Raw genomic sequence first — 60,948 nt, 5'->3', positions numbered from 1 at the left:
TTCCCAAAACTGTTTCTTCTCGAGAGAGACGAGCCAGGTGCCAAGAGCTGCCAAGATGCCAAGTCTCAGGACTGTCCAGTCTTCCACATTGGATCTGCAGCCGGGCCTTCTAAATATTCTCGCGGTTAGAAAATCTATCCCCCCAGACTCACAGATGCTGTTCTCCCCCCACTGGCTCTGCACAGAACATCATTATCTTTGCCGAGCTTCTGTCTCTATGGCAATAACAGATGGGAAGTGCTGCGGAATTATTCATGTTCAGCAAAGGAGGCAGTCAAGAAGCAGGGGAAGATGGGGGGTGGGCGAGGGGGCACGACCCGGGAGCACGACGTTGGGGGCGTAAGGAAGGGAACGTCGGAGTGGGGCGAATGAGAGGTTTGTGAGCCTTTGGTAGGCCTCCTGGGAGGAAAAGTGGGGGGGGAAAGATCTATGAGCATAGGACTATTCCCAGCCGGCTAGCTCCAAATGCGGACCACGTAGGGGCGACCTCGAAGCAGTAAAACCAGGAGATACTGGACAAAAATGGGCGAAAAGGGGGAAAAAAAAACCCAACCCTGAGACGAAGCTCGAGTCCTCTAATTCTGTGCAGTGCAACTCGGTGGACTATTTCGGTTCCTGATCTTGCGGTGGGGTGGAGAAAAGGGGATTTCTTGGTGTTTCGAAATACGACGGAGCAACTCAGCAGAGTTTAATATGCTAATTGGCTATCCTGGGAACACTGATCACGGAGACCACTCCGCTCCCTGAGGGTCAAAGCCGAAAGCTCCTAGGTCGTACCTTTCCTCATCTCATTTCGTGTTCCTCTCTAAAACAAAAACCAAATAATAAAAAGCCCTGAGTAAACTCAGGAAACCTGTAATTTCTAGCTCCCTTTTGGAACCGAGGGAGAAGCCTAGTGGGGGAGAAGGGGGGGGGAGGCTGAGAAGTAGAGACAAAAATGTTCTCTCTCGCTTTTGCCGGAACTTTGGCCAGCCCTCCAGCCTGGCCGGATGGCGGATGGAGGTCAGCCCGGGGAAGGCGTCTGGGCGGAGGCCGCCCGAGCAAGGCGGGGGCCGCCGAGGTGGGGGCCGCCGAGGTGGGGCGGAGCGCAAGCAGCTGGCAGGGCGGCCCGCGGGCGGGAGGCCCCGCGGGGGCGGGGGGCAGCCCCGGCGCGCCCCGGGGAGCAGGGCCCACACCGGGGGCGCTGCAGGGCGGCCGCCACCCGGCTGCCTCCGGGGCGGGGCGGCCCAGCTGCGGCCTCGCGGGGGGAGGGTCGCCCGTGCCTGACCTCGGGCGGCGGCGCTCTGCCGGGCGGGCCCTTCCTCCGCCCTGCCGGCTGCTGGGGTCGCGCACAGTGCACCGCGCGGCCGCCCTGCCCCCTCTCTCCCTGTCGCGCGGCAGCCGAGCGGCCAGGGCGCCCCCGGGTCTGGCCCGTCACCACAGAGCAGCGGGTGGGGCGGGGGCGGGGCGGTGGCGGCCCCAGACAGCCGGCTGGGCGACTCGAGGAAGGAAGGAGGGAGGGCGGCGGTGGGGGTGGGGCGGGGAGGGAACATCCTGTCTGCGCCGGGTGCACCGCAGACAGCGCCGCGCGCCAGCCGCCCAGACGGCGCGCGAGGCCAGGAGAGCCGGGCGCGCGCCTGGGGGGAGGGGCGCGCGCGAGGCGACCGGGCGTGGGGGGAGCCCTAAGGAGCCACAATAGGCCAGACGGCGCGCGCGTCCCCGAGGGGCTGGGAGCCAAGAGGCGGCGGCGAAGGCGACGCCGGCAGGGCCGCGCGCGCGGTGCCGCCGCTGGCTCCGTTCCCCACCCCTCCCCCTCCCCGCCGCCCTCGCTCTCCCCCGGGCGGCCGGAGACGGCGGCGGCGTCTGCGGGAAGCCGTGTGTCTCCGCAGTGACGTGGGCGGGCCGAGGGCTCGGTGACGTCAGAGGGCTGTGTGTAGCGATGTGTGTGGGGTTCGGAGCGGCGCCGGCACAGCCGAAGGGAGCGGGCGAGCGGCGGCGGCTGGCACAGGTGCGGCCCCGGCTCGCGGTGAGGACGCGGCGGGCTCGGCGGGAGGCAAGGGGCGCGCGGCCTCTGGGGAGCTCGACGGCGGTGCTGGGGGTAGTGGGGAGTTAACAAAGCTCGTGGAGCTACTCCGGGCGCGGAGGCCGGAGTCAGGGGTCCGGATGCGCGGGTCCCGGGTGGGGTCGGGGCCACAGGGGGCGCGGGGCGGGTGTTCCACGGCGGATCATGCCTCGAAGACCCCAGGCGGTGGGTGCGGACACGGGAAGGGCGCTGCACTTGACCGGAGCCGTCGGGACCCCGGAGACCCGGACGCCCGTCACTCCCCCCACCCTCCCCCAGCCGCCCGTCTGCACTCCTCGGGGATGCCCCGGGCGTCTGTCGGCGCCCAGCGGCGCGGGGATCCCGACTCCGCGCCCCACCCGCCGGCAGACCCTTCTCGCTTTTGGCCCCGGGCAGGCGGGGGAGGTGCAGTCTTAGGGTGCTGGGGTAACACCCAAGAACTTCCCGGGGAGAGGGTACGCGGGGGATTTCCACAGTCCTCCCCGCGGCCCCCGCAGTGGGGCAGTGTTGGGAGGGCACTTGGGGTTGTCCCGAGGCTGTGGGTGGGGGCTGGGGGACTCCTCTTCCACTCTCCCCCCTTGCACAGCCCAAGGCGTCCCGGGTCCCTTGTCCACCGCTCCGCCCTCTCTCTCGGGTTTGTGATGGGTGGGTGGATTTGCGTGGGCCGAGGATTTCAGGGATTGGGGGCTCCCCCATTGTAGGTCGTGCCTCCTGCCCTCTTTCTCGGCCTGCGTTGGCTGAGGTGTTCCTGTGGTGGGCGAAAGTCAGAACATTGGCTAGTGGCCTTGGTCCGTAACCCTTTGAGTATATTTTAAGGTAAATTGCTGGGAGTTTGGGAGGCAAAAATTTCTATTTATTGGATTTCTTTCGGAAGAGAAGGAAGGAAGTGGAAGATGAATCTTTTCTTTTTCCCTCTTCCTCCATTTGCATTCTTTGTGAGGTCTGTCTGCCTTGTGTTTTTTGTCCGGAATTAGTCTTGTTAAGGATGGAGATTCCCAGGAGTGGAGTCTATAGCTTTTGGCTTCCATTAAACAAATTCACTAACCTTTTAGAGGGAAAGTTAATTTTTGCCTACAGTCATTCCAGAAAAAATAGCGTACACTGACTAGGTGAATTAATGCACTTAAAATTGTAACTTAGTTACATATGGTAGATTTGTTAACTCATATCTGATTTTTTTTTTGGATGAAACTGGTATATTTTTTTAAGTTAAGAGATGAGATAATGGATTATTATCGTTAAAATGGCATAACTGAGAAAGCCTCTGGTACTGAGTTTTGGCTGAGGTGATCTATTTGTTTAAGGTTCTTCCTATTCTGAGTTGGAGTAGCCCTCTCCCTTTTGAGGGATATTATTGCTCCCTTTACTCATTCTCCGAATTGCTTTCCTGTTTAAATGAAGTTCTAGTTAACTGGTGTTAGATTTAAAGAAATCGCTGAAGTGTCACCTTTGGTAAAGTGAACTCAGTATAAGATTAAGAAACTAGTTTCAAACTGACCCTTTGGCCTCTGGAGCAAATTCAAGTGTAACTTTCCCCACCCCTTTCTCTTCCAGATTAAGTAAAAGAAGAATGAACAGTAATCCATGAAGATAACTGGGCAGTTTTTCTTTAGGTATCATTTTTAATTATAGAAGTTCAAGTGGAGTCCGAAGCTCTTCTTGGTGTGAGGATTTATACAAGCCTTCAGTTTGTCAACACAGACCAACAGATCACCACTTTTAGAGAAGATACTTTTTTTTCCCTTTTTTGGTGTCCTTGGTGCCAAAAACTAAATTTGGGTGTGACATTTTGATTTGTGTTTGTGTCTAGGTTTTATGACACGAGTAATCATATAAACTTTTCACATGTTTTGCTTCAAACCAAACCAAACCATTGCATTGATTCTGGACTTCTTGAATTGAGGGAATTGATGTTTATTTTAATGCATATATTTGAAGAATTAAGAAAAAAGGCTTCCTCAGAGGTGTGCCTCACAATTATATTCTTTATTATTAGAGACAAAAGAAGAACATTTATAGCACTGGCAGTGAAATTATACTAGAGTAGAAGCAGAACCAAATAAAGTTGCAGAATCTATCAAGTAAGTTACGTAGATTTCTGTTCGAAAATTTAAATTTTCTATGAGAGTAAGTTACCGTAAGTATTGATATACATTGCTTTTCTCTCTTTGAGTGAGTGACTAAATAACAATGCAAATTTCAGACTTACTTATATAACACAACAGTTTTTAGCCATGGCAAACCTCCAGACAAATTTTTCCTTGGTTCAGGGCTCAAATAAAAAACTGAATGGGATGGGAGATGATGGCGGCCCTCCAGTGAAAAAAATGATGACAGACATTCACGCAAATGGAAAAATGATGATCAACAAGATGCCGACAGTAAAGAAGGAACACTTGGATGACTATGAAGTGCCAATGGAAGCTGACGGGGAACATGCCAAGCGAACCTGTGCCTCTGTGCCTGAACCTTTACATTTAAATCCCAGTTTGAAACACACTTTGGCGCAATTCCATTTAAGTAGTCAGAGCTCCCTGGGTGGACCAGCAGCATTTTCTGCTCGGTATTCCCAAGAAAGCATGTCACCTACTGTATTTCTGCCTCTTCCATCTCCTCAGGTTCTTCCTGGCCCACTGCTCATCCCTTCTGATAGCTCCACAGAACTTACCCAGACTGTGTTGGAAGGGGAGTCTATTTCTTGTTTTCAGGTTGGAGGAGAAAAGAGACTCTGTTTGCCCCAAGTCTTAAATTCTGTTCTTCGAGAATTTTCACTCCAGCAAATAAATACAGTGTGTGACGAATTATACATTTACTGTTCACGGTGCACTTCAGACCAGCTTCATATCTTAAAGGTCCTGGGAATACTTCCATTCAATGCCCCATCCTGTGGGCTGATCACATTAACTGATGCACAAAGACTATGTAATGCTTTATTGCGGCCACGCACTTTTCCTCAAAATGGTAGCGTACTTCCTGCTAAAAACTCATTGGCCCAGTTAAAGGAAACTGGCAGTGCCTTTGAAGTGGAACATGAATGCTTGGGCAAATGTCAGGGTCTATTTGCACCCCAGTTTTATGTTCAGCCTGATGCTCCATGTATTCAGTGTCTGGAGTGTTGTGGAATGTTTGCGCCCCAGACGTTTGTGATGCATTCTCACAGATCACCTGACAAAAGGACTTGCCACTGGGGCTTTGAGTCAGCCAAATGGCATTGCTATCTTCATGTGAACCAGAAATACTTAGGGACACCTGAAGAAAAGAAACTGAAGATAATTTTAGAAGAAATGAAGGAGAAATTCAGCATGAGAAATGGAAAGAGAACTCAATCCAAGGCAAGTTTGGTTCTTTGGGGTTTTTTTTAATAGTAATTTTGAATAATGGCAGTGGTTTACTTTGAAATCAAGTCTATGTTTAGACTATTCCTTAACCTGTGCGTTAAGAAACTGGTACTGCTCATGCAACAACAACAAATACTGATCTGTGTAATGTGTTACGTTTGTATTACACGTTGTAGGCTATAAAGTGCTTTCCTGTGTGTGTGCTCATTTGGAAGATCAAACAACCTAGTACAAGAAGTAGGATTATTCCCATTCTACAGATAAAGAGAATGAGGCTCAGAGAGATCAGGTGACTTTCCCAAGACTGTATAGCCAGGGAATGGAGGATTTGGGGCTTCTTTCTCAAGTCATGTTCTCTTTCACACATCCTGCTTTTTGATGACAAGATCTGTTGTCCTAGGACTCAAGACAATTTACACTTTGGTGTTATTTCCATTTGCATATGGCATAATAGCTAGCTGAAACAATTCTGGTGGTGGGCTTCAAACAGCATTTTTCAAAGGTAGATCTCGGATTTCTGACATTATTTCTGTATCTGGATATTCAGGCTTGATCAGTATTGGAAATAAATGGAAAAGGTGGATTTATCTGAAGAATTTGTGATTCTAGTAAGCAATGTTTTTTTTTAAAAGAAAAATAACTTTAAAAAATTGTGACAGCTAGAATAAAAAGATTACTTTAGACTAAATATTAATATAAAAACCTGTCAGCAAAGAGATCTTAAACATTATGTTTCCACCACATTATCTGGTATCTAAGATCTTTATTCTAAGAGTTTGAATGTCTGGGTAAAACAAGATTTGGGTTATTAAATATCCAGTTTGTTGATCTGGTTTTCATAGATATTTTTCTACTTGATTAAAACCAGCATACTAGCTAGCACTGGTTCCTGAGCGGTTTTACGTGTAGAGTTTTATTCGATTCATACAACAAAAGATTGGCCATGTTTCATCTTAAGAATCTTAATTTTTCCACTATTAGTTTTTATTTCTTGAAATAATCTCTGCCTTTTCTACTTCGAGAACAAATGAATGAGGCATAGTAAATGACTGAAGCTTATTCACAGCAACATTAGAACTTGGGCTAGAATCTAAGATCTGGTGTCGTGTGCTTTATTATTGTACCTTTAAGGTTTTGAGGGAAATTTAGTTACAGTTTAGTTTGGGATTTGCTTCTGAAGCTCAAGAAGTTAATTTTAGACTCTAATTCAGGATAGTTTGCTACTTGCTGCTTCCAGAGGGTCAGCACTTTGAAATTCCTTGCCTGTGGCGCCTAGATAAGTTTATACTGTTCATGTGCAGTTATTGACTGATTTCGAAGCAGGATTGACTTCAAGACAGTTCTCGAATTGCGGGACTTGCTTACAGCTGGATTGGTCCCACGCTGAACCTTGTGCCTGGAAATTATCTATATTCTCAAAATGTGGAATGCACCTTTTGGTTTTTATGATATCTTGCCCTAATTAAGGGCCCAACCCTTACGTGTCTGTAGGTGACCACATTATTTGCCAGATATTCTTGCTCCAATCGTCATTGCTCTGACGTAAGCATTTTTGGGATAAACTACTTTGCCTGATATTCCTGCTCTGTGTTGGTGAGAAAAAACATTTGAGAACCATGATAAAGGTTAAAAAGAAAAAGATGATGAATTTACTTAACTGAAACTGAATGCGCTAGGGTTTGGGTAAAATTGAAACCATTTTTCATCTGGATGTAGTCCTTTATTGTCTCAGAAATTATTAATTTGAATTCATTTTTTTATTTGGGGACGGTGTGAGATTTCCCCCCCACGTTTTGGCTATGTTATCTTTTTGCAGGATTTACTGTTTTGGTGTATTTTGATATTATTTCCAATTTTATGTGAATTTAATTTAAGGGAATTTAAGAAAATTTCTAGCAATCAAATCTTTAAGAAAGAAGACTTTTGGGTTCACATGTAATGCATACTTGAGTGGTTTATTATGCTTGCCACTTCATATTTTGAAAATTTACTCCTTAAAACTTTGTGAGGTAGTTCCTGCTTGAAGGTCTGTGAACAAGGTTTCTTATATGAGAAACCAGTCCCAGATGGGTCACATGTTCCTGGTTGTATAACTGTTGGGTGGTAGAATCAGGAGTCGAATGCAGTTCTTCTGACTTGTAGTCTAGTAATTTTCACTGCTTTTTCCTAAAGCAAACTTAGTAGTAGAAACTGAATTTTGAGAAACATTAACTTTTCTTATCAATTTCTCTTAACATATTGGTTCATAAACTCTATATATAAACTTGAATTATAGACTAAGGTATTTAACTGGGAGGGGGGTGCTAGGAGATATCCTTAACTGGGGAACATTTTTTATTGTCTTCTGTGAGTCAGTGAGTTGGTTGCCAAACAAACCAAATAGACCCAGAGGAAACTCATTGGAAAAAGTCAAGACAAGCTTTTTCTTTTTTCTTTCTTTTTTATTTAATAGAAGACTATACTAAATATATTAATCTCTTATATAAAGAACCTTATGTTTAGTGTGAATACTAATGTAATTCAGTATGTTTATATAGTTAATGTAGTCAAAGTATTGTTTTAGATTAAAAGAACAAAATTATGAAACTCAATAGGCAGTTGATTGAAATGTAGCAACTGTTAAATTATTTCCAATGATGGAAATTATATTAGTAATGACCACCAAACTATTTGCATGACTAATAGCTACATTTAATTTGCATAGTTAGTAGCTATATTTAGATGGGAGAAATAAGTGGTATAAGGTCAGTGTTCTAAGTGAGGAACTGGCTCTATGTAGAAACTAAAGGTATATTTTGAACTCTTTCTTACTCAGGTCACGACAAGAAACACATTTGATTTTAGATCTGCCTAGGTGGCTTTGCAAAATGTTGTTCTTAAACTATTTATTTCTTCTTATCACCAGAGCTTTTTGTTAGAAATATGTTTATTTAAAAAAAAGAAGATACGGTTATTGTGTTTTACGGTGTGTGAATGTATGCAAGAATGTCGTATTTCTTTTCCAAATCTTCAGTGGGTATTATTTATTTGATCTAATTCTGATTTTATTGTTTGTACATTTTTGTCTATGGAAAAAAGGTTGCTAAGCAAATTGCTCTTTTTTAAAAAAGATTTTATGTACTTGAGAGAGAGAATGAAAGAGAGCTCGTGTGAGTGGGGAGAGAGGCAGAGGGAATCTCAAGGGGAATCCCAAGCAGATTCCATGCTAACCCCTGAGCCCGATTCAGGGCTTGATTCCATGACCCCGAGACCATGGCCTGAGTGGAAATCATGAGTGGGATTCTTAGCCGACTGAGCCACCCAGGGGCCCTGCAAATTGGTTATTTATAAATAAAATTTGAAGGGTGGTATTTACTTAAGATTATTTTCAAGCACACTAGAAAAGTCCACTTGTAGTCTTAGGTGGTTCTTTACTGTCACAGAATGTGGCTGATAATCTTTAAGTTAAAGATGATGTATGCCTTTATATATTTTTTAAAAGATTTATTTATTTTAGGGAGAGTGCATGCGTGCACATGTGAGCACATGCACACCTGTGTGTGAGGGACGGGAAGGGTCAGAGGGAGAGAATCCCAAGCAGACTCCCTCCTGAGCATGGAGCCTGATTGCAGCTTCATCTCCTAATCCGTGAGGTCATGACCTGAGCAGAAATCACAAGTCAATCGGTTAACCAGTCACTTAACCGACTAACCCACTCAGGTGCCCCATGCCCTGATATGTTTTTTAAAAAAATTAAAATTTTGATTTCTAACATTTGGACTTGACTACTCTTAAGTAAGTAAAGTAATACGGTTTTTACTCTGCTTAGGAAAAAAACCCCCTACAGATTATCTATGATGCAAATAGATGATCTAAAGATATCAACTAAATCTTTTTTTTAAAAGCCCATTAAACATTTTGCTACTTTGAGTTTTGCATTTTCCTTTCAGTTCATCATTTCTGCAGAGGTTATTGGAATAATAATGATAGTGCAAAAGAATTTTCCCATCTTGTGAACTGTTTTTTTTGTGTTTAGGAATTGTGTTTTTAGTCCAAACCTAAATGAGGTAAGGAAATGCACTAGAGAGAATGGGCAACTCTACAAACAGTAGTGTTGAGACAAAATGTATTCCAGTAATAATTGGGGCAGATTTGGTGGTATTTTGTTATATCAGTGATATAGTGTGCATTTTGTGATTAGCATAAATTTTGATCAAGTGGGGGTAAGGTTAGAATCATATGAAGTGTTTGTGTTCATATGGGGAACCAGTATGAATATTTTTGTCTAACTTTCTGAAATTAATAACTAACTTCATGAATTTTAGAGACTTTTTCCTGTTTTCCCATAGTTTGTTTAGTGCTTAGCACGTCAAAGGCACTCAGCGAATTCCCTTTTTTAACTGAATAAAATTTTGAAAAGCAACATTGCATTATCTTTTAGAATATGTGGAATTTTTTGGAAAAATGGTGGTTTGATCTAGAAATAAACACGTATGTATTTTGCAGATAAACTATTGAATGAGATAACTGATCCACTAAGAGAATGGAAGTGAAAGCATTTTGGAAGTTAAGAGTCTAGGAATGTAGGGTGGTGCTTCAAACTATTACTGAAATATTTACTAATATGTATTTGGGGACTTTTCCTTTATTCAGACATCTTCTTGACTTAGAATTATGTGAAGATATTTCTAACACATATTAAATAACTGAGTATTGGGTTCAAATGTATCTCACTCTTAGTACTCAGTAATTATACTAGTTGGATATTTACTTACTAAAACAAAGTTATGCCAGGAAAAAAGTGTGAAACAGGTCTATTGTAAGAATTATGTTAAGGACAGTTCAAGAAAATCTTTAGAATGGCTTTGGGAATAGTGCCCCCTTCTGGTTTAGAAAATACAGATCCTGTATTTGTTATTACCACTAAAAAATGATAAAAGTTATAAATGTTAACATTTTTAAAAAGGCTTATGATAAGAAACTTAGAAGTTTATTCTTTTTGGTCTGAGAAATGGAAAACAATGAAGAAACTTCAAGGAGGAAGAGAAAGGATACACCTGAATCGATGTGTAGGCAGCCAATAGTGTTCTCATACATTATGATTTATGCCACTGGAAGAACAAGGAAGTAATCGAGAACTGGGTTGATTTCAGTCCCTTTGGAATTCTGGGAGAGGAAAGTGTGGAGCCAGAACTCAATTTGTTCAAGCAAAGAGGTAGAACTAGTTTGAGAATAGCTTTAGTAATGGCTGGAACCTGTATTTTGTCCACATGCGGAATTTTGGTCTAATGAAGGTTCATACATAAAATAACTTAATGATTTTATTAGACTACAAAAAGCAATTAAAATAAAATAAAATAAATATATATATATATAAAATTAAATTCTAAACCTTTTCTTAAGGTGCAGGTTGCCTCAATCACTAAATAAATTATAGCACCATGCTAGGCAGAAAAAGGAATGAGTAGGAAAAATATAAAATTACTTTTTTTTTTTTTTTAAGTTTTTAAAATTTATTTGACAGAGAGAGAGCAGGAGCAGGGGAAGTGGCAGGCGAGGGGGAGGGAGAAGCAGGCTCCCCGCTGAGCAGAGGGCCCAACTCAGGACTCATTCCCAGGACCCAAGATCATGACTTTACCCGAAGGCAGCCGCTTAAGCTGAACCGACTGAGCCACCTAGGCTCCCTATAAAACTCATTTTGATGTCTAGACTTAGAAGTGGGTCATGGAAGTATGTACATAAAGACTAAATGCAGGCCTCCTAGGGCAGGAATTTATCTTCTAGTTTCTGAATCTAGAATGTGGTATATAGTTAAGAAAGATTTGAATAACTGAACGAAAAGTCTACAAGCCCTATAAAGTTACCAGTGATTTTCGAGGAGAAAACCAGGTTTAGTTTTAAAGCAAAGCAGCATTTTGTTTTTATTTATGGTATTGAATTTATTTTGAGATTTCAAATAACACTAACAGTGCATGTTTTGTTTATGTTATGGGGACAAGAAATACAAAAGTTTAGGAAACTCAGTAAAAACCATTTTGGTAACACTAGGGCTTTTATTCCATGTTAAAAGTTGTTTGTTTGGGTTTTTTTTGGTGTGATTATGAAAGCAGTGTAGGCCCATCGTAGTAAATCCTAAACAAGTGCAAAGAAGAAAACTTTCATAATTCATAATTGCAACATAGTGATAATTCCTTTACATATGTAATGCTTCGTAAATCTGTGCAAAAGCACCGTCACAGTACACAGGTGTTGTTAATACAGGACCAGTTGTTGAAATAATATTTTTTGGACCAATTTTAAGACAGTTCACTTGGAGCAAGGTTTTTCAAATTGCAGTTTTTCACTCATGCAGACTTTTTCATCTGGGCTTCTATGAGAAGAGACTGAAGCCCTACAGAAAATGATCTGAATGATGGTTTCATCAGTTCTCCCAAAGATGGTATATAGTGCCATTCTAAATGCTTTGGAGTGAAGTTAATTCATTGCATGCAATGGATGCCTTGGGGCATGTGGGCTTGTCTCTGGAGAACCCCAGTTGAGAAGGGCCAGGAGGGTGATGAAATCAATTTAGTGGGTCACCAGCATTCAGATAAAATGAAATAGAGTAAAATAAAAAATAGACTACATTGCACATAATAAAATTAATCTACATTTTGATATTGTCAGTATACATTAATTGAAGACCAGAATAACCCAAGATCATAATTTTTTTGAAAGCATATATGCCGAAATGGGATAGAAAAGCAAAACCTAATGAGATTTATACAGATATTTTAGTGAAAAGATGTATATAACATGGAGAGTGGTAAGTTACTGTGATAGTAAATGGATTGGACACTGTAGAATTCCAATATAAAAATTTTTATTTTTAGGGGCACCCTGCTGGCTCAGTTGAAGGAGCATAGGCTCTTGATCTCGGGGTTGTGGGTTCCAGCCCCACATTTGGCGTAGAGATTACTTAAATAAATAAACTTAAAAAATTACTTTTAAAGTACCAGGAATTTAATAACAGGACTTTTTATCAATTTGCTCCTTTTCCTTCATATTGTAAAGGGAGTGATACCATACTACTGACTTCACATGGTTTTGTTTCCATAAAGGATTTAAGATAATAGTTGCACATTATAAAAATGTGAGTCTTTGCTTTTCCTGTGAGCAGTTTTAAGCACTTTAAACTTAAAAGTGACTTTGTGCGGTAGGTGGGAGCTTTCAGTGTGGGGGAGCAGCAGACATTGCTGTAACTCTGAAGATCTGTTTTGGGGGCACTTAGTGCCCATATTGTTTCAGTTTTTTGGGTTAGTTAATTTTAATAATTACAGGGAAGCAAGGCACAAGATTAAGCCTTAAAGTCTCTTTAAGTAGCTATTTGCTACCTTGTAATACTATTCCTGTTTCAGTTGTTGAAACACTCATTCACAGCATGTTGGAAGTATTGAGGAAACTTGATCCTTAGTGAGAGATTCAGTTTCTTTCAGTAAGAGTTGTTGGCAGCTGTGTGGTAGGGTGTCTTTGTGTCCTTCTGAAATCATTTATTGGCCACTTGAATGTCTTAGTATTATAATAACACAGTAAAAAGACCCTGACAGGTATATTCACTTTATACCTAAGGAGCTAGTGCCAAGTCATGTGTTTAGTAAGGTTGCTAATGATTTATGTTGGGCTTGTACAAAGTAATGATTATTTAATATGCATTATATTTTACTTATGTAAGCACATCATTAGGATAACCTGTTAAATTTACCAATCTGCTAGTTCTTTGTATGCTTACAGTCTCATGAACACCACAATGTAAAAATTAATCTGTATATTTTATAGCTCTTTCTAAATTCAGTTTTTAAAAATAATTTTTCCACATATTTAAAAAAATTTAATTCTGATTTTTGGTGAGATTTTGGAAGTCCCACCAATATGTTGAGCTATTGCCTTGATTTCTTTGGTTCATTAATATTTGTCACGCATTAAAGATAATATTAACCTGGTATCGTAGTTAAAAACTAGAGTGCCACCTAAAAGCAAAGTTTATTATTGGAGATAAGTCTAGGAATTGTAAAGGGTTTGATTTATTTATTTATTTACAAATTGGAATGTTTATATATGAACAGTGCTGAGTGGCTGGGATTGTTTTGTATCTAGAAAGTGGCAACTAAAATGTTTATTGGTTTTTTTTTTTTTTTTTTTGTAAATGAAATCAAGTTCTTTAAATTATTTGTTATTGTGAGACTAATAAGCATTGCACTACCAAAATACAATAGTTCTTTATTAGGAAATCTGATTTTCAAAGGATCATGGGTACATAACACAGTAAGTTGAAATTTAGAGAAACTTTCGTAAAACATTTCCTAATTTTTACTTAAGATGAATTCTTCTATACATTTTGGGATTGTTTAAATTTTGTTTTCATAGACATTATTTGTTGTTTTATGACTTAGAGAAAGAACCTTTGAAATGAAATAATATGTCTGAAAATTTTCCTGTGTGTTTCAGATGAGGATGCGATCTGTTCATTTTGTGATAGATAATGGTGGGGAAGTTGGGCAATAAAAGCCTTTTAAAATGTTTAAGACTCCAGCTTAAGATACTAAGTGATCTGTTTCTCCTCTTTGCCAAGTAATGTAATGTATTCTATTTTAATGTTTAAATACACAAAGTAAATAATTTTTTCTTACATTGAAAGGTGAGATAAGAGGCAATAGATGCTCATATCTTGGTATCTAATTTTTATTCCTGATCAGTAGTAGCATTACTGCTGTGCCATTTAATTATATTGTTCTTTTTTTGAAGACCTAATTTGTATGTTGACACAAATGCAGAATAGATGAGAAAATCTGGCATGCCTGTGAATGTTCTGTTGTATAATATGTGCTTTTCTTAATTGTTTTTAACACACAGTTAGGGTAAGTTGTTATAAATGTGTTTATGGCTTACCACATGTTGGATAAAATTAAATCCCAACATTTTATCATGGTTAGTGTTGTACATTTCCTCATCATTTATATTATTTAATTTGTAGATCTGATTTCTAAAAATACACCCCAGAGACTTTTGGGCTGCTTTGGTACTTCATGAATAGAAGGATATTGAGTGTGAAAGAGACTGTCTTCTCAGTTTCAGGGTAGCAGAGTAACCTGATAAAAGGTCACTGTGGGAATTAATGACCTAAGCTGTCATTCAGAATTCATTCAGCAAATATTTATTAGGTCCTACTGTATGCCAGGCATGGTGCTGGGTACTGAAAATACAAAAGTAAGGAAGTTGATCCTTGACCTCGAGCTGCTGTTGAAGCGGAGGCTCGATAGCCTCTTCTTAATGATCTTGAGTGGGGGATTCAGACATTGGCTAGGGGACTGCATAAGTGATCTGTAAGGAAGGTTTCTTTCAAATCTCTAGACTGTGATTTTGTTAGTAGGATGGTGTGAGATTAGAAAATAAAACAAAGGACAGAAATTAGAGAGGGATGGATGTTTAAAATGCTAGCAGTTATTTATGGTGGCATCTGAAGTTTAGAGACCTAGAAATAAAGATACACTGAGTTTGGATCGTGAATAAAAGTAAAACTTAACAAATCAAGCTGTAGAGTTTTGAAATGAATGTGATCAAAATTGAGTCAGATTTTTTTTTTTTTAAACTGAGATTTCAAGTCAAGATCTTTGGGTGAAGAAGTTTAGAACTTGCTGTTTTGAAGATTTGATATTCCAGATATAATAGAAAAAACTTCTGAATGTATAAGTCAATTTTAGTAATTAGAATTTTAAAAATCTGGAAACAGTTGATATCTTGGGCCGTACATCCAGAATTGTTTTGGATATAAAGCTTATTTAAAGTGGAGCTTTATTTTCTAAATAATGAGTTTAACAAATGACTTCTAGAAAAGAAATTCTCATTTAATTCAAGCTGATGTTATATTTCATTGATTTGTTAGAGTGAGCGTATCCATGCTTATTAACACCTCTTGTCATACAGTGTTGTGGTGAAAAATGTTCTGCCTAAGTGAGTTTTCTGGATGATGAAGCTACTCTTTTCAGCAGAGTGTTTTTTAAAACTTTAACCTTTTTCATGAATTCTAGAATGTCTCAGTTTTCAGTTTTTCTAAGTGGTAGGTATACAGTTATGGTATATATGTGTATACAGTCAGCTATTTATATATGGTATAAATATAGACTATAACTATATTATGTTAACTCAGGACTTCTTAAACATGAGTTATTGTACTGTGTTGTGATGAAGCTAGGGGACAGTGGAGATATAGTAAATTATTTGCACTGGCCTATGATAAAGCCCTCAGATTGTCTTGCTTTTGAATCAGATTTTGTGTTTGCATTTTGTAATTCTCCTGTCTTTGGGCTGGCAGCTGTCACCTGGCATCTATCATTTAGTATTGCTGTTGCCAGCAGTACCTTTTCTAATTTACTTGTAGAACTGAGCTATAGGTTAAGAAACTATGTGAACAAGCGATTGGCTTATTTTATGAATAAGCATTTGATTTTGCCTCAGATTCTGAACTTCTTTAGAATATTTGCTCTGGGGGCGCCTGGGTGGCACAGTGGTTGAGCCTCTGCCTTCGGCTCAGGGCGTGATCCCGGCATTGTGGGATTGAGCCCCACATCAGGCTCCTGCTATGAGCCTGCTTCTTCCTCTCCCACTCCCCCTTCTTGTGTTCCGTCTCTCGCTGGCTGTTTCTGTCTCTGTCTAATAAATAAATAAAATCTTAAAAAAAAAAAAAGAATATTTGCTCTGGATTGTGAGGTGTTTTTTTTTTTAAGATTGTATTTATTTGAGAGTGTGTGTGCACAAGTGGGGTTGGGGAGGGGCCTGGGGGGAGAGTTTGGGAAAGGGCAGAGGAGGGAGAAGCAGACTCCCCGCTGAGCAGGAAGCCCAATGTGAGGGGCATGATCCCATGACTCCCGGATCATGACCTGAGCTCAAGGCAGACGATGAACCAACTGAGCCACCCAGGCGCCCCAAGTTTGTTTGTTTATTTGTTTGTTTGTTTAATTGTATAGAGCCTAGAGGCCCTCACTGAAAACTCAACTCTTAAATCCTTTGAAAATATCATTATTTTCCCTAATCTTGTGGTCTCATTGTTAATTTTTCAAATTCCTTGTTCATGCTTAACTAAAATGTTGATTTCCCACCAATAGAGGTTACCATATTTTTATTTTTGGCTTTTCATTGGTCTTAAATCATCTCCTGATTGATCAAGTTGTGTAATGGTTGCTCCAGAAACGGTTTCCTTTCCGTTTTCAACCCATTTTGTTGGGGCCTTGGGTTGTCAGACTTCTTCTGAGTTTCTTCATCCAATTGTTTTCCCCCATTAGCGGGATCGCCCCAAACCATGGACAGTTTATGAATAGATGATGCTTTAATCACAACTGCTTAGCTTCTGGAAATCTGTTTCTATTCCATTTTGTGTAGTTTCTTGGTTCTGAGCTGGAATATTGGGACCTTAGGCAAAATAGTTTTCCTAACCTCTTAGTGTTTAGTGGCTGTCCCCTGAGCGTGATGTTTATGAATTATTGGGTGAGGATGTCATTTCCCGCACACCTTACCTAGTTGGAGAAGGGAGTGGAGATATTCAGAGGAATATCCAGCTCTCCTTTTTGTCTCATCCTTCTATCTCAATCTCAGTTCTATCCCCTCTTACTCCACTGGGGTTGTCCATTAACCTCCTGTCTTTATTGCTCACCCAAACCTTACCTCCTTTCACCTCCCTCCTCTACTACGTGAGTCTTGTTCCCCCTTTACGATACTCTTTTCCCAAAAGAGCAGGGTAATTAGTGTGATTTGAAACATGGTGTGTGTGCAAAATGGCGCTGGTGGTTGGTGGTAATGGAGAGGCCGTATAAAACCAAAATAAGAGAGAAGTTCATAGTCACAGGTTCTTCTTTTCTTTCTTAATTTTTGAACCTCAGTTTTCTAATCTGTAAAATGGAGGTCATGATACCTACTTACTGAAGTACTTGTTAGAGTTAAGTAGGGTTTATGAAGTTCTTATCAGGTAGATAGATGTTCATTAAGTAGCCAGTTACCTTCTCTTTTTCATTTATTCACATGTGTAGTTTATGAGGCAATTTGGTTTATTAATAAGTGTTAGCAAGCAAAGTAGTTTCAAGTTTAGCCTGACAAAGTTTTTGGTTTTTTTTTTGTGTGTGTATTTTTTTGGTGTGTAAGATATTTGTTCGGGATCAATTGCCTGTTAAAGGAAGGGAGTGGAGGCGAGACTGTGTAGAGGGAAGGTAAAAATGTGCAATGCAGTCCCATCAGTGTTTCAGCCAAGTTGGCAGGGAACTGTGGAGTGAATAATGCTCGTTTGAGTTGTACCATGTTAAGATAAAATGGCTGCTCCTTTGGACTCCTACCTCCCTCGTATCAGTCACCGTATCAGCTGCCCAGAGAAAGGCATGACTCAGCTTTGAGGAGTTTCCTCACGAGCCTGTGCCCCTCAGGTACTGTGCTGAATTCTTCAGGCGGATCCTCCGCAGATCTGTAGAGTTCTCTTTGGGCAGCTTTCTCTGCCGTGCAGACTTGATTTGCCTTGGTCTTTCTGGATGTACCCTGTCTCCTCCCCTTATGTTACTCTGTGAGGCTCTGGACAGCTTCCCTTGTCTTTCTAATTTTTGTTTTTTCTTTTTCTTTCTTTCTCTTTCTTTCTTCCTTTCCCTTTCTTTCTTTCTTTCTTTCTTTCTTTCTTTCTTTCTTTTTTCTTTCGCATTTCACCATACTTCTTTTATTATAAATCTGCCTATGCATCTGTCTATCCACCTTTTTTCCCCTCCAGTGTTATTGAGAAATAATCAGCATACCTCACTGTATAAGTGTAAGGCATACAGGATGGTGGTTTGATTTACATGTATTGTGAAGTGATTACCACAGTAGGTTCGGTGAACATCCATCCTTGTAATGCAGTCTGTCTTGGTTTCTGAGGCGCAGTGGGGTGCTTCAGCCTCACCACCTCCACCCTCCCATGTTACAGGGTTCTCTCAGTGGTGTCTTGTTCTTGAATAGATGTTAGTAGTTTTTCCTGTGAGGGGGCGTGAAGTCAAGAACAACCTATGTTGCCATCTTAGTGACATCTCTGCGCTGGCAAAGTATTTCTTGCTATAGAATGTTATCTGATCCTCTAACAAATACTGTAGGGAAGCTATGTATTCTAGCTCATGGTAGCGGCAAGAAGAATCCAAACGTACCAATGCTGTACGTTTGCAAGATATTATTTTATTTATTTATGGATTTTATTTTTTATTTATTTCTTAAAAAGATTTTATTTATTGAAGAGAGAGAACGAGCGAGAGCGAGTGCACAAGCAGGGGGGAGGGGCAGAGGGAGAGGGAGAAGCAGACTCCCAGCTGAGCAGGGAGCCTGATGTGGGGCTCCATCCCAGGACCCTGGGATCATGACCTGAGCCGAAAGCAGACGCTTAACCGACTGAGCCACCCAGGCGCCCTTAAAGTGGATTTTTAAAAAAGATTCCTTAGTATGAATTTTATGAAATCATTTCCAGCAGTCCATGTGAATATGCATTCTGAAACTGTTTCTGTGATAGGATAGTTCACTTGATTTTGAGTGATTAGATTGGTGCTTTCAGGGAAGGCTGCCTTGTTAGAAGGGGACTCTCAAGTAATGTAACTCTTATTAGTCAGGATTCTTCAGAGGTGTACACTGGCCTTGTCAAGTTGACACATAAAATTAACTGTCACATCTTCCCTCAATGAACTTTTTCCCTTCTACATTTTTCTACAGATAGATACACCATCAGGAATGGAATTACAGTCATGGTACCCTGTTATAAAGCAGGAAGGTGACCATGTTTCTCAGACACATTCATTTTTACACCCCAGGTGAGTGGGTATTGGCTCATTTGTTTGTTCATTCATTCATTTGTTCATTCATTGATTCATTCAACATCTGTATGTCAGGTACTGTTCTAGTTCCTGGGAATTCATTATTTAGTTTTAGGCTTGTTAGTGAAATGAATTGTAAATTGTTTTGAATATTTGAGATAACCTTTTCTTGGTGTTTTTATGTTCTTTCTAGGAATTCGTCATTCCTTTTCACCCTAAAATAAAAATTGGAAGTTTTCCTTTAATTTCCTTGCCTCCCTATAAGAGGTAAACCAACTTTTCAGGAGTTGGGTGTGCAACTTTGGTATTTTACAAAGAAATTTGTGAAACTTAGAAGCTTTCATAGACCCCTCAAAATCCAGTTTCATATTTCTAATAGAACTACACCTTAGATGATAAACGATCCAGTTTCATATTTTTAATAGAACTACACCTTAGATGATAAACGTGTTCTTTATCGATGCCTAGATTCTTATTGCTGTGGGTACATGTTCCTCCCAAACACGGTGATGAAGAACGTCAGTCTCATGTACATTTGCACAGTTCCTACCACTCCTGTTGTGTTTGAAGTCTTTGGGATTATTAAACCTGTCAGGTTTCTTAGCAGAATACTGAGTTTTTATCCTCGGAATTCATGTAATTAGTAAAGAGGAACAATATAAATTACTGTATAAAGAAAATAAGATGTAAGCGGAGATGATTTAGAGTTCAGGGAATGCAGTAGTACATCAGTTAAATGGTTGCATTTTTGACTAGAGGTTATGCAGATTATAGTTAATAATATGGTGCTTCAGTATCTAGCTCAAATTTGTTCCATGGGTTTCTCAGATAATCTGCTGAACAATTTTATGTGAGCTTTGAGCAAAATTGGTAGTTATCCCTTCAATCTTAGTTTTGTGCAACTTACTACTGAAGTTTTATCAAATGAGGAAGTACTAAAGTATTTCAGGAAGATTGCTCTGTGGGGTTTGGAACAAATAGGACTGACTGCCCAGTACAGTAGCTGGGTGGTATTCAGAGTGCTATGTAGGAAGGGCCCTGGGAGCTCCTCATTGGGCCTATGGTGAATCAGGCCATAGCCTTGTGGTGTGGGACTGAATCAGCCTATATAACAAAGAGCGAGGATTCCTTGCTTTCACGGGTGCTGGGCAAGAAAATGGTTCTCCAAGTAGCAAATGTCTGTTTTCTTTCTAGCATAAGCTTTACCTATTCAGGGCTATTGAACAGCTCTAAAGTGCTTCATGCTTTTAGTTCTCAGGTGGTTTTGAGGGAAGGAGATGAGACTGTAATTTTCTTTCCCAGTGAGTATCTCTTTAGTGCTTAGAAATTACTTTTTTGCAAAGCAACAGAAATTATTCCTAATTTTGCACTTAACTGTCTAAAATACTGAATTTTTAAAGAATTCTTTTCTGTGATCCTTATTTTCTGAGTTATGTTGTCTGTTATAGTATAAAATTTTTTAACCATAGAAATAGAATTAACATATTTTGGTTTTTACCCAAATGTAATATATGTTTTATTTTGCCTTTCTTTGTTTTTAGCTACTACTTGTACATGTGTGATAAAGTGGTTGCCCCAAATGTGTCACTTACTTCTGCTGTGTCCCCGTCTAAAGAGGTCACAAAGACAGAGGCAACTAGATCTATACCAAGACAGTCAGAGAAGCCTCACAGTAGTGGGAAACATCAAAAAATGGTTTCTTACCCAGATGTCTCACTGGAGGAACAGGAGAAAATGGATTTAAAAACAAGTAGAGAATTATGTAGCCGTTTAGGTAAGTATTCAGAATTTTTTTTTTAAATCATACACTTAATATTAACACATTTATTCAGCATTTTCCCTCCCTCCCTTTCCCTTTTCCTTTCCTTTTCCTTTTCCATTTCCTTCTTTCAAGACTATTTATTTGACAGAGAGAGAAGGAGAACACAAGCAGGGGGAGAGGGAGGGGCAGGCTCCCTGCTGAGCTGGGATCCTGACCTGAGCCAAAGTTAGACACTTAACTGACTGAGCAACCCAGGAGCCCTTATTCAGCATTTTCAAAGAGGATTTCTTTTTAAGAGAATGTTCCAGATAATTGAAGTTTTTATATTAAAAAAATGCATCTTTCAAAACTCTGAGTGACTACTTAGAACCTCAGTTCCTATACTTTTTTTTAGAACAGTTATAGCTATAGAGGCTAATGATGTAGATATGTAGTCTGCATGGTTTCATACTGCGAGTGATTTTTGCATGATTTTTTTTTCCTTTCCTGCCCTTTTTTGCTGTCAGTTTTCTTCAGAAGGTTCTTTCTAATTTGCTGTGAACTGAGAAACCATTTTATAATGCTAAGAAGTATGTAATGGGGCGCCTGGCTGGCTCAGTTGGTAGAGCAAGTGACTCTTGGTCTCAGGGTTGTGAGTCTGAGCCCCATGTTGGGTGTAGAAATTACTGGGGCAAAATAAATAAATAAATAAAAATCTTTAAAAAAAGGAATGCTAAGAAGTATGTAAGAGTGGTTAGGCATAGGACTCAAGGAAACTTAGTCATGTGATAAGCAAGGGTCGAAACTCATAGCTGCGGGAGCCAGGCAGATGGCATGAAAAGCATAATGGTGGCTGGATATCTTAAGAAGCAAAGAAGCTGCCTAGTTACACTGTCATTTAAAGTACTGCGGACCAAAGGACACATGTCTGCTCAAATGCTGCTTATTTCACCCTCTACATAGCAGCAGAGCTTCGTTTCCAGCTTAGGCAAGTGTGACAGTTATTTCAGCTATCTTGGAGTACTTGAAGCATCTATTAGTCATTTAACTGTTTTCATAGATAACGGAGATTCTTTTGGGGGTTTCTCTAATTTTGATATTTTAAAAATTCAACTTTCTTTGGATTTAAATATGGCAAACAGTAATTAGTAATGTACTGTTACGTCATACTTGTGTTATATTTTATTTCCCAAATTAATTCTAGTGACTTTTAAAAAATTGTAAATATAGTTCATGTACTATAAAGTATACCCTGTTAAGATACACAATTTAGTGACTTTCAGCAAATTCACAAAGTTGTCCAACAATCCCAGCTATTTAATTTCAGGACATTTTCATCACCCCAGAAAGAAACCCTGTCATCCATTAGAAGTTACTCTATTTTCCTCTTTCCCCAGCCTCTATTTATTCTTTGTCTTCATCGATTTGCCTATTCTGAACATACCATATAAAAGAGATCATATAATATGTGACCTTTTATTGTCTTGGATAATATTTTTTGAGTCCATGTTGTAGCACATTTTAGTACTTGTTTTTTTTTTATATGGTTTAATAATATGCTGTTATTGTATAGATATATATACCACATTTTGTTTATCCACTTGTCAGTTGGTGGACATTGAATTATGTCCACTTTTTTTTTAAAGTAGGCTCCATGCCAAACATGGGGCTTGAACTCATGACCCCAAGGTTAAGAGTCATATGCTCTACTAAGTGAGCCAGCTAGGTGTCCTGAATTGTGTCCACTTTTTGGCTGTAATGAATAATGCTGTCATAAACACTTAACGCACATGTTTTACCGTAGACATGTTTTCATTTCTCTTGGGTGTATATTAAGGAGTGAAATTATTGGGTCATGTTTACTATCTTGAGGGCCTGTCAGACTGTTTTTCAAAGCATCTGTACCATTTTCCTTTCTACCAGCAGCTTATGTGGGTTCCAATTTCTGCAGTCTTTGTCTATTGTCTCTCTTTTGATTATAGCCATCCGAATGGTTGTAAGGTGGTATCTCATGGTTTTGATTTGCAGTTCTCCATTGACTAATGATATTGAGTGCCTTTCTATGTTTTATTGGATCTATTCAAATCCTTTGCCTATTTTTTTTTTAAAGATTTTTATTTATTTATTCGACAGAGATAGAGACAGCCAGCGAGAGAGGGAACACAAGCAGGGGGAGTGGGAGAGGAAGAAGCAGGCTCATAGCAGAGGAGCCTGATGTGGGGCTCGATCCCAGAACGCCGGGATCACGCCCTGAGCCGAAGGCAGACGCTTAACCGCTGTGCCACCCAGGCGCCCTTCCTTTGCCTATTTTTAAATTGGGTTGTCTCTTTACTATTGAGTTATGAGTGTTCTTTATATATTCTGGATGGTAGACCCATATCAGATATATGATTTGCCATTTTATCAGTTGTCTTTTCATTTTATTGTTGGTGTTTTTTGAAGCACAAAAGTTTTATTTATTTTTAATTTTAATTTTTAATTTTTTTTAGGGACAGTGCGAGTGGGGTGGGGAGGGGGAGAGGGAGGAAGAGAGAGAATCTTAAGTAGGCTTCATGGTCAGCACAGAGCCTGAGGTGGGCCTCAGTCTCACAACCCTGAGATCATGATCTGAGCCAAAATCAAGAATCAGGCACTTAACCTACTGAGCCACCCAGGCACCCCAATGCACAAAAGTTTTAAATTCTGAGGAAGTTCACTTTACTTTTTCTTTGGTTGCTTATGTAGGTGTTATGTCTAAGAAACCATTGCCTAAACCAGGGTTGCAAAGATTTACATACAAGAGTTGTAGCTCTTACATTTAGTTCTCTTCATTCCATTTTAAGTTAATTTTTATATACAGTGTGATGTTCAGTCTCACTCTTTGTATGTGATTACAGCAGTCCCAACACTTGTTGAAAAGACCATTTTCTCCTGATTGAGTTATTTTGATGCCCTTGTTAAATACCAGTTGCCCATAAAAGTATGGGTTTATTTCTGGACTTAATGTTTATGCCAGTACTACACACAGCCTTGATGCCTGTAGCTTTTTAATAAAGCTTTGAAATTGGGCATTGTGAGTCCTAAAAGTTTATTATTCTTTTTCAAAATTGCTTTGGCTATTTTGGATTCCTTTCATTTTCATAAGAATTTCTGCATCAGCTTGTCAATTTCTACCACAAAGCCAGCTGGGATTTCAGTAGGAATTGCACTGAAAAAGAAGATTGATTTGGGGAGTATTTACGATCTGTCCTAGTCTATTCAGGCTGCTATAACAAAAATACCCTAGACTAGGTGGCTTACACTACAAACATTTATTTTTTACAGTTCTGGAGGCTGGGAAGTCCAAAATCAAGGCACCAGCAGATTTGTTTTCTGGTAGGGGCCTGCTTCCTGGTTCATAGAGATCTGTGTTCTCCTCAGACACATGATGGAAGTCCTCACATGGTGGAAAAGGCAGGAAAGCTCTTTGGAGTTTCTTTTATAAGGGTATAGATCCCATCATGGAGGCTCCACCTTTATGACCTAATTATCTCCCAAAGGCCCCACCTCCTAACACCATCATATGGGACATTAGAATTTCAACATATGAATTTTGGGGTCACTAACATTCAATTCATGACACCATCTTAACAATATTAAATCTTCCAATCCATGAACATGGGATGCCTTTCCATTTATTTAGGTCTTTAATTTTTTTCAATGATGTCTTGTAGTTTTCATTGTATAGGTCTTGTATTACTTTTCTTAAATTTATTCTTAACTATTTCATTATTTTTTATTTCATTTGTAAATGGAATTTTTTTTTCATTTTGTTTGTGGATTCTAGTGATATTTTTAACAGTGATATTCATTTTTTGTTACTTCATTTTTGCCTCTCAAAGATCCATCAATCTCAAATAATTCTACAAGTAAAAAGAAACCCGAGTCTACCACTTGCAGTTTCATCAGAGACACAAGCAAGGCAGGAATAGACCATGATACCGCAGCTTCATCTCCACTTCTTGTCAAAGATATCATTTGTGAGGATGATAAGGGAAAGATCATGGAAGAAGTAATGAGAACTTATGTAAAACAACAGGAAAAACTGAACACAATTTTGCAGAAGAAGCAACAACTTCAGATGGTAAAATTGTTATTTAAATGATAGTCTATTATGAAAAGATACTTTTGTGCATTCTCAAGAAGAGTCAAGAGAAATATTGTAAATGTGTTTAAGATTTAGAGTTCTACACTCATAAGCAATTTTCTTTTAAATTTTTAGAGGAAATAGTTTTTCAAGCTAATTACTTAAATATAAAACTGATGTGACAGCTGAATTTTAGATGTTCTCTGTCCTGTTTTTTCCTGTATTGAAATTTTTAGCATGATGGAATTAAAATAAAAATTGTATTGTGATTCTTTATATTACAGGAAGTTGAAATGTTGAGCAGTTCAAAAGCTATGAAGGAGCTCACTGAAGAACAGCAGAATTTGCAGAAAGAGCTTGAATCTTTGCAGAATGAACATGCTCATAGAATGGAAGAATTTTATATTGAACAGAAAGACTTAGAGAAAAAATTAGAGCAGGTAATGAAGCAAAAATGTACCTGTGATTCAAATTTAGAAAAAGACAAAGAGGCTGAATATGCAGCACAGGTAAGGATTACTCAGTTTGTATAATGTTGCCCTTTCAGTGTGGAAATTGAAGCTGTGTTACCTTTTCTATTAAAATTACTTTTTGTCAAGCTCATTTCATTGGGCAAGATTTCAAAATAGATAATTCTGTTAAACACAAGTTTATGGTAGATCATCCAACATGATTTTTTTTTAAAGATTTTATTTATTTATTTGACAGAGAGCACAAGCAGTGGGAGTAGCAGGCAGAGGGAGAAGGAGAAGCAGGCTCCCTGCTGGGCAGCGGTCCCGATGTGGGGCTCAGTCCAAGGACCCCGGGATCATGACCTGAGCCAAAGGCAGATGCTTAACAGACTGAGCCACCCAGACGCCCCCCAAGATGATTTTTTAAAAAATTTTGATTGATTTATTAAACTTTCATTAGGTTTCTGTAGTTGCTCAAATTGCTAATCTCTGGCTCTCTGAATATCAAATGTTACATTATCTTAATGTAGTAGATGGGCTTTCAAATCAACAAATTAACAGACATGAATTGTTGCCCACTATGTTCAAAAGCACTTGAGCAAAAATGAATAGTAGCTCACAACTTGGGGAAGATGAACAAATAACCCTCAAGGCTGTGTGAGAGGTATGCTAAACCGTAGGGCATAATGAAAGTGCTCTAGGTGTTAGTTCTCTTGACCCTTTTTTCCCCCTCAATTCAATGTTATGTCAAAACTGGATGAATATTATTAGATATTCAAGAGATTGTAGTATGCTCAAAATAGTTCATTTTGTAAAGAGTAATTTGAAAGTAAGTCTTTGCCATGATGTGAAGATTAAATGGAAAAACAAAACTGAATGAAAACTGATACAGTCTTTTAAATCTCACAGTTGGCGGAACTGAGACAGAGATTGGACCATGCTGAGGCTGATAGGCAAGAGCTCCAGGATGAACTTCGACAGGAACGGGAGGCAAGACAGAAGTTAGAGATGATGATAAAAGAGCTAAAGCTGCAAATTTTGAAATCATCTAAGACTGCTAAAGAATAGAAACCTTCAAAGAGATTCATCTGTGTATTCCCAACAGGGTTATTTTTGTTTGTTTATTTGCTTTGGCTATTGAATTCTGAATAACTGTCTGCATGAAGATAACTAGGCATCCTGTCCACTTGTAGATCAGAGAAAGTGAAGAGATTGATTATATATTAGTACATAAATTTTTACATTTTCCAAATGAATGAAAGTGTATGTTTCTTTGTACTTTTTTTTTTCAACCGGCTTAGAAACAGTACTATATGGTTTGAACTATTAGATAATCTGCCTATATTTGTAATGCAAATTTAGCAGTTGTATACTTTTTAAAAGCTGCATTGTGTGATAGTTGTGGTCACAGTTTTGTTACCCATATATCAGATTCAATTTTACATACAATGGTGGCTTCATATTTCAGATATATAGAGCTACTGAAGGAGTTGAATCTCCATTGTTTTCGTTAACACAGTCTCCTTTCTAAATTGATATAGTATACTCATTATTATACATAAAATGTGCTTTTATTTTGTTCATATTATAGAATGAATTTCCACCAGTTCTCTTTTTAATGTCTCTCAAGAGGCATTTTATCAAAAGAGGAATTTCATTGATGAGGTTATAGCACTCCCCATAGGCATAATGAGGAAGGATAACGTACTTTGTTATACACTGCTATTAAATACAAGAAGCAGTTGTAATTTGTTTTTTGGTTTCAATGTGGTTATATTTAGAATTTTTTTTATGCAGCAACTTCAGAAGAGGGAATAAAATGTAATAATTTTTGGACTTTTGTTGATGTTGTTAATAGAGGTGTGAAAATATTCATGTTCTTGAGAAAAACTGACACCATTGATGTACATCAGTTTGTATACAATCCATAATCCTCCTGTACAGTTTTTACATGTAGTTATGGGTCTTACTGAAATTTATATAATGGATTTGTTTTCCTTAGTGGGTTTGTTTTTCCTTAAATTGTAAATTAAACACCTTGAAGGTTATTTTGGATTTTTGTATGTTTAAGTGTTAAGTCTTATCAATATTTGCACGAATGGACCATTTTCAATTACTACGTAATATCCAAATCAGGAATTTACAGTCAACTGGTAGTGTATGGTAGGTTAATATAGAGAAGTTTAGTTACCTGCTACTAAAAGGTTTTTAGATAATTTTTAGAAGACAAAGGAATTCCTTAGATTGGGGGAGGGGCAAATCTTCTGCACTTTTTTTTGCACAGAAAAGTCTGTCATTCTTTAATGGCAAATTTCATATTCGTTAATTCTTGGCTTAAAAGATACTAGGTAAAATTCTTAGTATGCAGTTTTTAAAGGAAGTTTCCTGAAGCTACCATTAATTGACATTATTATTCCAGGAATTTTATGTTTATGTTCTCACGTAGGGTACTGTATGAAATTACTTGAGAGCTAAATTTATTTTTAAAATAAATCAGCTAGAGTTAAGGTTGTATACAATTCCCAGCGTAGACAAGAGATACTCTACTGGTATAGACCTTCAAAAATCAGTAGGTTATCATTTAGCCAGTTATTTTCGTATTTCACTTAATGGTACTTACATATCCTAGAAGAATTTTTGTACTTCTCAAAGTATAGTTTCTTTACTAGAGTGTGATGTAAATGTGTATTTTCTATTTGCCATTTAAATTTTACTATATTACCCTGCAATTTAATTTGTTGATTCTTGGTTTCCTCAAGGAGGAACAAATGTTAAAAATGATATACCCTCCTGATACCTTTTATTTAGATCTGGAGAAAGAAAAATCACAAAGACATCTTATGATAAAGTTCATTTTAGTTGTGTCACAGCTAAGCTTTTTGGGAGATAAACTCAAGCCCCTATAATTTTGTTTTTCTAATTTACTAAAAAATCTTAGTGCTTATGTTACTTAGCAAATGACAAGCTTACTTGTTTCAACCCAAAACTTCTAAAATAAATTGCTTAATCTTTGAAATATTTTATTTTAAAATTCTAAGCAGTGCTTCAACATCTTTAAATCATCATAAACTCTTAAGTTAGAATTGAGTAAAGAAATATTTTTCCTAGTCCTTCGCATTAGGAAAACTTGCCACATAAAATTGTATTGTCTTCATTTTCCAGAAGATCATTGATGTGCCATAGGTTTCTGTCTAACTTCCTTGAAAATAGAGCTTTTTAGTCAATTGTAAATATTATACTTATTCTAGTTAAAAGTAATTTTAAGTTAAACTGCACCACATAGGTTAAAAATAGAAAGATTTTGTAATACTTTAAAAGTGGCCTCTGCTGAAATATCCATATAAACTTATTCTTCTATTCTTTGCATGCTCATTTTGTGTGTTGGTTGCCAGCTTAAAGTTTGTTTTGGTGTTAGGTTTTGTGTGCCAATTTGTTAGGTAAGCAGATTTTTCCTCAGACTTTGTAATATTATTCTTTTTAGGAAAAATATAAAAATATTTACTTTAAAAAACTGCATTAAAGGAACGGCCTATCAAAAGCGTAGAGCATCTTAAGAAGGAAGAAAAGATAGAATATTAGCTTACTGGGTGATGGGTGATGTTTAATTTGGGTAACGATAGTTTCTATACTTTAATTGTTGTGAGTAAAAGGTACCAAATCTGTAAAGGTGGTAAACCTAAAACCTGCTGTCATTGCGGAAGCTCTAACCAGCTGATTTCACAAATGCAACTTGTGACACTATGGGAGGGTTTGACCGACAACATAACTTTGGCTTGTGCTTCAGTTTTGTAAAGCATATTCTTTTGCTTGAATTTCTGTGTCCATGAGAGTCAGGATGTTTTATGCTTCTTGAACTAATTTTATAGCATATTTAATGTATTACCAGTTGAGATATAAGATCATTTGTACATATCGAATTAAGAACCAGTTACTAAAGTAGGTGAAATGGACGAGTACAATGATATTTGCAGGTTATCCGTAGGTTTTAGAAGTCGTGACAGAACACCCAATTTATTTGCACCTCTGGGGGGGGGGTTCTGTTTGAAGGAAAGGAGAAAAAGGAAACTCAAGTAATACGAAACATGTTCAAGGTATTTCCCTAAAATTAATTGTCAAGCTGGTGCTGAAGGTTTTTGATCAGCTTCTAAAATTTTCTTCTCAATGACTTATGTTTTGATTGCTTTGGGGGAAATCCTCATTTTCATTTGCTCTTATGCATTTAATCCGCACGACAGGACATTAAAAATCAATACAATGAAAAGTTGTGCTCATACTGTACATCTATTTCTGTGCTTAGAACTACTTGTTAATTTTTATTGAAGCTGTCAGCAATAAGGGACACATTACTGCTGTATTATACATTGTGGGATTGAATAAACAGTTTAAATTTTTTTCTAGTATAGGATACTGAAGCATTTCCTTATTGGAAGAAATTTGGGTATTCTATATTGCATCTTGTTTAAAAGGACAGTTTTTTTTTTTGTTTTTATGTTTCATTTTATTTTTGTAGAATCTTTCCATTTTAGATGGCTTCGAAAACTGTAATGCGATCTGGAGCTTGTTTCTTTAGTAATAGAATTAAATGTCTTATATAGTGCTACTGTTTTGAATTAGAAAGTGATCAAATGTAAAAACTGAAATTTAAAAATTAAGCCCAGAAAACAAAATAGTATATTAAGTTAGTTGAATGTAAAAAGAAATTTATAAGATTTTTTTCTTCAATATAGATACCTCACTTGAAAATAAAGCACAGCATACTTAAAGTAGTTCTAGTAAAAAAAGTCCTGCTAAAAGAATTGCTGAATCTAGGACAACTTTGGGGGAATTATAGTTTGGGAGAAATAAAATAGACTTGCTTTTAACCATCCTGTTAGAAGTATTTGCTTATCCTGATAATTTTAAGCCAACACAGTAGTCTTAAATTATTTCTGAATTTCTAACCTGTGAAGGCAGTGAGTATCTGTTCTGCAACTCTTGAAACAGGTTGTTGACTACATTGACCATAATTCAATTTAAAATTTTGCCAATGATGTACAGTTTTATGGTTAAAATTGCTGTGGTTGGTTGCATCACATGACACACAAAACTGTCCTCTACCTCACGTGAAATAAATATTTTATATGGTTTTACTATAAACAAGACTCATCTATCTGGTCACTTAGTTTACAAATTTTGAATTATATTTATTGAAACATGACATACTGTGCTCTCAGCTTATACCTCAATCGTATTTTGTGCTGTTTTCCATTTTCATGCCTTGTAAATAACTTGTATAGATTGTGGATTAAATTCAGAATAAAAACTTTTAATGCCAACGAAACTGATTGAAGCCCTTTTAGTATCCTGTGTGAGCTCAACTTTCTTGTCCCTTAAGAATGACATTTTCTCCTTTTGTTCCTTTAAAGTCTATTAGTCATTATACACTAAATGATTAGCTTGAGAAATCTTTTTTTAAATTACAAAATATAAAATTTTATGCAATATTTCAGGTATAAAACATACCAGTGTTTTGTGATTATTTTCTTTCATGACATATGGTCTTGCTTTCACTTCTTTCCCTTTACTCTGATACACCCACCTCTGGTATTATTTATTACAGCGTAACAAATTACTCCCAAATTTAGCTGCTTAAAATAACATATCTCACACAGTATCTATCTGAGGGTCAGAAACCCAAAAGCAGGTTAGCTGAGAGTGATGGCTCAGGATGGCTCTTAAAAGTATGCAGTTATGTTATTTAGGGCTGAAGTCATATGGAATCTTGACAGCTGGAGGATCCGCTTTCCAGTTCATTCACGTGGCTGTTGACAGGTGCTCACTTCCCTCCTCTATGGACCTATCCATGGAGCTGTCCACAATATGGTAGATGGCTTCCCCCAAATGAATGATCCAAAAGAGAGGAAGAATGATGCCAGTTTCTTTTGTTACTTAGACTCTTACGTGAGTCACAAGCCCATATGCAGTTGGAGGATATTACACAAGGGTATGGAATACAGGGAGGAAGGGATTATTGAGGGCTATCCTAGAGTCTGATTACCATATCCTCCCAATTTTTTTATGGCAAAATATACATAATATAAAAATCATTTTAATTATTTTTAAGAGTAATTCAGTAGCATTAACTACATTCACAATGTTCAACCATCACCATTATATTCAGAACTTTTTCATTATCCAAGACAAATTCTGTACCTGTTAAATAATAACTCCCTTTTCCCACCACTCCCAGCTCTTGATACCCTCTATTCTATATTCTGTTTCTGTGATAATTTACCTATTGTCAGTATCTTGTATAAGTGGAATCATAAAACGCTTGTCCTTTTGTGTCTGACTTCCTTCATTCCTTCACTTAGCAAAATGTTTTCAAGATACATCTGTGTTGTAGCATGTGTTGGAATTTCCTTTTATGAATGAATATTTTATGAGTAAGTATATGTGTATATATATACGTGCATTCATCTGATGATGGAGATTTGGGTTTCCACATTTTAGCCATTGTGAATAATGCTGCTATGAACATTGGCTTACAAGTATGTGATTAAGTCCCTGCTTTTGAGCCTTTTGGGTATACACCCAGAAATGGAATTGCTGGATCATTGAATAATTCTACATTAAACTTTGTGAGGAACCACCAAACTTTTTCCCAGCAGCTGCATCATTTTGCATTCCTACCAGTAATGCACAAGGGTTTCTAATTTTTTCATAGCCTCACCAACACTTGTCATTTTCCATTTTATTAATAATAGCCATCCAAATGGATGTGAAGTGTTATTTCACTGTGGTTTTATTTGCATTTCCCTAGTGGCTTAGATGTTAAGCATCTTTTCATGTATTTATTGGCCATTTGTATATCTTTGGAGAAATGTCCACTTAGGTGCTTTGTTCATTTTTGAAATTGGATCATTTATTTTTGTTGTTGAGCTCTAGGAGTTCTTTATATATTCTGGATATTAATCTTTTATCAGATATATGATTTGCAAATATTTTCTCCCATTCTGTAGGTGATCTTTTCACTTTTAATGTCCTTTGATGCACAAAAGTTTTAAATTTTGATGAAGTCCAGTTTACCTATTTTTTCTTTTGTTGTCTGTGCTTTTGGTATCCTACCCAAAATCCAAAAATCATTGCCAAATCCAGTGTCATGAAGCTTTCCCCCTAGCTTTTCTTCTAAGAATTTTATATTTCTTAGCTCTTAAATTTTAGATCTTTGATCCACTTTGAGTTACTTTTGTAAATGATGTAAGGTAAGGGGTCCAAATTCTTTTTTTTTTCTTTTTCTTTTTGCATGAGTATTCAGTACCCAGCACCATCTGTTGCAAACTCTTCCTGTTGAATGGTTTTGACACCTTTGTCCAAAATCACTAACCATATATGAGAAAGTTTCTCTCTGGGCTCTCTGTTTTATTCCATTGGTCTATGTATCTCTCCTTATGCCAGTACCACACTGTTTTGATTAGTATAGCTTTGTAGCAAATTTTGAAATGAGGAAGCGTGAGTCTCCCATATTTGTTCTTTTTCAAGATTGTTTGGGCTATTTGGTGTCCCTTGATATTCCGTGTGAATTTTATTTTATTTTAAAGATTTTATTTATTTATTAGACAGAGATAGAGACAGCCAGCGAGAGAGGGAACACAAGCAGGGGGAATGGGAGAGGAAGAAGCAGGCTCCCAGCGGAGGAGCCTGACGTGGGGCTCGATCCCAGAACGCTGGGATCACGCCCTGAGCCAAAGGCAGACGCTTAACCGCTGTGCCACCCAGGCGCCCCCGTGTGAATTTTAGGATGGGTTTTTCTATTTTTACAAAAACGCCATTGGAATTTTGATAGGGATTTCACCGAGTCTGGATCACTTTGGATGGTATTGTCATCTTAACAATATTAGGTCTTCCAGTCTATGACCATGGAATAGCTTTGCATTTATTTATGTCTTTAATTTCAACAATACTTTGTAGTTTTCAATGTACAAGACTTTCCCCTCAGATTTATTCTTATATAGTTGGTTCCTTTTGATGCATTGTAAATGGGATTTTCTTAATTTCCGTTCAGATTGTTCAGTGTGTAGAAAATGCAGTTAGTTTTTGTGTGTTGATTTTGTACCCTGCAACTTTGCTGAATTTATTTATTAACTCTAACAATTTTATAGCGCGTGGAATTTTTAGGGTTTTCTACATGTAAGATCATATCATACAAACAGATAATTTTACTTCTTCCTTTTTAATTTGGATGATTTTATTTCTTTTTCTTTCCTAATCGCTCTAGCTAGAACCTCCAATACTATGCTGAATAGAAGTAGTGAAAGCAGGAATCCTTGTTTGGTTCTTGATCTTAGAGGAAAAGTTTTCAGTCTTTCACCATTGTGTATGATGTCAGCTGTGGATTTTTCTTTTCCTTTTTTTTTTTTAGTTGTGGATTTTTCAGATATGGCCTACTTATCATGTTGAAGAAATTCCATCTATATCTAGGTTATTGAATGTTTTTATAATGACAAGGTGTTGAATTTTGTCAAATGCTTTTTCTTTCTTTCTTTCTTTCTTTCTTTCTTTCTTTCTTTCTTTCTTTCTTTCTTTCTTTCTTCTTTCTTTCTTTCTTTCTTTCTTTTTTAAAGATTTTATTTATTTATTTGACAGAGACAGCCAGCGAGAGAGGGAACACAAGCAGGGGGAGTGGGAGAGGAAGAAGCAGGCTCATAGCGGAGGAGCCTGATGTGGGGCTCGATCCCAGGACTCCGGGATCATGCCCTGAGCCGAAGGCAGATGCCCAACGACTGAGCCACCCAGGCGCCCCTGTCAAATGCTTTTTCTGCAGCACTAGAGATGATCACGTGTTTTTTTTCCCCCCATCTATTACTGTGATGTATTACACTGCTTGGTTTTTGTACTACGTTGAACTATCTTTTGCATTCCAAGAGTAAATCCCATTGCTCATGGTGAATAATCCTTTTAATATGCTGTTTGTTTGTTTATTTATTTGAAATATACTTGACATACAACATGTAAATTTAAGGTGTACACCATGTTAATTTGATGCATTTGTATATTTTTCAGTTTGCTAGGATTTTGTTGAGGGTTTTGCATCAATACTCATAAAAGATATTGGCCTGTAGTTTTGTTTTGTTTTGTTTTTTCTGTAATGTCTTTGGTCCTGATATTAGGATAATCCTGGCTTTATAGAATATTAGGAAGTGTTCTCTGTGCTTTGAATTTTTGGAAGAGTTTGAGAAAGACTGGTGTTAATTCTTCTTTCCATGTTTTGTAGAACTCACCAGTGAAGCCCTGGGCCTTTATTTGTTGGGAGGTTTTGAATTAGTGATTTAATCTCCTTACTAGTTATAGGTTTATTCAAATTTTCTATTTTTTCATGAGTTGTTTTTAGGTAGATTGTGTGTTTCTAGGAATTTGTCCTTTTCATCTAGGTTATCTTTTTTGATGGCATATAGTTGTTCATAGTATTCTTTTAAAATCCTTTATGTTTTTGTCAAATAAGTAGAAATGTTCCTATTTTCACTTCTGATTTTAGGAGTTTGAGTTGTCTTTCTCCTTAGCCATCTAGCTAAAGGTTTGTCAATTTTGTTGATCTTTTCGAAGAACCAACTTTTGATTTTGATTTTCTCTATTTATTTCCACTCTGATCTTTATTATTTCCTTCTACTAGCTTTGAATTTAGTTTGCTCTTCTTTTTTTAGTTCCTCGTGATTTATAGTTTGGTTATTGATTTTAGATCTTTCTGTTTAATGGATGTTTTTATAGCTATAAATTTCTATCTTAGAATAGAAATTTAATTAGCATCCCGTAAGTTCTGGTATGTAGTGTTGTGTTTTTATTTTCATTTGTCTCAAGGTATTTTCTAATTTCCCTTGTGATTTCTTCTTTGACTCCTTGTTTGTACGTTTGCTTTTTTAGAGAGAGAGAGAGAGAACATGAGTGGGGTGAGGGGAGGGAGAGATAGAGACAGAATCCTAAGCAGGCTATATTCTTAGTGTAGAGCCCATCATGGGGCTCGATCCAACAACTCTGAGATCAGACCTGAGCCAAAATCAAAAGTTGGTTACTTAACCAACTGAACCACCCAGGCACCCCCTTCTTGGTTGTTTAAGATTGAGTTGTTCAGTTTCCTTTGTATATTTTCCTGTTTTTCTTCTGTTATTGATTTGTAGTTTCATTCCACTGTGATTAGAAAAGATACTTTGTATGATTTCAATCTTTTTAAATTTATTAAGACTTGTTTTATGGCTTAACATATGTTCTGTCATGGAAATTCCATATGTACTTGAAAAGAATGTGTACACTCATGTTATTGCGTGGAATGTTCTGTATATATCTCTTAGGTCTATTTGGTTTATTGTGTTGTTCAAGTCCTTTATATCCTTATTGATTTTCTGTCTGGTTATTTCATCCATTATTGAAAGCAGGGTATTAAAGGCTCCAACTATCATTGTAGAACTATTTCTCCCTTCAATTCTGTCAATGTTTGCTTCATGTATTTTGGACACTGTTGTTTAGTGCATATATGTTTACAATTCTTATATCATCTTGATGAATTGACTCATATCAATATATAATATCCTTTGTTTCTTGTAACAGCTTTTGATTTAAAGTCTGTTTCATCTGATATTAGCATGGTTACCCCAGCTCACTTTTGGTTACTGTTTGCACAGAATACAGGCATTCCTTGTTTTATTGCACCTTGCTTTATTGCATTTCACAGATACTGCATTTTTTATAAATGGAAGGTTTGTGACAACCCTACATCAAGCAAGTCTACTGGTGCTATTTTTCTAACATTCGATCACTTTGTGTCTCTGTGTCACATTTTGGTAATTCTTGCAATATTTCAAACTTTTTCATTATTATTATATTTGTTGTAGGGACATGTGATCAGTGATTATGGCTCACTGAAAGCTCAGATTATGATTAGCATTTTTTAGCAATGAAGTGGTTTTTTTTTTTTTAAGATTTTTTTTATGGGAGAGAGAGAGAGCACATGAGCAGGGGGAGGGGCAGAGGGAGAGTGAGAGGTAGGTTCCCTGCTGAGCAGGGAGCCCAGCAAGGGGCTCAATGCCAGGACTCTGGGATCATGACCTGAGCTGAAGATAGATGCTTAACTGACTGAGCCACCCAGGCACCCCTGAAGTGTTTTTAAATTAAAGTTTGCATGTTGTTTTCCCCAGACATAATGCAATTGCATACTTAATTGACTGTAGTACAGTGTAAACATAACTTTTATATGCATTGGGAAACCAACAAATTCATTTGACTCACTTTATTGTGATATTTGCTTCATTGGGGTGATCTGGAAATGAACCCACATATCTCTGAGGTATTCTTGTATCTTTTCCCATCCTTGCACTTTCATCTTTGTGTATTTAAACTGTCTTGTACACAGCAGAGTTGGATCTTAAAAAAGAATCCATTCTGCCAATCTCAGTCTTTTAATTAGAGTTTAATCCATTTACACTGAAAGTAATTACTGATAAAAAAGGCCTTACTATCACCATTTTGCTGTTTGCTTTCGTCTTTCTCTTTTTTTTTTTATTTGCTATTTGCTGTAAGTCCTATGGCTTTTTTTTTTTTGTCCCTTATTTCCTCCATTACTGCCTTAATTTGTGTTTAGCTGAGTTTTTTTGTAATGACATATTTTGATTCCCTTTTCATTTTCTTTTGTATATATTCTATAAACATTTTCTTTGTGGTTACCACGAGGCTTATGTTTAACATCCTAAACTTGTAACAATCTAATTTGAATTGATACCAACTTAACTTCAATTGCAGGTAAAACCTCTGCTCCTATGCCACTACATTCCCCCACTTTATTTATTTATTTATTTATTTATTTATTTATTTATTTATATTTATTTATTTATTTATTTATTTATTTATTTATTTGACAGAGAGACAGCCAGCGAGAGAGGGAACACAAGCAGGGGGAGTGGGAGAGGAAGAAGCAGGCTCCCAGCAGAGGAGCCTGATGCGGGGCTCGATCCTAGGACTCTGGGATCACGCCCTGAGCTGAAGGCAGATGCTTAATGACTGAGCCACCGAGGTGCCCCTCCCCCACTTTATTATTATTGATGTTACAAATTGCATCTTTGTATATTGTGTGCTTAATAACATAGATTTATTATTTTTTAATGCAATTGTTTTTTAAATCATGTGGCACTAAGAGTGTAACCACAAACCAAAATTACAATAATACTGGCTATTATATTTGTCCAGGTATTCACCTTTATTGGAGATCTTTATTTCTTAAAGCTTCAAGTTACCATTGAGTATCCTTTTGTTTCAATCTGAAGGATTCTTTCCAGTATTTCTTGTAGGACAGGTCTAGTGGCAATGAACTTCCTCAGTTTTTGTTTATCTGGGAATGTCTTAATTTCTCCCTCATTGTGGGAGGACAGTTTTGCCAAATGTAAATTTCTTGGTTGACTTTTCCGCACTATTTTGCAAAGACTATTCCTTCTTGTGTGTGGTCACCGAAGTACCTGTTCCTTTAGTTCATCTTCAGCTAATGTTTTGAAAGATTTCCTTGCATGCCAGGAGCTAAACAGACAACACAACAACAAAAGCTCACAAAAAATATAAATAGAGGAATGTAAAAGCGAACAGAGAAGTACAACTATCTCTCCCAGTCTTTGCAGCTTGCCTCTGTTGGAGCACTCCTTCAGCATCAGTTATGCTTACACTCATCCTAGGACTCAGCCCAAAGTGAAAGTTTAAGGCCTTCTGGGGTCTTTTCTGGGTATGCCTCTTGCCTGGCACGTGTGTGGCTTTCTAAATTCCCTCACATACAGATCTGCTTTTGAATGTTCTAATTTCTCAAGGAATCTCATCCTAGCTTCTCCTTCAGTCCTTAGACAGTCTGTTGATCATCTCGACCTTGTTCTCTCTTGTCCCAGGCAGTCCACCTTGCATTGTTTATAACAGTCCCCACTGCTTTTTCCACTTAAGTTCTGAGTTAGGCAAACTGAAGATGAGAATCTTGTCAAGTAGTTCAAGACAAGTCAGAGCAGATGTACACAATGATTTTCACTTTTTAAAAGACTGTTATTTATTTATTTGGGAAAGAGCGTACAAGTGGGCAGAGGGGCAGAGGGAGAGAGAGAAATGGACCGCTGAGCAGGGAGCCCAGTGTGGATCTTGATCCCAGGACCCTGGGATCATGGCCTGAGCTGAAGGCAGACACTTAACTGACTGAGCCAACCAGACGCCCAGATGTACACAATGATTTTCGAATAAGGTTTGCTGTGCTCCCTCTTGTGCAAGGGAGGGATCTGGAAACTGGGCTGGTGCTTCAAGATCAAGACTGCTGCTACACTGGGGAGGGGAGGAAAAAGGGCAAACTAAACATCCCTAAACATTCCTACCGTTTTAGAAGATGGGTTTTTTTGATTGTATGTTTGTTTGGTTGCTATAAACCTTTGAGTATTTTCCAGAGCACTGACAAAGTTCATCCTGCCAGTTGCTTTTCTTATTTTTTCATGTTTGCTTAGAGCTTCCAGATTCATTGTTTGGCTTACCTCTGTCCTATTTGGCTACAGACATTTTATAAGCTGATCTTGCAAGTGATATTCTTGCCATGACTTCTGTCATACGCTGTTGTTCATACAGACCCCCCCTGGAACAGCGTGGGAAGGTACTACACGAGAGTGGATACCAGGAAGCGGGGATCACTGGATCTTAGAGGTTGCTTACACAGGATAGGACCAAAATTTTCCTGCAAAATAATCGTGGTTGAAACCACAGAGCCGTATACATTATAGCTAGAACTTTGATTTGGAAAGCTCTAAGGGAAGGTGTTTAGCTCAGATAGCAATGTTTGCCCTGGCCTGGCACAGATGCTGGCTGTATCGGCATGAGTCAGGCATAGCTTCTGCCTTTGAGGAACTCCCAGACACACAAACAGGTCATTTCAAAGCAGCATGTCTAGACTCTATACAGAGGGCTGGGGGGCATGAGGAGTACACCTAATTTCACCTGAAAGTGAGGAGTGTTCCTGTTCCAAATGACACCTGAACAGAACTTTGAGAGAAGTGAGTTGGGGGAGGAGGAGCTGTGGCTGTGTCAGGAAGCCTTCTAGGCAGAAGGATCTACATTCCCATAGGTTGGAGGCTAGTAATGAATACAATGTTACACTTTATGAAAAAACAAGTTACACAGTTTAATTCGAAACTTAACAGTATAATATTGGTAATTTATGCTTTGATGTAAGCATGCACAAGGTGCTATGGGAACTCTTCAGAACTTCATAGGAAAAGGCAGGTGAAGTCCTGTCATAGGAAGTTCTTGGGCTAACTAATTTTGAGTGACTGGAAAATGCCTGGCTGGAGAAGGTCCTTTCCTGCAGGGAGAAGGGCAGGTGTAGAGCAGAGGGGATGAGAAAGTGTGGAATTCTTCTATGAGGAATTGCCAGAAAGTTCCTTATAACTGGTATGGATGTTGCTTGGGAGGGAGAGGCTGTACAGAGGAGGGGAGAGGTTGCTGAGAGGGTTGTTTACAAAGGGTCTATGTGGTCTTGCATCCTAAAGGGTTTGAACTATGTTCTGAAGGTGAAAAGGACTGCCAATGAGGTAGTGACATAATCATTAGGATGGTCACATAGTATAGGGACATGAGTACTCTTTATAGACCCTTATAATAGTGACATTTAAAAATATTGAAAACATTTTAAATTAAAAAAATAAAATATTTTTCTCATTTTAAAATCAACGCATACTCATTATGGAAAATTGGAAAACGCCTAAAGAACAAGAGAGAGGGAAAGAGCACTCAATCTCATTACCTAAAGGGACTGCTTGTTATCACTTCAGCATCGATTTTCCAAATATATTTGTATGTATTTAAAAACCAATCTCTAACTGTCCAGATATTTCTTTTTTTTTTTTTAAAGATTTTTTAAATTTATTTATTCGACAGAGATAGAGACAGCCAGCGAGAGAGGGAACACAAGCAGGGGGAGTGGGAGAGGAAGAAGCAGGCTCATAGCAGAGGAGCCTGATGTGGGGCTCGATCCCATAACGCCGGGATCACGCCCTGAGCCGAAGGCAGACGCTTAAGCGCTGTGCCACCCAGGCGCCCCTGTCCAGATATTTTTAAATGAAATTTAACAATTTGCGTTTTGAAATTCATATTTTATAATATATTTACTTTTTTTTTTTTTTTACGTAAGCTCTGCGTTGAATACAGGGCTTGCACTCTTGAACCCAAGATGAAGAGTCACATGTTACTGACTGCACGAGCCAGGCACCCCAACATATTTGCTTCTTAAATGAACACTTATTGAAATGTAAATTGAAAAACTGGGGTGTCTGGGTGGATCAATCGTTTAAGCCTCTGCCTTTGGCGCAGTTCATGATCCTAGGGTCTTCAGATCAAGCCCCTTGTGGGACTCCCTGCTCAGTGAGGAGTCTGCTTCTCTGTCCCTCTCCCTCTACCCCCAACCCCCCTGCCCACTCATGCTCGCTCTCTCTCTCAAATAAATAAATAAAATCTTAAAAAAAAAAAGAAAACTGAATTGAATCTTTTCATAATGATTTTCTTAGGTAGACTTTTAGAAACGGGATCAAAGAATATACATATTTAAATCCTTTGGCTATATATTGCTGAATTGCTTTTGTAAAAGGATGTATCATATGTTTTAGTAGTATTTTGTACTGTTCATATTTTGTGCAATTTGTACTGAATCACTTTTATATAGCATTAATGAGAGGCTGTGAGAGCCCTCCAGTGGCCAAGCTAATTTCTGCAAAAATATTACCAACAGAATTAAAAAGAAATTGTATCCTATTTGTTAAATCTGAATGGCAAAAAGAGTGAAGTGCTAGAAATACCACCGGCTGGTAAAAAGGACTTCTCCTTTAGTTAGAGAAGAGATGCCATTTGCTTTCCTTTCAAATTCTTGTTCGTCTGCTACCAGATCACGAAATGTTTTGAATTTCACTGCTATGTAATATGAAGATTATGTTGGTTTCAACCAGGTTTAAAACCAACTGATTAACTACTTATAAAAGCTGATATTTATTGAGTACTTATATGTGTCAGGCATTGCTCCAAGCATTTTACATATAGGAATTCTCATGGTTATTGTAAAATAATTACTATTTTAAATACTATTTTACTGGCAAGAAATAGAATATTAGTTACTAAACAGAATAACTTAACAGAAAGGTTAAATAACTTGCCCAACTAGTTAAATAGCTAGTACGTGATGGAGCTAGGACTCCACCCCAGTGCTCCTAGCCACCTGCTCTAATGTCTCCCTTGGATCTTGGTGTCCAGGAATGTTCTCATTCAGGATAATTCGTAAAGTAGACCTTCATTTATGTAACAAACGAATAAACAAAAGAAAACAATTGGTACAATTGAGACATAGATTTCTAGTACTTCTTTATGGAGTGGTAGTGTCGATAACATAATTTATGATTTTATATCATGTATTGAATGAATAAAAAGAAGACACATGATAGTTTTGATCATTTTATAAACCACACATTTTTCAGTGCAAGACTTACAGTTGGGCAAATTGCTCTGTCTTTTGATGTCCTAGGTGGATAAATGGAAACCCCTGCTCTAATTGAGAAGAGAATTTAATGGTGTGGCTTTTGAGTTAACTGTCTTATTTTCCTTTCAGTCCTTACATACTTCACTACTATTCTATTTTTGGAAAGCGTGATCTCCAGTTTGAACTAAAATAAGGACTTCTACCAGTCTTCAGAACGTATGATCTCATAGGTTGAATGAGACCTATCATCCAATGTATTCTGAAACTTCTGGTAGAGAAGCAGATGAATGGCTGTTTGAAGGCAGAGGAGAGAAAACATTCTGGAAAGGACTCAGACCTAACAATCCAGGTACAGCTTTTCATTATTTTGCTGTATCTCTGAGTGGAAGGAGGGGAAATTTGGCATAAAATGGCTTCGGCAGGAACGGTTTTTTAAATGCATCCTGCAGGCCAAGAAACGGGACCCTGAAAAGGCAGTTTCCCCCCACTAGTTGAAGTTGAAATTCTAGATGGAAGTAATTTGTGAAAGCGCTGGTCTGCTCTCAGTGGAGATACCCTGACCGAGCCAGTATCTCTAGGTGATCAGGGATCTTCCTGCTTGAGACCTGAGCAGCACACAACCCTTATTGGAGAAGGCTCCTCTTTACCAAGGACAGCAGTAGGTACTGAGACCACAAGGGCCTTCACTCTGCCTCTTGCCTGCTCTCAGACCAGTTCTAATCGCCACCTCCTCATTTCTTGATTCCCAGCTACTATGGGCTAAATATTTATGTTTCCCACAATCACCAGTTAAACCTAATCTTTCGGGGGTGATTAGGTCATGAGAGTGTAGACATCATAAATGGGATTAGTGCCCTTATAAAAATGACTTCAGAGAACTCCCTTGACCCTTCTACCCATGTAAGGACACAGCCAAAAGACCAACAGGAGGATTCTCACCAGACACAGAATCGGATGGTTGGTGCCTTGACCTTGTACTTCTAGCCTCCAGAACTGCGAGGAACGTCTCCGTTGGCTATAAGCCCCCAGTCTATGGTGTTCTGTTACAACATCCCGGACAGGCTAAGACAGCATCCTAGTGAAACTTGGAGGCTTGCAAATGCAGTCTCTCTTTTTTGGGGGAAAATTTCGAGTCAGCTCCATCCAACAGATATGTACAGAGTGCCTTTATGTCTGCCAGACACTGGGGCACACGCAGATTTCAGTGATCAACAAAATAGACAAAACCCCCAAACTCACAGGGCATGTCATTTAAAGTCTATGTTTGGAGACATTTGTTTACACTATGAGTTTGTACTACAATATTTCTAAAAATGTGTGTGTATTTGAAATTTTGTATTATCACTAGAGGAATTTATCCTTTAAAAGGGGTTCTTACTGAAATATTTTAATTTTTAAATGAATAATCTCACCTAAGTGATATTGTATATGTCCTATGTTTTCATGTTTGGTTTTCTAAAGAAATGCGTGTTTCTTAATATGCAAGGAAGACTTTTTTTTTTTAAGATTTTATTTTTAAGTAATTTCTACATCCAACATGGGGCTTGAACTTTCCACCTTGAGATCAAGAGTTGCATCTTGGGGCGCCTGGGTGGCACAGCGGTTAAGCGTCTGCCTTCAGCTCAGGGCGTGATCGAGCCCCACATCCGGCTCCTCCGCTATGAGCCTTCTTCTTCCTCTCCCACTTCCCCTGCTTGTGTTCCCTCTCTCGCTGGCTGTCTCTATCTCTGTTGAATAAATAAAATCTTAAAAAAAAAAAAAAAAAAGAGTTGCATCTCTACCAACTGAGCCAGCCAGGCGTCCCTACGAGGAAAGCTTTTTACAGAGAAATGTACACTTCATTTGGGGCTAACGATCACAGATTGGAATGTGAAAAGTAGCCGTTCATCATGTTTCTCTGCAAGTCATAGGCCCCTTTACACAGAAAATGTTTTAACCAACCATGCAATGATAAAAGATGACCACTAGTAGTCGCTGCAAGCCCACTCCTTCGGGCCAAGTTTTGCTTTCTCCGTGGGCTTTTGCCGCTTGTCAGCAAACCCACCTGCCAAAGCCATGAGCATTAGCGCTCTAGCTGAATCACAGGCTGTGACTGACTATGTTTAGGTAGAAATAGTAGAAGAACTGTTAACCAGGCCGTCTTCTTTGTTCAGTGCACATGTGGGGTTTAGGTCAGTGACTGTCATTCTCACGCTCTCATTTACATATTTTTGAATAAAATTAAGGAAGGAGGGACCCTTCTTATCCTTTCATAATGGAAAGAATATTGGACTTAGGGTCAGAAGACCTGGAATCAGATTTCAGCTTTTTCTTACCAGTTCTGTTATATACTGTAGAAATGTGAAGAGATGGCAAGGCAAACTTTTCCGAGAGAAAATTAACTGGATAGACCTTGTCTGGGAGTACTGGGGAGCCACTGTTGACAATGATCTGGCGTGACTGGACTCTGAGAAACTGACTTTCTCAACTAAAAGGGTACTTGGACCCGTGGTAGACAAGGAATGTCAGTTTATTAAGTTACGCTATGTGGGAAGTCGTTCTCTAATCACAAGGAGGTCTTGGGGACTAGAGTCACGACAGCCAAGGATTGTGGATGATTTTAGGAAAAGTCCCTCAGCTAAAATAGCTTCGGGGACTTCTGCACTATACAGAGAGCCTTGGAGTCTGTGGGCCACGATGCCATCTCCTGTGTTTCCATGCTGCCCCACTTCCTTTCCGAGGGATGTGCTCGCTCTTTGGGGCTAATTTATTTATACAGGTTATGCTTTGCCGGTCTTCCTCAGGTGGCCTTTTGTACATCTGTGTTGTGATTGTTTAGACATTCATCTTAGGCTTTCTTTTCTGTTAATAGATAATGATAATTATAGCCTAATTATTTTAGCTTTAATCTTTATCAAAAGCAATTCATATTTTCAATGGATCCGTTTTGCCTATGAATATATTAACAGTAGTTAACATTTATGAATGCCCATTTACAATATATGTATATTAATATGTTTATACATGAACAGCTTTGTGTAAGTCATCTCCCTTGACCCTCACAACAACCCTGTGGGGCACCTGCAATTCTCACTTTATAGATGAAGAACCTGGGAGTTACGTAGGTTAAGGGACAGCCCAAGGGATAAAGTTGGAATATAAACTCAGAAGGTTCCATTCCAAGATCTTAACAACCTGACAACTCTTTCTGCCATTTAGGGTCTGTGTTCTGAAATCTGGCTTTACAAATACCTCTGCGTGTGTGACCTGTGGGTGACCTGAGCATTGTTGAATTCTGATTGGTTGACTATTGTTAGAATGCCAAATGCTAATGGACTCACAACGGTGCAGATTTCACAGCTGTTTTCTCAATGAATTGATGTTGCATGGGTTTTATAGTTTATATTGTACTTAATACAAAAGCTCTCTTTCTCTCTTTTTAAAAAATGTTACGAGGAAATATCTGAAAACATCCAGGTGATGAAATGCCCCCAAACACAATGGCCCCCTCAAAAATCAGATATTCCAATACAGGTGTTTCTACAAATCAAACTTGTCTGAATGGAGGGAGAACAGAGAGTGCAGAAGCAAGAGCTCGGAATCATTATTCAGGTTTACTGAGCACGTACTTTGCACCAGACATTGTTTTAAGTTCTATATGTGTAACTCATATAATAATCAAGAAACCCATGGGGTAGGTACTATTTTCATCCCCATTTTACAAATAAGAACACGGAGGCCCAGAGAGATGAAGCAACTTGGTTGTCCCAGCTAGTCAGTGGGAGAGCCAGGATCTGAAGCGGGGCAGCTCAGCCTCCGCTCTCTCTGGGGTGATTGTTGGGGGCTCTCCTGCTTGACACTCTGTCATCTATCCGTTGAGACTTTTCTGTTTGCGCACTTGATTTCTTTGGTGATTTGCCCTGACACCCAGTGTAAATATGCGAAAGCTTAGTAGGTGTGATTTACGATCCATATCGTAGATTTAAAATATCGAATAGGGAGTTTTGTGTTTGCTGAAACCCTCCTCACCTTTAAATTTCATGATTGTTGATAGAGGGATGGAATAAGATAAGCCAAAAGTATCAAAGGGGATTGAAACTCTTTAATGTAAACATGGCCCAAGGAGGACTTTACTGTACGATAAAAGAAGTGCATATAACGCGCCTTATTTGAATGCGCAGCGAGAAGGAGGTTTAATGATGATGGTGATGCTAGGTACACTCGAAGTGCTCACTCCAGGCTAGGCAGGGTGCTCCGGGGCGTGCAGATGTTACCTACTACCAGCCAGAGCTGTCAGTCTAGCTTTCAATGTGTCAAAACGGGGAATTTGAGCCTTTTGGGGTTTTCAGAAAGGGATAATCAGGAGAGGTTATGGTTAAGGAGGGAAGGTGGTGAGATGGGCCCACGGACTCTCCCCCTTCCTAGCTGAGTGACGTTGGGCAATTTAACGGCTCATGCTGTTTCTTCGTTCTCATGCTATTATGTGTAAACAATTGTTCCTAACACAGAGGGCTGTTAAGAGAACGAGGTGATACATCAATACAAATGCATGTACACAGTCCAGGACAGTACAGCTGGATAAATGTGAGTTGCTATTGTTATTGAAACTGTTACTGTGGCCATGGCCACCTCTGACGATTGTCACCCACAGGAAAGGATCATTTTCTTTCCACTAGTAACTGGAAAGCTGGATGCTTCATCTCTGTTCCTCGGGGCAATTCTCAGCTCATCCGTTGTTACTATCCTGGGCTGTAGAGGAACTGTACCGGGCACCCTTGGGAGGACGACGGTCCCTGCTCTCAGCTGGGAAGAAAGAACGAATGGGGAGAAGGAGGAGGGTTGGAGCGAAGAGGAGACCCAGAGACAGAGATGTGAGACGGGCAGCAAGATGAGAAATAATTTGCAGCAAAACAGAACTCGCGCCTGACACTCTCCATTTCTTGGACCTGGAACAACTTATTTTACTTTCCAACCTGGACCGCGGGATGCGAGGCTGAGCGCCGAGGTCGCATCGCCCCCTCCCTAACCCTGCTCCCCCACCCCCCACTCCGGGCCCCGCCCCGCGATTGGCCGGCTCGCCCGGGCCGTCGCCGATTGGCGCTCGCCCGCCGGGTCCACGGAGTTTAAAGAGGGGGGGCAGGGGCGCACTGCCCAGCCGCGCTGCTGTCCCCGCCGTGCGCTTGTCGTACCGTCGGAGCTGGGCTCGCAGCCTTTCCCTGGCCTGCCGCCGCCTCCAGCGTGCCACATCCGGCCGTCGCCGGTCCGCGGCTCGCGAGCGCGGGAGAGAAGAGGACCGGGGCAGGCGCCGTCCAGTCCCGGGCGCGGGCACAGCTAGTGCGGGGCGAGGCCCGGGGACGCCGGGGTGGCGGCCACGATGGTGGCCACGTGCCTGCAGGTAGTGGGCTTCGTCACGAGCTTCGTGGGTTGGATCGGCATCATCGTCACCACGTCCACTAATGACTGGGTGGTGACCTGCGGCTACACCATCCCCACCTGCCGCAAGCTGGACGAACTGGGCTCCAAGGGGCTGTGGGCTGACTGCGTCATGGCCACGGGGCTGTACCACTGCAAGCCCCTGGTGGACATCCTCATCTTGCCGGGTAAGGACGCCACCTCTGAGTGGCTGCTCCTAACTCTGATCCTCGGGGCACACTGGGGATGGGCGCATTAGATAGGGGTCGCAGAAACTTTGAAGACCTTAGGGCACATCTTCGACACCTTCGGTCCCACCTTGTTGTAAAGGGATTAGGCAGTCCTGAACTTAACCTCTCGCAGCCTCAGTTTTCTTGTCTGGAATTTGGGATGATAGTAGTGACCAGTGGCCGAGCCACCCTGAGAAGTTAATGAACTGAGACGTGGCCACATACTTGGAACTCTGTCCATGTTAATGACTGCCCCATGCTCCCACCGTCGCTGGTCAGAAGTACTGTACTTCTCCCGCACCCCCCATTCCCCCTCCCACCCCGGCCTCCTCCCGCAGGCGCAGGCGCCGCGTTTTTGCGTTAGATTCCACCCGCAGAGCGAGGAGGAGAGAAACGCTAGCGTTCCAGCCATCCGAACAGTCGCCGCCTGAGTTTCTCCGGTCTTCGTGGGACTGGCGAGGAGTCCTGGCCAAGTCAGGGCCCTCCCAGCTCCGCCAGGTCGGTTCCACTAGGCTCCCGGGCCTGTCTTCCCCCACCCCTTGCCCCCGCAGTGGGGGCGTCGGTCCGCCCCCTCCCTGCCTCTGCACCTCTGGGTCGGATAGGAAAGCACTGTCGCCCCCCGGAGGGCGCGCTCACCCTGCGGGTCGCTCGCTCCCCTCCAGCTGTGTCTCTGGGAGGGGAGAGAGAATTGTCTAGCCTCCACCTCCCCCGACGCCAGGCGGGGGGGCCCCTCCATCCTCACTTGCTTCCCCATTGAAAAAGTCAGGGCAACAGTTTCAATTCAGACGAAAACCTCGAGCCAGTTGGGTGATTGGCTAGGTCGCAGGCTCCCCTCGGGTTTTTGCTCTTTATCTCTGTCCCGTCAGTGGTTTAGCCTACACAGGATTGCCTTCTGTCCCGCTAGCCTTTGAGGACGGTGCCTTTTATTTGTTTGTTTATTTATTTATCTATTTTTAAGGATTTTGTTTATTTATTTTGAAAGAGAGGGAGAGGGAGAGAGTACAGCGGGGGAGGGAGGGGAAGGATAGAGGGGCAAGGAGGGCAGGGGGAGAAGCAGACTCCCCACTGAGCAGAGGGCATGTCCAGGGGCTGGATCCCAGGACCCTGAGATCGTGACCCCAGCTGAAGACAGATGCTTAACCAGCTGAGCCACCCAAGTGCCCTGATGGTACGCATTTAAAGGCCTGCCCTGGTTTCCTTCATCAGGGAAGTAACTGGGCGGCAAGGCCAGTCTGGGGGCCTTTGGCTTTGTGCCATCTCCTGGGGGTGCCTTTAGCTCCCTGGAGACTCTGCTCCCCCCCTTTAGGCCTCCCCACAAGTGCCTCCTATTTCCCAGTCCTTGTAGTTGCAATCAATACCCCCTTCCTCCCTGCTGCCCTGGTATTTGACTCTTACCACCATCAGGGCACATTTCGACATTTTTTGTTCATTGTGAGTCAAATTTTTCTACCACATTTTGAATTCCTGAAAGAGAGAGATGGCGGCCTACTCTCTTTTCGTTGTCTGCACCAGGCATTGCCCCTGGAACACGGCTGTCATGTTAGTCCTGCCAAGCACTAGCCTCTTCTCCATTTTTTAAAAATTAAAAAAAAGTTTTTTATTTAATTAATCTCTACACCCAATGTGGGGCTCACGACCCCGAGATCAGCTGTCACTCACTCTATTGACTGAGCCAGACAGGCACCCCCTTCTATTCCATTTTGCAGTTTCAGACTGGCAGAGGTCCTGGGAACCCAGATCTGCACTCACTTTCACCTAATGGCAGCCTTGGTAGACCTGGATCAGACTCTGGGATCCAGGGCTCAGCATCTGGGTGATTTAGGACAATTTACTCACCTCTGTGAACCCCAGTTGTCTTCCTTTAAAAATTAAAATAAAATCAACCACCTTTCTTTTCGAGTTGGTTTGGGGGATTAAATGAGATGAGAAATGTAAACCTTCTTCGCTGTAGTAGAGGCTTCATAAATTGCTGCTGTGATTTTTTATTAAAAGCTGGGCATGGGGCGCCTGGGTGGCTCAGTCGTTAAGCATCTGCCTTCGGCTCAGGACATGATCCCTTCGGCTCAGGACATGATCCCTGGGATCGAGCCCCACATTGGGCTCCTCCACTGGGAGCCTGCTTCTTCCTCTCCCACTCCCCTTGCTTGTGTTCCCTCTCTCGCTGGCTGTCTCTCTCTCTGTCAAATAAATGAATAAAGTCTTTAAAAAAAAAAAAAAGAGCTGGGCATGGGATTTGTAGGAATCTGACTGAAGCATAAAATCACTCTTTCTTTCCTTCCCCTGAAGTTAAGTTTCCTGAGCATTCAGAGCCAAGCAGTTTGTTTTCAGAGAACAGACCATCCTACACAGGGAGTACATTTTAGGGAAGGCCTAATCCTTCCTGCTGTCCCCCTCCCTCGCACTTGGGTGGGCACAGGAACAGATCTCAGTCTCCATCTTTTGATTTTTCAGACCGGGTCTTGGCCTTGAGCCTGTGGGCAGCCTGCACCATGAATTTCAGAACCTCAGTTGCTAGTTGACTGTCTCTGCTGTGTGCACCTTGACTCCCCTACAAGCTGCAGGGGCACAGGACTTGGGTCAGAGGTCCTGCCGCAGAACCCTGAGGCTCTTCTCTGGGGGGGTCTTCAAGTCAACAGACAGTTGATTGATTGTTTCCCTTTCATTTTGAAGAAGCTGAGATGGTCAATGGCTGGAAGAGTACCCTCGAGGAGTCTAACTCGCCGACTAGATCTTGCTAAGAGACAGTGTTGCGGTTGGGTCTTGGTGCACAGGGCAGGCTGGCCAGGCTTGGTATGAGAGTCTTGGTGTGTGAGGCAGAAACTGGGGCTCATTTTTGGCTTTGTCTTTAACTCTGCCTCCCCCAGGCCACTAGCTCTGATTTCCTCCAAGCGGGAAAGGGAGAGTAATAAATACAACGCCTCCTTTATTTTTGGAGGAGGGAGAGTGTTTTAATGAGAAACAACACATTTAAGTCTGCATATTCTGCCAGGATTTTGTCAGATTTATTTTACATAAATATTGCACATATTGTAATCTTTTTCTTGATGAAATTGTTACCTGGTCTTTTATTTGACAGCATAAAGTTAATTTGGTTTTGCTGCACTCTTATTATTCTACTTCTTATTTCTTCATTCATAATTGTATGTTTATATCATCTGCTATGGGACTGTGTTAACTCCCTGAAGACCGAGGCAGGTGTCTGCACTCTAGGGATCCTTGGGGCTAGAGAGATGCCTGCTTCCTTCCCTCCCGTCCTCCCTTCCTCCCTTCCTCCCTTCCTCCCTTCCTCCCTTCCTTCCTTCCTTCCTTCCTTCCTTCCTTCCTTTTTTGTAAAGATTTTATTTATTTGTCAGGTAGAGAGAGAGAGAGCACAAGCAGGGGGAGTGGCAGGCAGAGGGAGAAGCAGGCTCCCCGCTGACCTAGGAACCTGATGTGGACTCAATCCCAGACTCTGGGATCATGTCCTGAGACAAAGGCAGATGCTTAACTGACTGTGCCACCCAGGAGTCCCTGGAGAGATCCTTTAAAGCCATAGGAGACTGTTGTGGAAACATGCCAGGAGACGGTGTGAGGCAGGAGACGCGCCCGACTATCAGTAGGGGTCAGGATTCATGAGCGCAGCAGCCTCCGGGGAAATGTCGGGAGAGGAAGCCTGAGTCTTAGTTTAGTCCAATTAGGAAAATGCACCATACACAGTGGGAATTAAAAGCACATGGTTAGGGACAAAATCACCTCGTACACCAGGAGATAAAATGACTTCACTCACACAGAGTAATAGCACCACTAATAATAGCTCATCTTTTTGGAATAATAGCATGTGCCAGGCACTGTTCTAAGCACTGCCTGAGCTAACTAATTTAATCTTAGTTGAATTCTTTTAGAGAGAAGTAGGTACTATGACCATGTTTGCATTATCAGTGAGGACAGTGTCAAGACATAGTTCAGTGACTTGCCCTCGGTCACCCAGGCAGAGCGTATCAGCAGCAGGCTGCAGTCAGCACAGACCCCGCCAGAAGGCATCTGGGAGGGTTTGAGTTTTAATCTGACTCTGTCATAAGGTGATGTCATGGTGTAATTGGACTCTTGGCCCCTTCATCCTGCAAGCTTAGATAGGTGGTCCCAACCAGAGATCTCCACTCAGTCTCTCCAGCCTCCAACCTCCCTTGTTTGTCATGGAGTCACTTTAAAAGCTGAACATGTGAGGTGATCTTTGACAGCATTTAGCACGTGCTAAGTCCTGGAATGGGGCCAGAGGAAGGCAGATGGTGCTGAATTCCCTTGAGCCAGGGTTCAGGCTCCAAGGGGACCCTTGGTCTAACTAACACCCCCATCTGTTCTCTTGTGTCCAGGCTATGTCCAGGCCTGCCGAGCCCTGATGATCGCAGCCTCGGTCCTGGGGCTGCCCGCCATTCTCCTGCTGCTGACGGTTCTCCCCTGCATTCGAATGGGCCATGAGCCTGGTGTGGCCAAGTACAGGCGGGCCCAGCTGGCTGGCGTTCTGCTCATTCTGCTGGGTAAGACAGCTTTCTATATAGCACCCCAATTTCAAGTGAACCTGATGAATCTCAGATCTTGCTGCTGCTTCATGGAGTTCAAGAGGCATGGGAAAGGCAGCCAGGTGTATCCACCTGGGGAAAACCCCCATAGTGTACCTCTTTATGTTTCACGGGTAGTTGATGGAGAGGGATAAGTAATGCGTGTGGGCGTCACTGGACATGAACAAAAGTTAAAAAGCAAAAGGAAAAAAGGATTTTTTGGGTATACTTAAGAGAGAGACCAGGGGACAGGAGAGAGTACCACAGTGGCTCTCCACTCGGGTTTCACAGTGGAGTCCCTTTCTTGAGAATACATCTGCCCAGATCCCAGCATTTGGAATTACTGGGCGTCAGGCTAAGCAAAGATATTTTTTAAAAGCTTCCAGGTGATTCTTATGTGTAGCTACAATTGAGAACTTCATTTAATGTATGAAGAAAGAGTAGAGAAAGAGGAGTGCAAGAGAAAAGTAAGATGTTGAGGGTGGTAGATCACCAGTGATGATTCAATTATTGTATATTGTTGTATCGTATTGTATAGTATAGTATTTGAAGATTTTATTTTTAAGTTATCTCTACACCCAATGTGGGGTTCAAACTCACAACCCCAAGATCAAGAGTCGCATGCTCTCCCGCCTGAGCCTGCCAGGTGTACCTTAATTTTTTGTTCAGTAAGCATTCATGGAGCATCTGCCGAGAGCCAGGCACTGCGGTCGGCACTGGGGACCCTGGGGGAGAAAGGCAGTCCCTGCTCTGAGTGTACTTGGACATCCCGATGGAGTGTGGCATGGGCTCGTCTAAAAAAGGCGCACGGGGCGTGCATCCATAGGAAGGAAGCTAAGCCAGACCGGAGGCGTTTCCCAGAGCTGAGGACCCCAGTGATGAGTGTTGAGAGTTGAAGAGAAGGATCCAGTCAGATCCTGGATTGTGGGGACAGCTTAGGCCAAGGAAATGGCCCGAGCTCGTTCAGTTTTCCTGGTTTCACCTGCATACGGAGGGTTTGATTTCACAACCTAGGGAGGATCCTTCTAGCTCTGCTCTCTTCAGTGATTTCATTTCTCTCTACTTTGTTTCTTGAATGCTAATTCCATCAGCACATTCTAAATCCTAATAGAAGACACGAATTTTGAGAACAACAGCTCTTGTCGCGAAGTGCACGGATACACTGCTGAGCAGCGGCTGGTCTGCCTGTGGGTTAGACAGAGAGTCAGGTTCTCCTGAGACAAGGAATTTCCATCTCCAAACTGGTGTCAGACTCTATGTTGAAGGGGAAGGGGAGGGTCAGGGTTCTGTGTGAGTCAATGCAGTGACATCAGTGAGGTAAGGGGACATGAGAGGTAGGGGTGCTATTTCACAAGACTGCAAAGGGATGGAGGTTTTCAGGGACTTGGGGAGCCACGGAGAATTCGGAGGAGGGGCTTGTGTGGGTGTGGGGGGTTGGGTAACGGGAGCGGAAAGACCAGAGGGCCGCTGTCCTTTCCGGAGAAGAATCTGGGCGTGGACATTTTGGTTCCAGGCCAGAGAATCTGTGTGGGAGTACCACCTAGAACACAGAATCGGTGTCAGGAGAGTCATGTTCCTCACAGGGCCGTCTGGTACAGGAGGTCAGAGCTTTACGTTCAAATTCCCTTTCCAACAGTTAGACCAAAGCTCTACAGGTAAATGGGTGTGCGGAATCCAGGTGGAAACCCTTCCCATCCCAGGCAGTTGCCATTGTCACCTGCCTCACATTCTTACAGAAGCCCCAGAAGGTCTGTCCCCGAGGATGCCAGACCCAACGGGTCAATCTGTTGTGTTAGGTGTTCAGTTTTAGAAATTCTGGCCTTTCATATGAGACTCCTGGAATAGCCACTAAGAGAATACATTAAAAAAAAAACCAAACCCTGTGGAAAATAAAGATATAAAAGCAAGTGTATACAGACAAATCCGTATTTAAAAGGCCCTAAAAACACCTGAATCATCCAGGTGAGTAAAAGGGTTACTAAAAGAACAACAGCAGCCAGTTGGTTGAAACTTCCTAGCTGAATTAAAGCTTTTCTGGATCTTTTTCGAGCGGGTTGGTGGGTATCTGGACAGAATCGCAGAGAGGACCGTGAGTGGGGCCGGTGGTCGTGTGAGTTCCTCATCCGCGGTTACTGCCTGGAGTGAGAACACGGAGGGCTTGAGGGATCGGCCTCCGTCAGAGCCGCTGAAGCTGTTAGGTTGCAGTGAGGACGCCGCCCTCGCCCTCTTGGAGCTTTGAATTTCCAGTGTCCCCGCCGCCTCTTTGACGCTCCTGTCGGATTTATTTCTCAGCGGGTCGCTGCTTGCCTTCCGGCTGGGTGTTGTTTTGACTGGGACGAGCTGGCTCTGGAAGTGCGACGCTCATTGTCTCAGTTGTGGCACCTGCCGGTCCCCTCTGGGTCTTCTCCGGAGCCCAGTGCCTCGGCTCCCCTGTTGGCGGTGGGTGGGAGGAGCTAGAGCGGGTGAAGGCTCCCTTTGGGTTGCTCGGGGTGGCGTCTGACGCTGTCCCTGGAGAAGCCAGTGCTGGGCTCCTGCCGGATCCGAGGGGTCACCGGTGATGTGTGGTCGCTGACCGAAGGGCACCGGGCGGCACTGGGGTTTGGGGCCTGGGAACTGGAAACAATACTACAGCTACTCTGGACATGCAAACTGTAAACACTGTTAAGTCAAGTCAGTTCTACCTGACCCTGAACATTTTTATTGTTCCAAAAATCGTGTCTGTTGTACGACAGCTTTGTCTTCTCAGTAGTCTGAAGTTTAACGGTGTGAGGATTCGGCCCTGCTTTGGGGGAAGGAATGGAAGCCCGATGTAGCCGACTCTTCAGATCGAGGATGGAGCCAGGTGAATCGCATCTGTGGCTTGTCAAGAGTCCCTACCCAGGCAGGGGGTGCCCATGCCCCGAGCTGCTTTGTTTTACCGTTGGGAGTTAGACCAACGGTACCGAAGCTCGGATCTACCACTTTCCAGCTGTGTGACCTGGGGCAGTTACTTAATGTCTCTGAGCCTTTATATGAAATGAGGCGATAAGGCTTATGTCTGAGGTTGGTAAGAATAGTGAAAGGAGGTATGCGAGTTATTTAGCCTGGGGTCTGGCACATAGTAAGTGCTCAACAAATGCTTGCTATTATCATTGCTGTTGTTGGTTAGAGGAAAGAGCCAACCTAGAGGGCGGCTGGGTATTCTTTGGATCCTGTCTCATTCCTGCGGGTAATCTCTGCACCAGGCACTGGTCAAGAGAGAGCGTGAGCTGTTCCTAGAAACGCCAGGTCGCATCCTGGTCTAATGGAGACTTTTCCATTGTTTACTTTGTAAAAACCAGAGTGTAGCTCATGAATAGTTGGAGTTTGTTGCCTGTCCCATTATAAGAAGCCACATTAAACTACCCAACTAAAAACGGTCAGACTTAGCTCTGATCAGGTCTCATTCTCACCGCACTGTGACTTAGAAAGTACTTGATTTGGGTGTTTCTTGGGGAGACAGGGTAGGGAATGGAAGGAGAGGAAGTGTATATTCCTTCCAAAGTGGGATCCCCTCATTTTTTTCTCCTCCTTCTTAAAAATATGGCCCCAGGAATCGTATTTGTATTGGGAAAATGTTGCTTTAACTTGGAAGTTAGAGGTTAATAATGGAATTGCAGTACAATAAAGGGTGTGTGCAGCTGTGTGCTTGTCATGCACGCAGAATCCGATGTGCTAGGGAAGGTCACCCTTGGGTGTGGAGTAAACAGTGATGTCCTTAATCCTGGGGTCTCAAGAGAAGAGATGGAAAAAGTCTTCCTCTAAACTCATTAGCTTGATACAAACAAGCCCATAATGTAAATCAAATTTCATATGGGGAGTGGAAAGGTTGTGGCATCTTTAGTATGGTGTGACTTAAAATGACCTTATCAGTAAACTTGGAGGAATTAACTGCTTTATGAGGTCTCTCCTATCTCTAAGTTCTGTGATTAAAAAAAAAAAAAAATAACCATGAGACTGGCTTTTGAAAAAGGTTATGGAAAAAAAAAGATAATGTTGTGTGAAATAGAAATAAAAGGAAAAAATGTTGAAAACGGGCCAGGAAAATAATGTAGTCAGATATTCCATTGACTTGATGATTGTTTTAAATATTAGATTTTCATAAAAGTCCTTGTGTAAGAGGAGTATGTCCTTTGGCAGCTATGTTTTAAGTCAAAATTTAGAGAATCATGAATTTAAAAAAAGAAAAACTAAAATTTTTCTAGATTCAAATTATAAGGAAACAACAAATCCATATGACTCAGTAGCTCATTAGAAATCTCCTTCCTTGTTGCCTTGAGTTCATTGGTACAAAGCTAGAGTTAGTTGCTATATAGATCGTATGTTATGATAGCACCACTCGTAGAAGGCAGCATTCAGTGCATTGTAAAATGTTCAAATGGAGGGGGATTTAAAAAATAGTTTTTATTGTGGGAAATTTCATATATACACAGAAGTAGAAAAAATAGCCTAACCCAAACTCGTGCTCAATAATGATGAACTCATGGCCCATCTATTTCATCTATGTACTTCTTTTCTTCCAGTCCCCAGAATTTTTTTGAAGCAAATCTCAGATAAATAGCAAGGAAGATTTTTTCCAGTATTACTTATATCATTCAGAGTAATTTATGTGATTTTAATGGAAATATTGTTTTGTGCTAGAAACGGTGCTCTTAAAAGTACTGTCCGTTCTTAGTTCTGAAAGCGACAAAGCCTGAAAACAGAGGTGTTCGTTGGAGGAAGGAAGAAATGTCAGAGTCTGGTGCTCTTCTGCCTTCTTGAGCCTCTTTGTCTGTCTTTCCCGCTCTCTCTCAATTGTTACCTTCAAAGTCAAACACACAGGTACTAATTTTATTTAACTTCGTCACATTTGTTTAACTATGTACCATGTGTCATCTACACCCTAAAGAAATTAAAAGCGGCATGTACTTTCATTGCTCTAAGATTGCCTCTCCAGCTATTTTCTGTGTTTGGCTACACCGGGAGCATTGTTAACTTTTAATGAGGCTGTATTCTCTCAACTAATGAACACATTGTATTTCATTATTTGAAACTTATCAAAAGAGGCAAACAATTTTACTCCATCAAGAGCAGGGAGTTCTACTTGTGAGAGTACCAAGTCCGGAAAATCTTTATCTACACAGCGCAGCCTTCTTTTTCCCTGCTCTCCTCCACCTCCTCCTCCTTTCCTTTTTCTTTTCTTTCTTTCTTTCTTTCTTTCTTTCTTTCTTTCTTTCTTTCTTTCTTCTTTCTTTTTTAGCAAAGTATGTCCCCATTTTTCACTTTCTGCACCCCCCCAAATGACAGATTCCTGCCCCCCGTATGCAGTTAACTATTGTACTTAGGAAGGTAGAGGAGGAGAAATAGACTGAAAAATCTGAGTGTTAAAATTCTTCCGATAGAGACTTACTTTAAAAATACATTCTGGGGGCGCCTGGGTGGCCCCGTCGTTGGGCATCTGCCTTCGGCTCAGGGCGTGATCCTGGTGTTCTGGGATCGAGCCCCACATCAGGCTCCTCTGCTATGAGCCTGCTTCTTCCTCTCCCACTCCCCCTGCTTGTGTTCCCTCTCTCGCTGGCTGTCTCTATCTCTGTCAAGTAAATAATGGAATCTTTAAAAAAAAAAAACAAAACATTCTGATGACATGAAAAGAAAAGCAATGAAAATTCTCTTTATCTTTCTTCAATTTTCTTTACCTTATGGGTAACTGTGACTTTTTTTAGAAAAGCATTTTCTTTATTTTCTCCAAATAATTGGGAGAACCATTATAAACTCTGTGTGTGTGTGTGTGTGTGTCTACAAATAGAAATACATCTAGCAGGCCTTCTATGTCATTAAGAAAGCCAAAAATTATCGCCAGTTTTATTAATATTTCACATCTTTTAGTTAAGTAATGATTTAACTTGCATTTTAACTTTATTAATGAAAATATCTCCCTTTCCCTTCAAACCAGGCTGAAAGTGAGTAAATGGTTAGAACATTCTTCATTCTGAGTTCACTTGAAGGTCACGGTTCCCAGCGAACCTCTCCCTCCCGTCCGCGTTGTGCGGCGGCCCGTCATCCTTTAGTGGTTTTGATGTGGTCCATCTTTGATGCGCCACAGGAATTCCACCAGGGTTCATTTATCTGCTAGGAAATAACGTGACCCTGCTGGCGCACGTTCACCTTGTTTTGCATGGATTATAAAAGAAGGAAATCTTTAATGAGGTCAATCATGAGCTTGTAACTTCAAGCGTGTTAAAGTCATGTTACAGTTTTATGATTTGGGAAGTGGTTTTGATGTGTTTGAAGTGGAAAGTAGACTTGAAATGAGACTGTCCCTCATCCATCCATCCACTCATCCAGTTATCCAGTCCTCTAGGTTCATTATTTAAGCATTTGGACATTTTCCTGATGTTTCCTTTTTCTAGTGAATTACAGTGGAATAAAATCCAACAAAATCCCTAAAAATATTGAAATCAAGACGATTATTTTTGGAATATCGAGCCTGATTCTTTCCCCATGTGAAGATACTCTTATTATTTTGCTTAGGAAAAGAGGAGGAACTAGGCGATTTCTTATTTAATTATGTATATGTTTATATATATGTATATAAATATATATCTTTATTTTATAAAATCTACACCAAATCTGCATTTGAGTCAGGTTTACATGAAGTGTGGGGAATGCTTGTGTATGTGTGTGTGTGTTGTATGTATAAATAGGAAGTGACTGAAAAATATAAAACTTACTTTGAACTGTAAGCTGTTTTGAAACCAGGCTAATTGTTTATGGGAAAGATTGGTCGAATTGAACCAAATCAGTTGTTTGGGAAATCAAATATTTTTTTTTCCTATGGAATTCAGCTATTCCCTCCCCACCTTTTCCTTCTAATCCAGCTTGGGTATTTGGAAGCCCTTGCTAGGTTGCTGTTTTGCTCAAGCAGAACGAGTGCCCACTTTGGGGGTCTGGGAGGGGTAGCTGGATCGTGTATTGATATGAAGAATGTAGAGCAGTTCTCTCTGGCTGAAACACTCCGGAAGAGTTTCTGTCTTGTCCTGACACAGAAAAAGACTCTCCTTTTCTTCTCTCTTTCTCTGTGTCTTGCTGAGGGTATGACTCTGACAGTAGCCAAGCCATTCTCGCTGAGGGCTGCATTTGGAATGTGTGGCTGGAGGAAGAGAGAAAAAGACTTTTTCCCTGTATCTCAGGTGTTCGAGGCCCTGGGCTGGAAGGGGAAGTTTTGATTGGCACTGGTCTTCTTGAGAGCATTGTATTCACGGAAGGACAGGACATCATCTTGGGACAGAAATGGGCATGATCGTTCTTACTCTTTAAGAAAAAATGAAGCCATTTCACATATGGATAGATTTTAGCTCTTAGATAATCTATAAAAGCTCCTGAAATATGTGAATAGTTCACAATTAATGGAGTGAATTCAGGCTGTTAGGAAGCCTATTTGAACAACTCCAAACCCCCAAATTAGCTTTCTTCCCTCTGACTTCTAGTAGGGATCTATGCTTTTTTATAATAGGAATCACATCTATTTATGTGTATTTATACCCAGCTTGTGGGGTGGGCTTAGTCTCTTGTCAGCAAGAGCTGACATAAGCTACATAAATGCAGGGAGGTGGCTGACGGGGTCTTTCAAAGTGGGTGAGACTTAAGTCTTTTCTTCAGTTTAGAATTAATGTATGAGGCTGTTAGATTTGAGTGCTTATGTGTAAAGAAAAATTACATTTCTTCTCTGTGAGCATGGAGGTAAGTCAGAAAATCACTCAGTGTGAGTAGAAAACAGAAACGCTTGCTGACTGCAAAGTGACAAGGGTGCTCCAGGTGGCAAACATTGCAGTGCCCTGCCTTGAATTTATTGAAGGCTTTATGGCTAATGATTGGCAACCTCATTATTATTATTTTCTTGATCTGCCCACTTGAATGTGTCATCCCAATTTAAAGCTTCGACTAAAATTTCTTTCCTGCTTGTAGTTGTGAGAAATCAAATGATAGGAAGTTACCTATCTGGACTTGTGTTGGTCAGCACATGAGCCACCAGCCACACGCTTATTTAAATTTTAATTAATTAAAATTCAAAACACGGTGTTTTGATCACACTAGCCTCATGAGAAACATTTAAAAGCCCCTGTTGCTTGTGACTACCCTATTTGACAATGCTGATGTAGAGGTCTAAAAATTTTTTTGAAGTTTTCGTAGGCTCCTGCCTGTCCTGGTCTTGCTATTTTGCTTAGGAGGAGGGGAAGAGCTAAATGCTACAGAAGCTATTTCTTGTCCTACTCTTCAAAATCTAAACCAAGTCTGAAAGTTAGATTGGTTGGTGGAAGACCATGAAATTCTACCGTTGTGACCCATCACAACAGACATCATCACTGTAAAATCCTTGCCTGGGTCAATTCTTTTACTCCAAGCAATGTTCGTTAGTGTGATTGTGAACAGCGGAATACAGTCTCAGACGCTTAGCTGATACTCGACTGAAGTCTAGCAATATCCGCCACAGCAAGAGAGTTCTCAGAGCTTCTTCAGGGTCTTTGTGATGTGAATTGACGAAATGGAAAAATGAGATGGGCATCATTTTGTTTCTCATTTCCGAAAACATGAGGCCGTCTAGTCATTCAGCTGATATACACCGAGCACATACTAGGTGCCTCTTGGTGAGTTGCACACTGACTTTGCAAACCTAAGTAGGACATGGCCCCTGCCTTCCAGGAACTCAGAACTTGGAATGGGAAGTAGACGTGGCAGAGGTAATTGTAATACAATTAGGTAAGCGTAATCTTAGAATTCTAAGTGTAGATGTATAAAGTGCAGACATGTA

The 60,948-nt window shown here is 40.6% G+C and overlaps 2 protein-coding genes across 5 annotated transcripts in view; both read left to right on the top strand.

The window, feature by feature from the left end:
* Positions 1 to 1,751: 1,751 nt before the first annotated feature.
* On the top strand, positions 1,752 to 30,810 carry SKIL (SKI like proto-oncogene). 4 transcript variants are annotated; one of them, XM_040621617.1, is made up of 8 exons: positions 1,752 to 1,987; positions 3,596 to 3,654; positions 4,312 to 5,373; positions 19,096 to 19,193; positions 20,738 to 20,970; positions 24,798 to 25,039; positions 25,327 to 25,551; positions 26,404 to 30,810. In XM_040621617.1, exons 3-8 carry the CDS (start codon positions 4,336 to 4,338, stop codon positions 26,560 to 26,562), a joined length of 1,995 nt encoding a protein of 664 aa, XP_040477551.1. In that variant the 5' UTR covers positions 1,752 to 1,987; positions 3,596 to 3,654; positions 4,312 to 4,335; the 3' UTR covers positions 26,563 to 30,810. The 4 variants fall into 4 exon arrangements, with proteins under 4 accessions (XP_040477551.1, XP_040477550.1, XP_040477549.1 ...); XM_040621616.1 differs by having other exon boundaries at positions 1,752 to 2,005; XM_040621615.1 differs by having other exon boundaries at positions 3,596 to 5,373.
* Positions 30,811 to 47,100: 16,290 nt separating this feature from the next.
* The window catches only part of CLDN11 (claudin 11), a 15,616-nt gene continuing 1,768 nt past the window's right edge, over positions 47,101 to 60,948 (top strand). The window contains exons 1-2 of the mRNA XM_040621613.1: positions 47,101 to 47,565; positions 51,957 to 52,121. Coding sequence (XP_040477547.1) covers positions 47,340 to 47,565; positions 51,957 to 52,121 — 391 coding nt within the window. The 5' untranslated portion in view covers positions 47,101 to 47,339. The remainder of the gene's footprint in view (positions 47,566 to 51,956; positions 52,122 to 60,948) is intronic.

Source organism: Ursus maritimus, unplaced genomic scaffold (assembly GCF_017311325.1).
Source record: "Ursus maritimus isolate PB19 unplaced genomic scaffold, ASM1731132v1 scaffold_4, whole genome shotgun sequence".
NCBI classification, from domain to species: Eukaryota; Metazoa; Chordata; class Mammalia; order Carnivora; family Ursidae; genus Ursus; species Ursus maritimus.
This window is presented reverse-complemented; position numbering and strand designations above follow the sequence as displayed.

Bases quoted from the DNA above. Each gene is read 5' to 3' on its own strand.
- SKIL (XM_040621615.1), top strand. From the start codon at position 4,276: ATGGCAAACCTCCAGACAAATTTTTCCTTGGTTCAGGGCTCAAATAAA. The intron at 25,040-25,326 runs GTAAAATTGTTA...TTTATATTACAG, and splicing joins AGAAGCAACAACTTCAGATG to GAAGTTGAAATGTTGAGCAG. The intron at 25,552-26,403 runs GTAAGGATTACT...TAAATCTCACAG, and splicing joins AGGCTGAATATGCAGCACAG to TTGGCGGAACTGAGACAGAG.